This window comes from Dasypus novemcinctus, chromosome 14 (genome assembly GCF_030445035.2).
Source record: "Dasypus novemcinctus isolate mDasNov1 chromosome 14, mDasNov1.1.hap2, whole genome shotgun sequence".
NCBI classification, from domain to species: domain Eukaryota; kingdom Metazoa; phylum Chordata; class Mammalia; order Cingulata; family Dasypodidae; genus Dasypus; species Dasypus novemcinctus.
Window position 1 is genome coordinate 6,171,476 of NC_080686.1, and position 72,089 is coordinate 6,243,564.

At 39.4% G+C, this 72,089-nt stretch overlaps 1 protein-coding gene across 5 annotated transcripts; it reads left to right on the plus strand.

Moving 5' to 3' along the window:
- The first annotated feature begins 7,535 nt into the window (after positions 1-7,535).
- LOC101446366 (zinc finger protein 596-like) lies at positions 7,536-54,930 on the plus strand. 5 transcript variants are annotated; one of them, XM_071207806.1, is made up of 7 exons: positions 7,538-7,807; positions 48,492-48,601; positions 48,684-48,766; positions 49,560-50,915; positions 51,571-51,666; positions 52,182-52,264; positions 52,959-54,930. In XM_071207806.1, the coding sequence occupies exons 4-7, from the start codon at positions 50,882-50,884 to the stop codon at positions 53,481-53,483; spliced, it is 738 nt and encodes a 245-aa protein (XP_071063907.1). In that variant the 5' UTR covers positions 7,538-7,807; positions 48,492-48,601; positions 48,684-48,766; positions 49,560-50,881; the 3' UTR covers positions 53,484-54,930. The 5 variants fall into 5 exon arrangements, with proteins under 5 accessions (XP_058131464.1, XP_071063907.1, XP_071063906.1 ...); XM_058275481.2 differs by lacking the exon at positions 48,492-48,601 and having other exon boundaries at positions 7,536-7,807; positions 50,789-50,915; XM_071207805.1 differs by lacking the exon at positions 48,492-48,601.
- The last annotated feature ends 17,159 nt before the right edge of the window (positions 54,931-72,089 follow it).

A 72,089-nucleotide genomic window follows, 5' to 3' on the forward strand; every position in this document is an offset into this window, starting at 1 on the left:
TTTAGCCAAGAACCTAGAGAAAATCCAGCCAAAAAGGGAGCAATTCTCTATAAAAATAATATTAAATCTAGTATTAGCTGCCTATTTCAGACTTTTAATACTTGTAGAGATTCAAGTTGGATTTTCTTCTCTGAAGTTTTTAAAGAATTGTTGAAAGTAAATATATTCTTAGGGTAGGGATATCAATGTTACAATAAGTATCTAATTATGTTAAGATGGTGGTAATGGTGGTAATGGGAAGATACAATCAATTCCATTACAAATCTTACTTTTTCATAAATTTATTATGAAAATATATATATTTTGGTACTGCTGAAGTTTCTTTTTGGTATATAGCATTTTTGTAAGAGGGAAAACATGAAGAAAAAATAAATGTGCACATTTCCTTAAATGATCAGCATTGTATTTGTGAATGCTGTGTACCTTACAATGAACAGTGCAAAAGCTGTTCACTTTTCAATCTGAAGTAAATACCTTCAAAATCTTAAAAAATCCATTTGTTATATTATGTGTTACATGAGAAGTGTTTGGAAAGTAGAAAATTGTAAGAATTTTCTAATCTTATGTTGGTGAAAATCTGTTTAATTCTATACTTAGGGATTGTATAAAATTCTTAAAGACCTAAGTTCTAACTTGCTATTGTGCATAATGGTATTGTTGGTTATAGTTTTTGCTATTCTTAAAGAGTGGGATATGCTATGAGAACAATCAAAATCCCTTAGTTACACTCTTTCTCTAAAAGAGCATGCAGTCAACCCATCTTCAAAAAAAAGGGACTTTAAAGGAAAAGTAGAGGTAAGTCTATAACTTATGTTTTACCTGTTGATTAATATAATCTTGATAAAATGTAAAAGTAAAATGAAACAAAACTACTATGGTTTGTAGTTAATGATCTCTAGAAACTGCTTCATTTAAAATAATCATAAGCCTAATATATTGCCAAATTCAATTAGTAGGAAAATTAAATAGTATTGACAGGTTAAAGATTAGAAATAGAATACATAATAATTTAGAAAAACTAATGGCAGGGGAGGAGCACTAGTGTTGGGTGTCATTTGGGGGGGATGCATGGGTGGGAGTTCACCTGGGCAGGCATATAGGGTATATGGGTATGCTCAGATGTTCATTGTGTATTGTCATAGTGGATAGAGTTACACATAACAACTGAGGGAGTGCTGACTTCCCATCCTGGGGAGCTCTGCCACATTCCCCAATGGAACAGCAACAATCCCCCAAGTGCAAGGACAAAGACCAGTGAGGAAGGATGGTCCAATGATGGGTCCTTGATACTTATGACTATGCTTATAAACCTGTGTGCTTGAAATTCCCCAACTTGGCCTAGAGCTGCAGGGTGCCTAAGAGTTACCTCCTGAGAGCCTCCATGTTGCTCAAATGTGGCCACTCTCTAAGCCAAACTCAGCATGTAAATGCATTACCTTCCCCCCAGCATGGGATACGCTGAGGGATTACTACCAATCACCAGTTGGTGACGCAACTAGAAAAAGACCTTGAATAAAAGGGGGAAATAGTAAAAACAAATGAGTTTATATGGCTAGGAGACTTAAAAATGAGTCAGGAGGTCATCAGGGGGGTTGCACTTATGCACATCTCAGCAGGATCCCAGAGACAGCCGACATAGATACAACCCCAGGTACTGGTGCTCCTGAGGGCTATGGAGACACACAGGTTCTATGGTCATGACAGATGGCTCTGGAGTTCATTGTCTTGCCAATGGGCCCTACTTTGGAATTTGTGCTCCTGATTGTGATGGGTTGGATTCAAATGTGACCTCTCTACATATGCCTCTTCTGTCACTTTTACTGAACCTGTTGTTGGTGCTGGGGTTTGTGTATGCTCAGGAGACTTAAACCTCTGGATTGTCAATGTTCTAGCTGGACCCAGAGCCTCAGCAGAGTTGCAACACCTACTCTCTGGTTCGGTGGATGTACCCAGGTCAGTTGATGGGGAGGTGAGAATGGTCAACCACCACACCAGGGAATCAAGACTGTCTACAACTGCAAGCAGGAAAATCACATCCATCGGCCATGGGGGATCTAAGCCCCTGCTCAATAAAGAGATAGAGTGGATATCATCATCCCAGGGTCCACAAGATGGAGGAATATAATATGGATTGGAGTGGACTTGCTAGTATTCTACTATAGAACTGTTGTGACTGTAGCAATGGAAGAAATTGTATCATTGATGAGGGAACGGTGACCACGGGAGTTGCTAAGTGCTGGGAGAGGGTGGAAGAGGTATGATATGGGGCATTTTGGGGACTTAGAGTTTTCCTGAATGATATTGCAGGGACAGATGCAGAAGATTGTTTATCCTGCCATAACCCACTGGATGGACTGGGGGAGGGTGTGAATTACAATGTAAGTCCATACAGTGTGGCAGTGCTCCAGGGTGTATTCACCAAATGCAATGAATGTGCCTCACTGGTGAAAGGGAATGTTGATGTGGGAGGAGCGGGGGGTGGTGGTGGGGGTGGTGGAGTGGGATCTATGGAACCTCTTATGTTTTTTTTTTATCCCCCCCTTTGTGGCTTTTTTGCTTGCTGTCTGTTCTCTGTGACCATTTGCTGTCTGTTCTTCTGTGTCTGTATTTATTTATTTATCCCCCACCCTTGTGGCTTGCTTGTTGTCTGTTCTCTGTGTCCATTCACTGTGCACTCTTCTGTTTTTTTTTTTCTTTTTTGCTTGTCTCCTTTTTTGTTGCATCACCTTGCTGAGTCGGCTCTCCACGGTGCTGACCGGCCTGGTGGCACTCTGTGGTGCTGGAGGGCCAGCTGCCCTCTGCAGGATGCAGGAGAGCCTACCCTCACAAGGAGGCCCCAGGACATGAACCCAGGGCCTCCCATATGGTAGGCAGGAGTACAACTAATTGAGCCACAGCTGCTTCCCCCTCTTATGTATTTAACAGAGCATTTTGTGTGATCCATTTATCTTTTAAAAAAAGACAATGATGAAAAAGAAAGAAAAAAATAATCAAGGAAATTAGGGCCGAGATTTTAAGCTCTTGCAGTAGTCATATTTATTCCTGAGCTCTGATACCTAATTGTTATTTGTAAAGTCCTGAGATGCTTTACTCTTTGTGTATAATCTAATAGCTATCTACCTTTAATTGTCTGTTATGACATCTCAAACTCAGAGCTAAAGTTAACTTGCTCTAAAAGTGCTTAAAAAAGCAGCACTAATTCTAAAAGACCACCCCAATGAAAGAAGTTAGAAAGACTCAAACTTCAATTAAAAGGGAAATGGAGCTAATTTAAATACAAAGGAGAATAGGATGCAAGGAAAAAGGTAATATTATCAATATTTTAAAACTTTAAGTACTATGGGGACCAGAAAGAAAATTATCAAGAAAATCTTTTAATTTCTGTAAAGCACTAATTTAACCTGCCTAGTTTGCTTATGGAACATCATAGCTAACATGGAACCTAAAATATGAATGAAATTATATTCTCTAGAGATTGTTGTAATACCCTGATGCATTTCAGTGTTTTATTTATGATAGAAAGTTATTTGCAAAGTCCCCTAAGGGACTGGGAAAAACATAGAAATATTAAACTTCTTCATCTGGGAAATTCCTTTGCGCTCTCAAACAATAGGAGCTCCAATGAAGAAGGCTAGTAATATAAGGCATCAATAGATGGATCTGGAACCTGGCAGAAAGTCTACACGGACATCAATAACTCCAGGGTGGCTGCTGGAAGACCCTCCCCACGAGTCTGCTGCTCAGAAGAAGACTTCCTCTAGAAGCCAGGAGAAGCCCCAGATAGTCCCCAAGGACTTTATCACTGGGCCCTCCTGGGAGACTGATGGGAGAAATAAACAATCAAAATGGTAAGCATTTGGAATTCCTCCCCTGCCATAAGCAAAGGGTTGGGATAATCAATAGTTCAAAAAGGTAGGCACAGGCGGCGGACTTGGCCCAGTGGTTAGGGCATCCGACTACCACATGGGAGGTCTGTGGTTCAAACCCCGGGCCTCCTTGACCCATGTGCAGCTGGCCCATGCGTAGTGCTGATGCGTGCAAGGAATGCCCTGCCATGCAGGGGTGTCCCCGCGTAGGGGATCCCCACGCACAAGGAGTGCACCCTGGAAGGAGAGCTGCCCGCAAAAGAAAGTGCAGCCTGCCCAGGAATGGCGCTGCACACACTGAGAGCTGACACAACAAGAAGAAACACAGATTCCAGTGTCGCTGATGACAACTGAAGCAGACAAAGAAGACGCAGCAAATAGACACAGAGAACAGACAACCGGGGTGGGGGGGTGGAAGGGGAGAGAAATAAATAAATAAATCTTTAAAAAAAAAAAAAAAAAAAAGGCAGGCACAGGGCCTAAGCTCTCTCATATATTCTCTTGCCTGTGGACCCATCCTGCCTTTTGCACACTGTTCTCGTCATTTTTCCTCTGCCATGTGGCCATGCAAATAATCCTGGGGCTTTACAATCTATAATGGTGGAGCAGGCTAGTAAGATAGGGAGTCAATGGATGGATCAGGAACCTGGCAAGAAGTCCATAGGGACATCAATATCACCAAGATGGCTCCTGGAAGACCCTTCCCAAGATTCTGCCACTCAGAGGACTTCCTCCAGTAGCCAGGAGAAGCCCCAGATATTCCTTAAGGACTTTATCATTGGGCCCTCCTGGGAGATTGATGAGGGAAATAAGAAATCAAAACAGTAAACAGCTGGAACTCTCCCCTGCCATTAGCAAAGAGGTGGGATAATTAACAGCTTAAAAGCCAGGTGCAATTCCTGAATGAGGTCTCTTGCTCTCTCGTGCTCTCCTGCATCTGGACTTGGACTCCAGCTGCCTTCTGTCCCACTTAAATCACCTGGGCATTTATAACCTATAATAGGAAACTCTAGCCCATAAATTAGCCCTCTGTATCACTTTTCAGCCCCCTCCTCTCTACCTGGGATCTCTGCTCTGTTATTTTCTCCCATTTCTTGTCCCTCCCTACGTGAATAAATTACTGGCCTAACTAACCTAGCATGCTCTTGAAATTCATTTCTGCAGTATAGCCAAGAACCTAAATGAAATCCAGTAACAATGGGAAATTGTAGCCTGTAAATCAGTCTGCTTTATCACTTTTCAACCCCTTCTTCTCTACCTGGGGCCCATGATCTGTTATTTTCTCCTATTTCTCATCCCACCCTGCCTGAATAAATTACTGACCTAACTCACCCAACATGCTCTTGAAATTAACTTCTGGGCATAGTGAAGAAACTAAACAAAATCTGTTAACACCAATTTATTGGAATTGTAAGAATGCTACAAATAAAACCTGTGAAAAAGAAACATGTGACTAAGTTGAGCACTCCTGAAACTTATTTCTGCAATGATGAAGTTAACATAACTATAATTAATGCCTATGGGTTACCGTTAGAGAGCCTCTTTGTTACTCAAATGTGGCCTGCCTTTCTAAGGCATTACTTTCCCCCCACCCCCACATGGAACAGAACTTCCAGGGACAATTCTCTCTGGCAATGTGGGACTTGACTTCCAGAGATTTTTCCTGGCAATGCAGGATTTGACAACTCCTAGGGATAGGCCTCCCTGACAACATGGGCTTAAGACCAAAAAGGGGAAAAGAAATAGAACAGAATAAAGTTTTAATGACTTAGAGATTTTAAACAGAGTCAGGTCATTCTGGAGGTTACTCTTATGTAGGTTTCAGCCCCAGTAGGCAAAGCCTGAGGAATACTCTGGGTTCTATCTAAAATTATTTCCCCCATGTAACATGGTTATTTAAACCTATAATTCTCAATTTACATCTTAAGTTTATTTTTCAGAAAGTCTCTGAATTATTCCTATGCTAGATAAACTGTGGAACCCAGAGATCAAAATGACCACCAGCTTCATTCTTCCACACCATAATGTTGATGTCTCTTTTTCAGCATGAAGAAGCCAGAAAGACCCAACGTCCTGGTTATTCCTGGAGAAAGCAAAGAGGGAGAGGTTGTAACTGAGGATTAAGAATTAACAAGAATTATAGTTACAAAATCATAGTATAGATGGCTTTATATTATAAAATAGTCAAGGTAATATCTGAAATTGCTGAAAACTGGCTAGATTTAGCCTAGACCTGCTTTTGTGATGGTCATTCTAAACAGGTCTTATTCCTGTTTATGTTTACTCTAGATTTAGCCTCACCTTTGTGTATCCTTACTATTGTGGTGTTAATTCTAGACTGACCTTATTCTTTTTTTCTGGTTAAACCCAAACTGCTCACCCTTGTGTATGCTTACCATTGTGATGGTAACCACTCCACACTCCTCTGTTAAATATTCCTAAGAAAAACCTTGTAACTGCCCTGCCCTGAGCTCTCTGATTCCAGATCTTTGTGACTCATCCTGGATTGGTGCTCATCTTCCACCCTGGTCAGCCCCTTTAATGTTTATTAATAAAGAAACCTATTCCAGTTCCACCCTCATTTACTCAATAGCATCCTGAAGTTGTAAAATTTCAGAATTTATGCAGATCCAGGAGGCAGTTTTGGGCCTTTAGGCCACAGTGCTGCTTTTCAAAGAGTGCACACAAACTCTTCCTCTCTTTGAAACCCTGGGGTCTCAGAAATTGGTCTTTAGAGTGCATTAGGAAGAAAGACTTAGCATTTGCTTGATATCAAAGTCAAAGGAATGCTTTACAGATTATCTTGGCATTTTAGAGTTGATTGTTGAAACACTGAAGTTGAGTGAGAAGGGCCAAGTCCTGGCAGAATATTGTTTTTTCTTCAACCCTGGGTTATGCTCGTACTGTAACTCTGCTCTCCGTGCAGGTTTTTATAATTAATCTTCAAATTATTTGATTCATTCTCACACTCCCAGCTGCTTCCCACTGGAAATCCTCAGTCTAATTTCATGCACCTGAAGCAGTAACACGGTAAAGTGATTCCATTGCTTTGTTATTACCACAAAGAGGAAGATGAACCCTACAAATGGCACTTCTGAATTAAGAATATTTGGCAAATTAATTAAAAACTTGCTCAGAGATTTCTAAATTTTCTTTTAACTCATAATAGAGCATGAAAGAGGTAGCAGGAATCATAAATACTATTCTCAGCTGTTTGCCTGGTTCCCACAGGAACCTCAGAGCAGCCCACTGAACCAGGCTCCATCTTCCTCCTGCTGACGTTTAGGAGCTGACGGGCCGAGAGCACTGACAGGTAAGACCAGCGTTCAGGCAGACCAACTCCTAAGACACTTGCAGGGTGTGGACATTATGTGCTCCAGGATGCTGACGGACGGATCTGAACTGGGCAGGAAAACTTTCTGCAACAGGGTTCATTTTCTCGGTGTAAAACAAGCTTTGCAATTTCAATTAATTTGTGATATTTCACTTCCCCGGACCAGGCAATGCTCACTTATCAAAGTAGGAGCCTAAGGGAGAAATTCACAACAATGGAAAAATAGAGAGCTTCTTCATTTCTACCCTAGAACCCGCCCACCCCACCCCAGACCCCGCCCCGGGAGCACTGGCAGGGAGTCCTGAGGAAGGCGGAGGAGGAGGAGGAGGAGCCTCGCCCACCGCGGGGCTCACGCAGCGCCCCCTGCTGGGCTTCCTCGGCCCCCGCAGCTCTGCGCCCTGCGCTGGGAACCCCGGCTTCGGCCCGCGCGGCTTCCAGCTGTCAGTGCGGCGCTGGACAGTCACTCTCCTCCAGCCCCAGGAAATTTACCAACACGCAGCTGACAACTGACCGACCGGGCCGAGGCCCCGCAGGCCGGAGGAGGGCGGACGCGGAGCGGGCGGGGGCCGCGCGAGTCACGTGGGAGGCCGCGGACACGCGCCCCACGGTGCGGAGGTTTACCGGGGAGGGTCCAGGTGGGCGGGTGGGGAGAGGGCGCGGGTCCACGGTGGCCGTGGACGGAGGGTTCCGCGCGCGGAGGGGAGACCGCCCTGCTCCCGGCGGGAGGCGCCGTTGGCTCCGGGACGACCCGGCGACGTCCGCAGTGAGTGAAACTTCCTGCTGCAGCTTGCCCTGGGGCGGGAGCTTCGCCGCGGCCGCTGCGAGAGGTTTTTCCTGAAATAGCGAGCACAGAGCTTCATTTTCTTCACTGTCGCCATGTGGATGATTCTTCACTTTCTCGTGTAGTATTTTAGCAAGACTTGTTTAACCTAAGTACGCGTGTACTGAGGGGGTTGCCGGCGCGAAACCTGACATCCTGTCGGGTGTTTGCCTTTTTGGGTCAGTCAGGTTTCTGTAGACAACAATCCTGGGCTAGTACAGACCCAGAAAAAGCACATCCGGTAATACCGAAACAAACCCGCGAAGTCTTGGAACCTTCCCATTGGGTGCGTTGGCGACAGGGCCGTCGGCTGCGCCGCGCTGGCTGGAGGGAGGGAAGATGGCGCCCTTTGTCTGCGTTTCGGTTTAATCTTCACCAGTTGCTCTATCCTGCGACTCCAACGTAGTGGAAAAAGATGGTGAAAACCTTACGAGTATTAAAACGCCCCACTTATTTTAAATATCCTTTTCACTCTAAAAAGTGAAATTAATTTTACTTTCCTGGCTTTCAGCCTGAGCTGAAAAGTGAAATTAATTTTACTTTCCTGGTTACAGCCTGAGCTGTATGGCAACAAAAGTGTTAATTCAGATGGATTCCCACTGGCCTTAGAACGAGGACCCTAAGGCTTGTAATGAATGGCCTCAGACCCTGAGTGTTCCTTTCTGCTGCCCTTTCCTGTTCTGTCCATTCTATTTGCGTTTAGTGCATTCTGCTCTCTCTGGAAAGAGTAGCGCTCCGTTTTCTCTGCGATTTTATACATGTATTCTCTAAACCAGCGGTTCTTAACCAGGGTCCATGAGCTTGAACTGAAATTCACGGGTGAGGTTCTGAGGGAAGGGAGAGAGGAAAGTAAGTTTAATACGGGGTCATTTTCGGTACATTGGAGTTGTCTTGCCTGACATTGTAGCGATGGATATTGGCCATTCATATTTTGTCATAACCTATAAATTTGTGCAGGACAAAGTGTAACTGTAACGTAAACTGTAGTCCATGGTTATTCGCTGTGCTTCAGTGAGTGTTCATCAGTTGTGACAGATGCACCACACTGATGAAGGATTTTCTTGATATGGAAGGGTGTGGGAGGGCGAGGGAGTAGTGCATATGGGAATACCGTATATTTTTAATGTAACATTTATGTAATCTAAAGCTTCTTTAAAAATAAAAAAACATTCTTGTGGGATGTGTTGGTGTGGGTGTGATATATTAATTAATACACAGTATAGGGTGGACTTGGTAAGGGGTCCATGGTTTTCACCTGACTGGTAAAGGGGTCCATGATTAAGAACCCCTGCTCGAAACTAATTCATATCCCAAGCAAATTATATATGACTTTGCCCTGTGAAATCCTTAAGATTTCATATAGCATACCTGTTCTTTCTAAGAGGTTTTTCCCATCTCCACAAATGAAGTCCTTCGATATCATATACACAAGTTAACCTTGTCGTCCTACTCTAAATCTCTTCTTTTTTTTTTTTTTTCTAAATCTCTTCTAAACTAAAACTTCACAGGGAAGACATTTGATTTGCCAATATTATCCCACTCCCTAGCACAGCCCTAATTTAAATTGATAATTACCCAGAATGTTTCAAGAATAGCTAGATTAGAAAGATGAAGGAAAACATGAAAATAAAATTATAAGATGAAAACATAAATATAATAAATGCCGACCTAAAATGCCTCCAGTTAAAAATATATTACAACTTTTATTTTTCAGAACAGAATTTTTATGAGTAAATATTATAAAGGAAGCTGGATGTGTTTATAGGAATTTGTCTATGATATGTAATATGTTGCTCTTCATTTTCTGGTTCCTCCAGGTATAAAATTATGTTATTGATTTAAAATATTCTCTTAATGTAGGTGTGTATGGCTATATATTTCCCTATGGGCAATGTTTTCATTGCATCCTATAAATTTGATATGTTGTGTATTCATTTCTCTTTATCTCAGTGTGTTTTCTATATTCCATTGTGATCCATTGGTTAAGAGTGTGTTATTTGATCTCCACAAATTTGTGAATTTTTCAGTTGATCTTCTACTGATTTCTATTTTCATTCCATATTGGTCACAGAAGATACTTATGGTGTCTGTTCTTATATACATTATAAAGATACATATGGTCTAACCTGGGAAATGTTCCATGTATACTTGAGAAGAATGTATATTCTGCGTCTAGTTTGTTTACAGGGCTGTGCAAAACCTTTATCACCTTATTGATATTTATTATTTTTAAAAATTGACTCTTGCCCAGGATATGTGGTTCAATTTTTAAGATTGTACTTTTGGTGCAATTGTTTCATCTCCAGGGGAAAACTTCCTTTCCTCTTTTCTTTTTCTGAGATTTTTGTGCAGGATTTCTGCCTCCCCCCTCCCCCCCACGAGCTCCTCTGATTTGTTTTAATTCTTTCCCTCACTTTGTCTCATTTTCCTTGCACTTTTCAGTTATGGGAATCTCCTTTACATCAGTTTTTCGGTTAACTCCCCCTTCTGTCTCTGTCTTTCTTCCCCTGAGCCCTTTCTGTCTCAGGTTTCTTTCCATTAGGGTATCCCACCCAGGAGAACCAGATGGTGTCATCTTGAAAGGTGGGTCACTCCAGAAAAGTCCATTTTGCTTTTAGGTGGCGTCCAGCCCACCAAAACTGGATTGAGAGAGTGCACCACTTGCCAGCTGATGTCCCTCTCTCCACCCTGCCCCTCTGGGCCCTTTTGCATTCAGCACTCCTCAGGTTGTTGTGTTCCACCCTGGGTCTCTGCGGACTTGGGACGTGCCTGGATATGCGTGGGGCTCTAACATACTGCTGTGAGTAGCTCTGTAGTCTGTCCTTGGTGGGAGGGTTCCCTGCCATCCTTTTTCTGAGCTATTCCCGGGTTGCTCAGGACCAAGTGAAGGGGAGAGAGCAGGTCCAACACTGTCCCGGATGATGGAAATTTCCTTTCTTAATTTTTTCTTTTTCTTTAATTCAGTATTTGTGGAATACTTTCCTAGTCTCTAATGTACTCCAGAGTTTTAAGCAAGTGGGATTTGGCCTTTTATTCATGGAGTATATTTGGAGATTTGCTCAGGGGAAATCTTCCATTGCCATTTGATGACGTCACTCTTTCATCGTGTATTTCGGTGCTCTGTTTTTCCATGCATAAGTCTGTAATCATTATATTTTCTTGATAAGTTTACTTTGGCATATTTTGAGATATTATGAATAAAGATATTGTGAATATTCATATACATGTCTTTAGTGTAAACATTTCATTTCCCCTGAGTGAATACCTGGGAGTAAAAAAGATTAATCACATAGTAGCTTTGTGACAAAAATTTTTTTAACAACTCCATTAGGGTATAACACATGCCTTAAAATAAAATTCACCTGTTTTAATTAGACAATTCATTTTTTTAAAAGATTTATTTATTGTATTTTATCACCCCCCTCCTCGGCCCCAGTTTGTCTGTTCTGTGTCTGTTTGCTGTGTGTTCTTTGTCCACTTCTGTTGTTGTCAGAAGCACGGGAATCTGTGTTTCTTTTTGTTACTTCATCTTGCATCAGCTCTCCATGTGTGTGGTGCCATTCTTGGGCAGGCTGCACTTTCTTTCGCGCTGCCTGGACACCCCTGCATGGCACGGCACTCCCTGAGCATGCACCAGCACTGCCACAGGGGTCACGGAGACCCGGGGCCTGAACCGCGGACCTCCCATGTGGTAGATGGATGCCCTAACCACTGAGCCAAGTCCCCTTCCCACAATTCATTTTTTTTAAGTAAATGTAGAGAGTTCAGAAATCATCCCTACAGTCCAATTTTCCCTCTGACTTTCTCCAGCAAGTGCATTTGACACTTTTGCTCCCTATTTACTTCTTGAAAGGGTGCTGTCACAAAGCATCAGGTTAAGCACATTCTTTTTCATGCTTAGAAATTTTGGAGAAAAATCAGAGGAGACAGAGAAGGAAAGGACAGTGAGGACAAGATAATGGTTATCAGGCTATTTTCATTTTATGGTTAAACTTTGTAACCACTTGTCTCCCCTAAAGTGATGTTTTTGGTGGCCAGTTTTCTCCCGGGAAGTCTTCAGTGTTTATTAATATATTTACATCTTAACATTATAATACATTGGCCTTTTCTGTTAGCATTATTACAATTTTTAATTTATCATTAGAATTTTATAATGATTTATAAGAACACATAACTTTCATTTTCTTTTTTTTAATTACATTTTTTTTAATTTTTAATTTTTACTTTTGGAGGTACTGGGGCCAGAGATTGAACCCAGGGCTTCATAGGTGGGAAGCTGGCACTCAACCACTGAGCTACACTGGCTCCCCTGTTTTATTTCTTAAGATATGCAAGAATAAGACTTCACATTTCTCTTTGAGCACTAGTTCAAATATGTTTGAACTTTTCTCCTTAGTTATTGTGTACTGATTACTGTTAGCCCCATTCTGCTTGTTATAAAGGGTGACTAGGAGGAGTAATTAATTAGTTCTCTGTTATTGACAGTTTTTATCTTTTACGGACTATATAAATTGCCAAACTACCCAAGAGATTTTTCATTTTCATCTCATTTTTCATTTCCTCAAGCAATGTATGAGAATTTCCATTATTCCACATCCTCTAGTGTGTGTTTATTTTTAAAGTTTATTAATATCAAAGTTACAAGTTAGTTAACACATGATAGCTACAACAAGTCTGCTTTGGTCAGTGGTTACACTCGCCTCCATTTTAGTTCATTCCTCAAATTTGAGGGGTTTGGGACAATGTATGCTCTGGCTGCTTCGTAGATATTTGTAGATATTACGGGGCAGAGAAATGGAATTGTTTTTCTTGCAGTTGAAGATACTCCTTTTTTTGTGGGGTGGGGCTTTTCCATCATCATTTTGTTAGTTGTCCAGGGCAGGCTCAAAAAACGACAGAGTAAGGGTTGACCACTTATCTGCTGACTTTCAGGGCTCAACCAGCCTATGAATAATCCAAAGACTAAGTCTCAGAGAAATATACTTAACAGGTGAATTGTGAATTAACAGCTAAAAGGAGAAGAATCATGGCTAGGGAATTTATAAATGAGCATAACTGATATATCGGGGAAATAGGTTTGCTTATATTCCCAGATAGGGCCCACTGAGGAGTTGTTATTTCATAAGGCCATGTGGCTTGCCTAAGGTGTCCAGATGTCCCTATAGCCCTCAGAAGCATTTTTGTTTGAGGGTTTTTTTACTGTGGCAGTTTGTGAAGTTTGGTTGGGATCTGCATAAGCGTAACCTCTGGAATGACCTCCAGACTGACGTTGACATTTCTTAGTCATAAGGGAAAACGGACTTGGCCCAGTGGTTAGGGCGTCCGTCTACTACATGGGAGGTCCGCGGTTCAAACCCCAGGTGTTTAAAAGATCCTGTCTGTTGAGATAACTGACCATATCCCATGTTTCCCTTCTTACCAGGGTTATGTTGACAGGTAGAACATAATTGTATACTTGCCTTGCTTGTGTAAAGTTCTTCACATGTATTTTCAGAGAAGTCTTGAGTAAAACGGTATAACGAACAAGGGAATTTGGTTGTTTCTATAGGAGAAAATATATTTCCTTTTTGGAAAAATATTCAAAGTCCCTGAAACAATCCCCCCCCCCACCCATTTTTGACACTTAACTTTGGCGTGGTATCTGTTACAATTGATGCAGGGATGTTGAACTGTAATGCTTAGCTCTAGATCTTATTTTTTTTTAGGAGCATTTCCTCCCATGTACCACTATATTATTAACACCCTGCACAAGTGACATATCTTTGTTATAGATCCTGAAAGAATTCTTTTTTTTTTTTTTTAAGATTTATTTATTTCTCTCCCCTTCCTTCCCATTATTTGCTCTCTGTGTCCATTTGCTGTGTCTTCTTCTGGGTCTTTTTGCATTATCCGGCCGCACTGGGAAACTGCGTCTCTTATTTTTGTTGTGTCATCTTGCTGTGTCAGCTCTTTGTGCAGCGCCACTCCTGAGTGGACTGTGCTTTTTTCATGCACAGCGGCTCTCCTTAAGGGGCGCACTCCTTGTGAATGGAGCACCCCTATGAGGAGGTGCCCCTGTGTGGCACGGCACTCCTTCTGTGCGGATGCACCACACGTGGGCTAGCTTACCACATGGGTCAGGAGGTCCTGGCGATCGAACCCTGGACCCTCCATATAGTAGATGGACACTCTATCAGTTGAGCCATGTCTGCTTCCTGTGAAAGAACATTCTTATGTTTTATTATTAGCTACAATCCTTGGCCACCACAAATTCACTGTATTAAACAATCCCATGTTTTGTCCTCTGGCTTTTCTTCTGGCAACATATAAAACCCAAACTTCTCTCTTCAACCACATTCAGAGACATACATCAGCACCCTTAATTATACTCACTGTTATGCTACCCTCACTTCTGTCCATTTCCAAACAATTACAATCAACTTAATTATAAACACTGCACAACATTGGTTCCCCATTCTATCCCGTGGTAACCTATCTTCTAGATTCTACCTCTATGAGTTTGCTTATTATATTTAGTTCATATCAATGAAATCATACAATATTTTTCCTTTTGTGTATGGCTTATTTCACTCAGTATAAGGTCCTTGAGGTTCATTTACATTGTCACATGCGTTAGTACCTCATTCCTTTGAATACTGTACTATTGTATGTATATACCATGTTTTGTTTATCCATTCATCTGTCATGGACACTTGGGTTGCTTCCATCTTTTGGAAATTGTGAATAGTGCTGCTATGAACATTGGTGTGCATGTATCTGTTTGTGTCCCTGTTTTCAGTTATTCTGGGTATGTACCTGGTAGTGGGGTTGCTGAACCATATGACAATTACATACTTAGCATCCTGCGGAGCCACCAAACTATTCTCCACAGCAGTCGCACCATTTTACGTTACTGCCAGGAGTGAATTGATGTTCCTATTTCTCTACCTCCTCTCCAACTCTGGTAGTTTTCTGATTTTTTTATTAGCAACCAGTCTAGTAGGTGTGAAATCGTATCACTGTAGTTTTTATTTGCATTTCCCTAATTGCTTTCATTTTTTCATGTGCTTTTTCGTCATTTGTAATTACGTTTTAAAATTTTTTTCTGTTCATGTCTTCTACCCATTTTTAAGTGAGTTGTTTGTCTTTTTTGAATTGTAGCATTTCTTTATATAAACTGACTTTTAGACCCTTATCAGATATGTGGTTTCCAGGTATTTTCTCCCATTGTGTAGGTTGTCTTCTCACAGTCTTGACAAACTCCTTTGAAGCATAAAAGTTTTTAATTTTGAGGCAGTCCCATTTATCTAATTTTTATTTCATTGCTTGTGATTTATGTGTAAAGTTTATGAAACTATTGCCAACCACAGTCTCAAAGATGCATCCCTTCATTTTCTTCTAGTTTTATGGTCCTGTTTCTTTTCTTTAGGTCTTAGTGAGTGAGATAGGGATACTCTTTCATTCTTCTGGATATGGATATCTGGTTCTTCTAACATCATTTGTTTAAGACACTGTTCTGTCCCAGGAGTGGTATTGGCAGCCTAGTAAAGTTTCTGACACTCAATCTGTTTCTGACACTCAATCAGTTCCATTGGTCAATACGTGTATCCTTGTGCCAATACTATGCAGTTTTGACCACATAGCTTTGTAATATGCTTTACGGCAGGTAGTGAGAGCCCTCCAACTTTGTTCATCCTTTTCAAGATGTTCCTGGCTGTTTGGGTCCCTTTAGTCTTCCAAATATATATATGTATTTTAAGATTTATTTTTTATGTATTTCTCTCCTCTTCCCTGCACCTCCCCCACCCCCCACCCCCCCACCCCCAAGTTGTCTGCTCTCTGTGTCCACTTGCTGTGTGTTTTTCTGTGTCCGCTTATATTCTTGTCAGCGGCACCGGGAATCTGTGTCTCTTTGTTGGGTCATCTTGCTTGCTGCATCAGCTCTCTGTGTGTGTGGTGGCACTTCTGGGCAGGCTGCGCTTTTTTTGCACTGGGCAGCTCTGTTTATGGGGTGCGCTCCTTGCGCGTGGGACCCCCCATGCAGGGGACACCCCTGCGTGGGCTGGCACTTCTTGCGCTCATCAGCACTGTGTGTGGGCCAGCTCATCATGTGGGTCAGGAGGCCCTGGGTTTGAACCCTGGGCCTTCCATGTAGTAGGTGGATGCTCTACCCATTGAGCCAAATCCGCTTCCCTACTCTTCCAAATAAATTTGTTAATTAGCTTTTCTGTCTCTGTAGAGGAGGCTGTTAGAATGTTTATTGGAATTGAGTTGAAAGTTTGGGTAGAACTGACGTCTTAAGGACATTTAGTTTTTCAGTCCATGAGCACAGAGTGCCCTTTTATTTATTTAGGTCTTATTTGATTTCTTTTAGCAATTTGTGTAAATTTTTCTGTACAAGTTCTTCTTTCAAATTATTCTCCAATATTTGAATTTTAGTTGCTATTCTAAATGGAATTTTTTCTTGATTTCCTCCTTAGATTGTTCATTACTAATATATAAAGACTACTAATTTTTACATGTTGATCTTTCATCCTGCCACTTTGCCAAACTCGTTTATTAGTTGTAGCTTTGTTTTAGATTTTTTGGGACTTTCTCTATATAGGATCATGTCTTCTGCAAATAGTGATAGTTTTACTTATTCTTTTCCAATTTGGATCCCTTTTACTACTTTTTCTTGCCTAACTGCTCTAGAAAGAACTTCTAAACCAATGTTGAATAAGAGTAGTGACAGTAGATATCCTTTTCTTGTTCTGGATCTTAAAGGGAAAACTTTCAGTCTTTCACCATTGAGTATGATGTTAGCTGCGGGTGTTTCATATATACCCTCTATAATGTTGATGAACTTCCCTTCTATTCCTGACTTTCAAAGTGTTTTTATCAAGAATGGATATTAGATTTTGTCAAATACCTTTTCTGTATTGATAGAGATGATCATGCAAATTTTTTTCCTTTAATTTGTTATGGTGTATTGCATTGATTGATTTTCTTGTATTAAACTATACCCACATACCTGGAATATAACCAGTTTGAGTGTGGTGTAGAATTCATTTAATGTACTGTTGGATTTGATTTGCAAGTATTTTGTTGAGGAATTTTGCTTCTATATTCATTAGAGAGATTGGTATGCAATTTTCTTGTTGCATCTTAATCTAGTTTTGGTATCAAGTGATGCTGGCATCATTGAATGAATTAGGTAATGTTCCCTCATCATTTTTTGGAGGACTTGGTGTAATACTGCTATCCTTTTTGGAATTATTTGTAGAATTCACCTGTGAAGTTATCTGGTCTGGGCTTTTCTTTGTTGTGAGATTTTTGATGACTAATTCAGCCTTTTTTTTTTAATTTAAAAAAACCCACACATTTAATATTAATCTTACCCCCTCCCCCTTGTCTGCTTTCTGTGCCCATTTGCTGCTGTGTGCTCTTCTCATTAGGTGGCTCCCGGAACTGATCCTGGGACCTTCCTGAGAGGGAGAGAGGCGCTCATTCTCTTGCTCCAACTCAGCTCCCTGATCTGCTGTGTCTCTTATTATCTCTCCTCTGTGTCTCTTTTTGTTGTGTCATCTGGCTGTGCCAGCTCTCTGTATGGGCCAGCAATCCTGCATGGGGCAGCACTCCACTCAGGCCAGCTTGCTGCATGGGCCAGCTTGCCTTCACCTGGAGACCCTGGGCATTGAAACCTGGACCTCCTGTATGGTAGTCGGGAGCCCAATTGCTTGACACATCCCCTTCCCTCAGTCTTATTATTATACTTGTGATTGGTCTGTTGAGGGCCTCTGTCTATTCTTTTCTCAGTGTAGGTGGTTTGTGTGTTTCTAGAAATTCATTTTATCTAAATTGCCTAATTTGTTGATATATAGTTGTTTAGAGTATCCTCTTATCCTTTTATTTCTATGGAGTCAGTGGGGATGTCCAGTGTTTCGTTTCTGATTTTATTTATTTGCATCTTCTCTGTTTTTTTCCTTTGTTAGTCTAGGTAAGGGTCTGTCAATTTTATTACTCTTCTCAAAAAATCAGATTTTGTTTTTGTTCTCTCTCTATTTTTTAAATTCTCAATTTCATTTATTCTGCTGTAATCTTATTTTTTTTCCCTTTTCCTTCTACTTGCTTAGGGATTAATTTGCTGTTTATTTTTTCTTATTCCTCTAAGTATGTAGTTAGGTCTTTAATTTTAGCTCTTTCTGCTTTTTTAATGTAGGCATTTAGGTCTATAAATTTTCCTCTCAGCACTGCCTTCACTCCATCTCATTAATTTTTCTTTTTTCTTTTTTTTTTTTTAGGTAGTGGGGCCAGGGATTGAACTCTTTGGGACCTTGTATGTGGGAAGCTGGCACTCAATCACTGAGCCACATGGGCTTCCTTGAATTGGTTTTTAGATTTGTTTTGCTTGTTGTTTTTGTTTTTTTCGGGAGGCACCAAGAACCGAACCTGGGATCTCCCTTGTGGGAGGCGGGCACTCAACCACTTGAGCCCCATCCACTCCCTTAACACCATTAAGTTTTAATATGTTGTGTTTTCATTTTCATTTGCCTTGAGATAGTTACTGATTTCTCATGCAATTTCTTCTTTGACTTACTGATTATTTAAGATTGTGTTGTTTAACTTCCATGTATTTGTGACTTTTCCAGTTCTCCCCCCTATTATTAATTTCTACCTTCATTCCATTGGGGTCAGAGAAAGTGCTTTGTCTAATTTCAATCTTTCTAAATTCATTGAAACTTTTTCTTTGATCTAAGATATAGTATCCTGGAAAATGATCCATGAGTGCTCAAGAACATGTATCCTGCTGTTCTGACGTGCAATGTTATGTATATGTGTTAGGTCTAGTTCATTTAACATAGTACTCAAGATCTCTGTTTCTTTATCCTCTGGCTGAGCGTGATGTATTGATGTCCCCTTCTATTTTGTAGAAGTATCTTTCTCACTCATTCTGGTCTTATGTATTTTGGAGCACCCTGGTTTGGTGCATAGATATTTATTTTTATTATTCTTGTTGGTAGAGTGCCTCTTTATTACTATATATTGACCTTGTTGTCTCTTAAAACAGTTTTACATTTAAAGTCTATTTTGTCTGATATTAGAAGATCTACTCCAGCTTTTTTTGTTGTTGTTACTGTTTGTGTGGAAAATCATTTTCCAACTTTTCACTTACACCCAATTTGTGTCCTTGGGTCTAAGGTGTCATCCTGTTTCGTACTCTTGTAGACAGCATGTAGGTGAATGACAGTTTTGCATCCATTATGCCAGTCTATGTCTCTGAATTGCGGAGTTTAATATATTAAAACTCAAATGTTGTAACTGTTAAGGCAGTGCTTCAACCATTTATCTTTAGACTTTCTTATTTTTTTCCAAATCAGTTTTACTGATACATATTAATAAATCATATGATACATCCAAGATATCTTATTTTTGTTTATCTTTTTATCTTTTTGGTTACCCTTACCAAAAATATTTATTTCTGTAGTTTCCTCCAAACCTCTTTCTCCTGAGTTTTCCTCTTAGCCTGCAGAACTCTCTTCAGTATTTCTTTTAGGGTTAAGATACTTTTTCAACAATTTCTCAGTTTCTGTTTATCTGTGAATATTTTAACCTGCCCCTCATTTTTGAAGGACAATTTTGCTGCATATCGAATTCTTGGTTGGTATTTTTTTCTCTTTTACTACCTTACATATGTCACAAATACCACCTTCTTCTGTTTCTGATGAGAAATTAGCACTTAATCTTATTCTACTTTCCTTGTATGTGATGGATTGCATCTCTTTTGCTGCTATCAGGATTTTGTCTTTATTGTTGGCATTTATTAATCTGATTAGTATGTATCTCAGAGTGTTTCTATTCAGATTTATTCTTCTTGGGGTATGCTACAATTCCTGGACATGTATATTTATGTCCCCCATAGCAGTTGGGATATTTTTGGCCATTATTTCCTCAAACATTCTGCCCCTTTCCCTTCTTTTCTCCCTCTGTGTCACCCATAAAGTGTATGAGCATTTTGTGCTGCCGTTCAATTTCCTGAGACCCTGCTTGATTTTTTCCATTTTTTTCCTCTGTCCTTCTACCTGTACAATTTCAGATGTTCCATCTTCTAACTCATTGATTCTCTCCTTTCCTTGTTTAAATTTGCTGTTATGTGATTCTGTTGTATTTTTAATTTCTTCTGTTGTGCCTTTCATTGCCTTAAGATGTTATTTTTTGTGTGTGTTTAGAATTTCTTCTGTGTGTTCATCCAGTGTCTTAATATCCTTCTTCTCCTTGAAGTGATTTAGGAGATTTGTGTGGTCATCTGTATTTAGTGTTTACAAATTCTACCTCTCCTCTGGTTTTTTAGTTTGTTCCTTTGACTGGGCCATGTCATCCTGTTTCTTACTATGGCTTGAAACTTTTTGCTATCTAGATATCTTTATATCCTGTTGATTTTACTATGTTGTCCTGTTTTTCTCTCAACTAGTGTTTTATTGCTATTTTGCTTTATGTTTTCTTTTTTTTTTTTTTTTATTCTTGTTTCAGCTTATTCTAACTTTTTAGAATTACCCATGTTTAACTGGTACAAATGAAAGTGGTGCCAACCAGTTCCAAAGTGCCAGTTCCTCTATGGTGGCCTCTCTTGGTCTCCCCACCCTGCACACTCTTGGATCTTCATGGTCCTGAAAGCCTTCTTTTAGACTAATTTTTTAAAAATCTCATTTTATGTTTTGCTATTTTGTTATCATAGATTTTTTTTTTTTGCATTCACTTTGATTTTTTTAAAAATTGTGTTAAAATATTATTTTTCCTTTATTAATGGGTTTTTGCCCACCCTTAAATTGTGTGAATGGGTTGGATGTCTCATTGGTCTCACCCTAGGCTTGATCTTGCAAACTTGTATACAGTTCAGGGCCACCAGGGCCACCGTCTGATCCACCCTTATCAAGACAATGCTTCATAGTATTGCAGTTTTGTTTGTATATCTAGAAGTGGGATTACTAGGTCATTTTATAATTCAATATCTTTTGTATTGAGGAACCACTAAAATATCTTTCATAGTGGCTACACCATTTAAGATTCCCACCAAAAATGAATGAGTGTTCCTATTTCTCCACATTGTCTCTAATACTTGTGAAATTTTTTTAAAATAGTAGCCATTGAAGTGGGTGTGAAATGCCATCTCATTGTGGTTTTAATTTGCATTTCCTACGAGCTAATGATCTTGGAACATTTTCATGTGCTTTTTTCCCATTTGTATACCCTCTTTGGAGAAAAGTTTATTCAAGTCTTTTGCCCATTTTTAAATGGGTTGTTACTCCTTTTATTGTTGAGTTGTAGGATTTCTTTATATATGCTGGATGTTAAACTGTTATTGCATATATTGTTTCCAAATATTTTCTCCATTGACTAAGTTATCTTCACTTGGATGATAAAGTCCTTTGAGGGTCAAACATTTAAGATATTGATAGGGCCACATTTATTTTTATAATTTTGTTGCTTGTGATTTGGGTGTAAAATCTGAGTTACTATTTCCTAACACAAGCTCCTGATACTTCATTATATTTTGTTTTAGAGTGTTTTATAGTCTTGGTTCTTATGTTAAGGTGTTTGATCCATTTTGAGTTAATTTTTGTAGATGGTGTAAGAAAGGGTCTAGATAGATTTAGTTAGTTCAATAGTACATACCTGGGAACCTTGTATATGGGAAGTTGGCACTCAACCATTGAGCCACATTGACCTCCCTTAGTTGGTTTTCTTGTCCATTTTGCTTCTTGATTTTTTTTTTTTTTTCAGGAGGCTCTGGGAACTGAACCCAGGACCTCCCCTGTCGGGGGTGGGTGCTCAGCTCCTTGAGCCACAGCTGCTCCCTGCCTTTATTCTTTTGCATATGGTTATCCAGTTCTCCTGGCACCATTTGTTGAAGAGACTATTCTTTCCCAGTTGAGTGGTCATGGCAACTTTGTCAGAAATCAATTTGTGAAATACACGATGGTCTATTTCTGAACTATCAATTCAACTCTTTTTCTATATTGTGCCACTACCATGATTTTTTGAGGACTGAAGCTTTTGTTTTTTTTTAAAGATTTATTTATATATTTAATTCCCCCCCCCCCCCCCCCCCCCCCCGGTTGTCTGTTCTCTGTGTCTATTTTGCTGTGTCTTGTTTTTTTGTCTGCTTCTGTTGTCGTCAGCGGCACGCGAAGTGTGGGCGGCGCCATTCCTGGGCAGGCTGCACTTTCTTTCACGCTGGGCGGCTCTCCTTATGGGGCGCACTCCTTGCACGTGGGGCACTCCTTGCGCGTGGGGCACTCCTTGTGCGCATCAGCACTGCGCATGGGCCAGCTGCACACGGGTCAAGGAGGCCCGGGGATTGAACCGCGGACCTCCGATGTGGTAGACGGACGCCCTAACCACTGGGCCAAGTCCATTTCCCTGAAGCTTTATAATATGTTTTAAAGCGGGGAAGTGTGAGTCTTATTGCTTTGTTCTTTCTCAGGATGTTTTTGCTTATTTGGAGCCCCTTACCTTTCCAAATAAATTAATGATTGGCTTTTCCATTTCTGCAAAGAATGCTTTTGGAATTTTAATTGGGATTGCAGTAAACCTGTAAATCATTTTGGGGAGAATTTATATCTTGACAATAGTTTAGTCTTCCAAGCCATTAGCATGTCCTTCCATTTATTTAGATCTTTGATTTATTTTAACAAAGTTTTGTAGTTTTCCATTTATAAGTCCTTTACGTCATTGGTTATATTTATTCCTAGATATTTGATTCTTTTAATTGTAATTGTAAATGGAATTTTTTCTTAATTTCCTGCTTAGATTACTCATTGCCAGTGTATAAAACACTACTGATTTTTGCTTGTTGATCTTGTGACCTCTTTTCCAAAATCATTCATTAGTTCTAGTAGCTTTATTGTAGATCTTTCAGGACAGGGCATTATATATATATATGTAGCAGTTTGCTATTATTCATGAATTCCAAGAAGAAATATTGGATTATATTTGTAAACTGATCTTTTCTCTAGGCATATTAGAGTATATTGGATTCAGAGGTTTATATGATTAAGTAAACCTCTTGTGCCAGTAGGGCATTGAGTCCCCACCCACCAAGGGACATCAAAGACAGAGTTGGAGTTTTGATGTTGAAGTTTGATGCTGAAGCCTTAAGCTGGAGCCCCAGGAAGTAAGCTCACAGAGGAAACAGAAGCAAGACCCTGGAAGGGAGGAACCCGGGAAGCCTGAACCCTCACAGATGTCAGCAGCCATCTTGCTCCAACACGTGAAAGTAGACTGTGGTGAGGGAAGTAACTTATATGTTATGGCCTGGTATCTGTAAGCTCCTACCCCAAATAAATACCCTTTATAAAAACCAACCAATTTCTGGTATTTTCCATCAGCACCCCTTTGACTAATAATATATATATATATATAGGATCAGGTGATCTGCAAATAGCAGATTTCCAATTTGGGTTCTTTTTATATATTTTTCTTGCCTAATTGCTCTGGTTGGAACTTCCAACACAATATGAAGTTGGGCATCCTAGTCTTGTTCCTGATCACAGGGAAGATTTTCAGTCTTTCACTTCACCATTTAGTGCAATTTTAGCTGTAAGTTTTTATATATGCCCTTTTTCATGATGAGGAAGTTTCCTTTAATTCCTATTTTTCCATGTATTTATCAAGAGAGGATGCTGGATTTTGTCAAATGTACTTGGATTTGGTCTGCTAGTATTTTTTTGAGGCTTTTTACATGCATATTCATAAGGGAAAATTAGTGTGTAATTTTCATGTTTTATCTTTATTTACTTTTGGTATTAGGGTAATATTCTTACAGTAGGAGTTAAGATCATATTATACAGATGAGGGACCATGACAATTGCTGACCAAATTTTAGACTCTTTAGCTCCAAATCAACATGATTGCACTTTATCTTGAACATTATATACTCCAGTTTATCTTAATTACCTATAACTTAAGATTGTGGAGGGGAAGATGCTGGGTGAGACTTTGGTGGGTCATCTGTGATAAGTGACATTTGCTGGAAAAAAACTATAAATTTTCTGTTACCATTTTTCAACTGATTTATCTCTTGCCTAACACTCTCAGATGCATTGATGGAAAACCCTCTGGAAACAGTGTGTGGTCTCACAGAGTATAATGTGATTTACAATTCTCATTGATTTTTTAATATTCATTTAAAAAGTAAAAGCTAATATGAGTAATATACAAAAAAGAAACACTCAAAACTGCATACCTTCCAGAAAATAAGAGTTGAATTTGCGTTACATTGCCTTATTTCCTGTATCTTAGATTTCTTTCTCAGGTTTTTTTCTTCAGTCAGCTCATCTAGGACATGATGGACAATAGACTAATTAATGGACATTATTCAAGGACTTGTTCTTCTGTTGGAACTTTTGTCATAAACATAGGATCTTTTGTTTGGGTCATCATCTATGTAGTAAACACTATACTAAATTTGACTAAATTAAAAATACTGAAGCCAAAATAAAGATCAGAAGCAGTCTAGAAAAGTCACCAAACCTGAAAAATTTCACATTTGACCAATAAAGGACAAACAAATTTTTGCCACTCATGCAAAATTAAGGAAAGGATCTTGTTGAAGTTTGTTTACTACCATCTTGAGAACCATGTTGCAGTAAGGCTTTGGAGGGGTGAGACTTAAGGCATTGGGGAAGGGACCACAGTCGCCATCACAGCATCAGCAGTCTCCCTTGGGGGGCTTGAGACTCTTGGTGCTATCTGCACCCTGCGCTGGAGAAACTGCATTGTGGACCTACCCTACTTTGAGCTGGCAGTGTGATCCTGGACAAACATCCAGATGTCTGGATGTCTGTTCATCATTCCTGAACACCAGTACATTCACCAATAATCTGTTGACTGGATAGGGTCAGTGTAGGGAAGTAGAGGACTGTAGGTGGGAGGGTTCCTCAGAGGAAATCTAGTGGATTGGGACCAACATGATGTCATATGTCCATTCTGATACACCAAGAGCCTCAGCAGAGGATTGGTATTGGCTAAGTGTGTGCATGGGGGGAGATAAAAACCCAAGGCCTAGGACCTAATATGGACATAGGAGTCTGTCTGAGAGCAGGTTCCCTCACTTCTCTGTTTCCTGGTCCCTCCTTGTGTTCAACGCTGACCATGCAGTGGATGTCACCATGACCTACCATTCTCTGCATTTTAGACAAAGATTCTGGTCTCCTGTTTCCCCACAACGTCTACCTTTGGAGTAGCTAAAGAAACAGGAAAACAGAGCCATATATCCAAACCCCATTGGAATCAGGAGGGAAATACCGAAATTTCAGTGCTCATTAGCATGACAACAGGAAACACAGGATCAGAATGAGTAACACAGAGGTCGGTGACCCTGTCTGGTAATCTCTGGCTCTAATATGAATAAAGTGACAGTGTGAAAGAGCACTGTGCAGAAGGATCTGGGGATAGTGGTTGGAAAGAAAGCTGCACCTGTAAGAGAAAAAAAACTCACCCAATTGTGGAGGAGAACAGAATTTTATTAATGATCTTGCAAGAGTGGGTGCATAACCTGGATAAAATGGCCAGTATGTTAAATAATAAGAAACACTGACATTTATACTCTAAACCTAACATGCAGGTCCCCCCCTGTTCCCCAATGATTAGGTACTTCAGGGGTTGCAGCCTATCTGAGAGATCTAACTAACTTACATACGTGGCTCCTGCTCTGAGTTGCCACTCACAGTTCCCTACCTTCCTGCTGGGAGCTGGGCGGTTCTGCACCAGCGCTGCTTTCACTCCAGGCACTGCTTTTCAAATTTGGCGCTGCTTTCACTGTTGGCCCCACCCTCGCTTCTCACCATTGGGCCCCTTGCTTTGGCCCCACCCTTGCTTCTCACCATTGGCCACTCTTGCTTTGGCCCTGCCCTCACCTTGGCGCCATTTTTCAAATTTTTGGCACCAAAGTTCTAGAACCTCTTTCCCTTCCTCCTACAACTGCAGAGATAGTGTCTTCTTTTTGTGAAAATTAAACTTAACCCTTTCCTTACAACTGCCCAAGTAGAAAGAGAAAGCCCTGAAAGGGCAGATGCCAGATATTTCTTGGATCAGTTCTTAATAGTGACAACAACGAAGCTGACCTCTTTAATCCCAAATGTCAGGTGGGCAGAAGCTGGAGGAGCACTTCAGGAATCTGAAAAATGAAACGTGACCATCAATAATGGCTATCTTCTTAGGTATGAGCAGTTGTGCTATCCAGCCACATAGAACAGTGCATGCTTCATATGGTTATAGCCATGTTCTTTTTGCCCTCTTATCTCCCTCTGTTCTTTGAAAGTGAAAAACAATCCTGAATATCCTTGTTAAATTTGTTCTTAGATATTTGATTCTTTTAGTTTATAAATCATATTGCTTCCTTGATTTCCTTCTCAGATCGAGCATTTCCAGTGCATAAAAATGCTGATTTCTGTGCATTGATCTTGTACCCCATTACTGTACTGAATTCATTTTTTAGGTCTAGTATCTTTCTTTTATATTCTTCAGCATTTTCATGTCATCTGTGAATAGGGAAAATTGTAATTCTTTTTCCTTTGGATGCCTAACTTACTTCCCTCCCCACCTCCCCACCTTAATTGTGCTGCATTGTACATCCGGTACACTGTTGAATAGCAGGGGTCAAAGTGGGCTTCATTGTGTTCTTGCTTATCTTCATGAGAAAACTTTCAGTCTTTCATCATTGATTATGATGTCACCTGTGGTTTTTTTATATGTGCCTTTTATCATGTTGAAGAAACTTTGTGGGACTTTGTCAAATGCCTTTTCTGTGTTAATTGAGATGATTATGTGGATTTTTCCTTCATTTTATTAATGAAAGATATTAATTGCTTTTCTTAAGGAAATCTTTTGCACTTCTGGGATAAATTCCACTTGAGTGTTGCATATAATCCTTTTAAAGTGCTGTTGGATTTGGTTTGCTAGTATTTTGGGGGTACTTTAGCATTTATATTCATAAAGTGATTTGTCTGTAATTTTCTTTCCTTCTGATTCCTTCATTGAGTCTAGTATTAGGGTGTGGCTGGCCTCATAAAATGAGTTAGGAAGTGTTAGAGAACACTTCGTTTTTTTTGAAGAATTTGAGCAGGATTGGTATACATTTCTCTCTGAATATTTGGTAGAATTCATCAGGGAAGCCATCCGACTGTAGACTTTTTCTTTGTTGGGAGGTTTTTAATTACTGATTAATTCTTTTGTTATTGGTCTGCTCTCCTGGTGATAATTCTCACAGTGTTCACGAGAACCAGTATAGATTGGAAAAGTCAGCAAAGTCAAGATTTTATCACAGATTCCATTATCACAATCTAAAGCTCAGAGCTTCTTTCTTTTTCTTAAAACATGGCCATTTAATGAGAGACTATCTTTTTACAGGCAATTCCCTGACATATATATTCCCTGACATGTAATAGAAAGGATACATCCTAATTACCTTGATTGCCAATCAAGAAAAATCTAATCAAGGCAAGCATCTTTTAACAAAACATTTTTTCTCTAATTAGATAGACATAGATGCAGGTAAAGGCAACAGGTTATATCCTTTAATTCTGTAATTTTTTATAATTCTCAAAGACAATTTTTATGTGTATTTTTCTAGAGGCCTTACTGTCATGGATTCTTGTGGTCAGTATACTGAGAATCTACTGCTAGATTATTCTTACTGCTCTTTATTTCTAGGAGAACTTGCAATCTACCAACTTACTGTCAGGCTGTAAGAATTAGTGACTCTATGTAGGTTATAAATACTTAAGGGGAAATTTATATATATTCAAGGAAAAGTTATTTTCAGAGTTCTAGAGTATGTATATTTTACTGCCATATAAGGGAAAGGCTGCCTGCATTGTTCTGTTGAAGTCAGATTCAGCTGATGTCCTAATGACTATAAAACCCTTCAAAAGTCAAAATAGTAGGTATTCCTGGAAAAATGAGTTTTCATTACTGATTTTCCAGTGAATAGGATGTGTGTAACTTTTTAACATAATATTGAAAGCTTGGATGTTTTAAGAGATTTCTTGCGCTGTAGAATATTTCTGAAGCAAAATCAAGCAATTTTCATCTTGAATATAAGCATTTGATTTTATTGGAATATTATACCATTTTCTTTTTAAGATTTATTTTTTTATTGTATTATTTTTTTAGTCCCCCCTCTTCCCCCATGGCCCATGGCTCTCTTTGTCCATTGTTTGCTCACCTTCTCTAGGAGGCAGGGAACCCAACCTAGGATCTTACACATGGGAGGGGAATGCCCAAAGGCCTGAGCTACACCTGCTTCCCAGGGGATGTCTGCTCATTTTAGGTGTCTGCTCTTTATGGTGGGTGTGGCATGTAGCTCACACCGTGGCAAGTGTGGGTGTCTGCTTGTCTTTAGGAGGCACTAGCACCCGAACCCAGGATCTCCCATGTGGTAGGCGGATACCCATCTGGTTGAGCCCTATCCTCTTCCATTTCTTTTCTTTTAGTACATTCTTTGGGGGAAAACAGGATACAGTCTGCCATATAAAAGACTAGCTTAAGAGACAACATTCAGAGAACTAGAAGAATAATTTGAGAACATTATCATAGAACACTACATTTGTAGACATGAGATAGCACTCTTGGCAAATACAGCTATTATAGTTAATATCTTAAAAATATAGTTGTGTAATGTCTTAAAATACTATTGGAGATACGGGTAATTTTAGAGCTTTCTCTTTCAGGCTGAAGAAATGTGTAACATTCCTGACACATTGCAGAATTTGCTGTTCACTTAGGTGACAAGTGAGGCCACTCCTGAGGTCTTCATTATTAGAGAAGATCAAAGGTGTTGTGGCCCAACTGTCTTACCTCATGCTGTGTCATACTGCATTTACTTTCAGGTACTCCTAAGTAGTTTTCCACCTAATTATAAAGTGGTTATCACCCTCTGCCTCTCTCATTCATAGAAGGAGTGTACTTCCTACTGCAGACATCCAAATCTCTACCCGGAGGCAGAACCTCCTCCTCATTCTCTTCCCTTGACATGGCCAACCCTAGCTAGCAGCCTAGGCATGGTAATGCCAGGTCTGTACCTGGTAGCCTCTGTTCTAGCCCTCTGAGACTGATTAAAGGCCATACAGCTCCACATCCTATCCCTAGTTTTCTCTTTTCTCTTGGGGAAAACACCCCCAAGCATTTTCTTTCTCTTAGATATTTGCACTGAAGGGTAGATGAGGAGAGCTTCGTGCTCATCATTACGCCCAGTACCCCTATAAACACAGATTCTAAGTTAAGGCAGTGTACCTGCTCTGTTAACACAGCTTCAGGACAAAGCCCTGTACCTGCCCAACCATACAGCCCTGATGTAGCCACATCTTCTCTAACACCCCTGCTTCATTATTCACTTCTGAGCCATCTCTAGGGTGTAGGGAGAAGAGAAGCCCAATTTCTTTCTAAGAAAGAGGTCTAAGGTCCAGCCTATTTCTCTTCTCCTCACCTTCTTGGACTCTGTAGAGTCTGGGACCCTAAGAGGTGCAGAGTTCTGCTTTGGGTAAGAGAAGGCACAGAGCTGTCACTCTAAAAGCACAAGTAAAGTGACCAGTTCCTACTCAGAATTGTCTTCTGTGTATGAGGAACTGGAATCAGACTTCTGCACCCAGTAACCCCACATACCTCCAATCAGCGCTTTGTCCAGAACTTCGGCTCTGCTCCATTTTCCTTTTTATCTGGAGGCTTTTCTTGCTGGGTCTACAGCTGGTGAAGTTGGAGCCTCTGTATGTACTTATGAACTGAGGACTGAGTGTCAAGACTGCAGTAGATTCTTGGCAGAGAAGTGGCAGCATGTGCTTGGGAATGGGAATTTTGTAAGATTGGATATTGAAGAGATTTTGGGGCATGGGAGGCAGTTTATTGGCCATACCTAAGGACCTGGGGGCCTCATTTTTTTCATGCTCCCTGCACATTTATATTCCCTTACTTTAAAATTTGAACTAATTGCAGTTTCACACCGCCTTATTTTGTTGTTGTTGAATATTTTACTTTTCCAAGCACTCCTTCCCCTCTCCCAACTCCTTTCTCCCCTTTCTCCTCCCCATTCCCAAGGAACCTCTAAACTTTCTACCTATGAATTTGCTATTTCCAATTATCTCATAATATTTGTCCTTCTGTGCCTTGCTTATGTCACTGGGCATGTTTTCAAGCTTCCTCCATGTTGCAGCATGTCTCATCACTTCATTATTTCTTATGACCAACTAATTGTGTATATGTGCCTCATTTTTATCCATTCGTATGTTGATGGACACTTTGGGTGGTTACCCTTTTGCCTCTTGTGAATAATGCTGCTGTAAACATTGGTGTACAAGTATTTGAGAATCTGCCTTGACATTCTTTAAGTATATACCTAGAAATGAAATAGCTAGCTAATATGGTCATTTTATGTTTAACTTTTTGAGGAACAACCCATATTGATTTCCACAGTGACTGCAGCATTTTACATTCCCACCAACAATACACTAGAGTTCCAAGGTCATTTCATTCTCTCAAACACTTTGTTATTTTCTGTGTTTAAAATGATAGCCATCCTTATGGTAGTGATGTGGTATCCCATTGTGGTTTTGAATTTCATTTCCCTATTAGTTAATGATTTTCAGCATCTCATATTCTTATTGGGCATTTTTATATCTTTGGAGAAATGTCTATTCATTCCACTTACCCATGTTGTAATTTGTCTTTTTATTGTTGCATTCTCCATTTTGTTATATAGTCTGGATATTAAGCCTTTATCCAAAATAGGTTTTAAACTGTTTTCTCTCCTTGCGTAAGTTTCTTTTTTCCATTTCCTTGATAATTTCCTTTGATGCACAAAAGTTTTTAATTTTGGTGAGGTCATCTTTACTTATTGCTTCCTTTGTTGCCCATGCTTTTTATGTCGGAAAAAGAATCATTTGCCCAAACCCCAGTCCTGAAGATTTACCCTATTTTGTAAAATTAAATTTTAGCTCTTATATTTAGGTCCTTGATCCATTTTGAGTTGTGTTTTGCATGTGATATGAGGTAGAGGTTATTCTTTTGCTTTTGGCTATATAGTTTTCACAGCACCATATGTTGAAGAGACTCTTCTTTTCCCATTCAGTGGACTTGGTTCTTTAATTAAATGTAAGTTGGCCGTAGATGTATGTATCTGTTTCTGATTTCCAATCCTATTCCATTGTTCTGTTTGGGCATCTTTATAACACTACCACACTGTTTTGATTACTCTTGCTTTGAGGTTCACATTGAAATATAGAAGTGTGATTGCTACAATATTGTTCTTTTTCAAAATTGTTTTGGCCATGTGAGGGCCATGCAGTTCCATATGAAATTCATAATTGGCTTTTCCAGTTTTGCAAAATAGTTTGCTAGAATTTTGACAGGGATTGCATTGAATCCCTAGATCACTTTGCAGAATATTGATATCTTAACAATATTAACTCCTCCATTCCATGAACGTTTTGTTTTTTTCAGCTGTGCTTTTTAGTTTTCAATGTGCAGGTCTTTTATATCCTTGGTTAAATTTATTCCTAGGCATTTTGTTCTTTTAAAGCATATTGTGAATGGAATTGTAATAATTTCCTCCTTTGATTGTTAATGGCTAGCGTATAGGAACAGAATTATCTTGTACCCTGCCACTTTGCTGAATTTGCTTATTAGCTCACATAATTCTCTTTTGAATTTCTTTGGATTTTTAAAATACAAGTTTTTTGGTTTTTGTTTTTGTTTCTGTTTTACAGATAGAGACTGTTTTATGTTTCCCTTTACAATTTGGGTACCCTTAATTTCTCTTTCTTTCCTAATTGCCCTGGCTGGAATGTCCAGTGCAATTTTAAATCGCATTGGTGAAAATGGGCATCCTATTCTTTTTCCTGATATTAGGGGAAAAGCGTGAAGTCTTCCACTATAGAGTTTTATGTAAGTTGTGGATTTTTCAGAAATGCCCTTTCTTACTGAGCTGTATATTGCATCACTTTTTAAAAATTAATTTTTAAAGAAGCTTTCGATTACATGAATGTTACATTAAAAAAAAACCCAGGAGATTCCCATATGCCCCACCTCCTCCCCCTCCCACACTTTCCCATGTTAACATCCTTCATTAGTGTGGTACATTTGTTCCAATTGATGAATACATACTGAAGCATTGCTACTGCGGCTGGGGCGGCTTGCACCCCGATGCTGACGGGGGGTTTGGAGGGGTCAGACTAGACCACAGTGGCGTCTGATGCTACGGCAGACAGCATCAGAGGGGCTCTCAGGAGTGGAGGACGCACGGCAAGGGGAGGAAGAAAGCCGCGGGGACCAGGTCTGTGCGCAAGTCCGTTTTATTAAGGAAGTGCAGTGGGTTATATAGAGAATGAGGAGGGCGGGGTAGAGCAGGAGGAGTGAGGGCTACGGGGCGGCTGGGGATTGGCAGAAACTTGTGGGCGGACTTGTGGTCTTGTGCTGTTAGCTGTTGCTAGGGAAGTGGGCAGATTTCAGGTTATGGTGCAACATTGCTACTAACCATGGACTATAGTTTACATTATAGTTTACACTCTCCCACACAGTTTTGTAGGTTATGACAAAATATGTGATTGCCATTGAAAAATACTAGGGGATGTATGGATCTGGAAAATGCAAGTGATTCACTGAGTCAATCTGGGAGCCCGAAAACTGGATATTCTGTGGAGGAGAAAGAGGTAAGAGAAAGGTGGAAAAAGACATTGGCAGTGAAGTGGCTGATTGTGGGTCTAGCAGACACAGTGAACAAAAAGGAAGATAAACTAATAATGTAACAAGTCTTAGGGGATGTCAGCATATTGGAGTATGTTGTAGAGGTTCCAAAGCAAATTTGCTTTGGTAATTTCATCTTCGAAACAAAATTTTGGCCAATGAGAACACACATGGATATATTATCCAGAGTTAAGGGAGCTTTTCTATTTCTTTAGAAATCACTAATGGTATAATAATTCACGTAATTCTCCCCTACAACCTTCCCAGGAAGGTACAGATATTTCCATGTTCTGCAGATGTGATTACAGAGGCACAAAGAGGCCATGCAAATTGTGCATTCTCTCACAGCTAGTGAGTGACAGCTCTTGGATGGGGAACTCAGAGCTGACTCCAGGGTCTGTAACTTAATGTCTCTTGATGACTGCTGTAACTGAATATGTGCCAGAAAATGAATATGTCAGAGTTTCCTGTCTTAGACTATGTTAACTGGAGATTATCATAGGGCAAGTGCTCAATCAGTGTGGGTAGCTGTTCTTCACAGTATCTCTATAAACTTCATTGGAGTTATCATCATCGTCACTGAGTAGTGCTAGTGTGTCCCCAGGTGGGATAATATTGAACTAGCTCTACCAGGGGCAGATGGCTCAGGGGTCAAGGTCTCTGCCCAGGGACTTAGCACACTTGGATCCAGCCAGGCTCAACCACATGCTGGGTGATGTGCAAATGGAAGGAACCATCCTTCTTTACAGAGTTGTTCAAAGGTAGACATGTGTTAGTGAGTATAAAATGCACATACATGGAACATGATGGTCCACCATGTTTACAGCTGGGGCAATAAGGAGAGGTTGCAGCTGACAGGTGGGCCTAAGTGTAAGAAATCAGAGTTTTTTGACATATCAGTGACCCTTATCTTCCTCAGCCCATGTTTGAGGCTGGTTTTCTTCCATGTGTGTGTCCTTGTGAATCAGTCATGGTCTTTTGTATAGGTATAACTTCTATGGAAGTTTAACCCAGGACATAATAATAAACCATGAAGATAGAGCCAAGAGCCATCTATATAAAAGAAAGTTTCCTTGTATTCTCTAGAAAATATGTACAGAATTCTACTACCCATTTTGTGGATCTTTATTAAAAATAATGCAGGGAACCCAGGCTCAGTTCCTGGTGCCTCCTAAAGAGAAGATATACAGACATAGAGAGTATACAACAAATGGACCCAGAGAGCAGACTACAGGCACAATATGCGGGGAATAAATAAATAAAATTTTAAAAATGCAGATGCAGTGCTATATATAGTGAGGAAGACAGTAAAAGCCCTACACCACTAGCAGACATCTGGGTTTCTGACTAAACCAGCCACAGCTCTCACAGGTTACCAATTTCCTGGAGATTGAAATGAGGACACTTACTGTATGTTATCTTTTCTGCTCTGGGAGGCTTTCAGATAGAAAATTCTTTTGTCAGATTCTGTAGATAAAGATGCGTTACCTATGTAATTTTATTTTCAATCAGTGGAAATCAACCTGTAGATAGGATGTTTTTGTAATAATTAAGAAATCAGAAAGATGTTTGAGTGAAGAAAATTTGCAGCAATGCACCTCACATACTTCAGGAGATTGGAGGTACTTTTATTGGGCTATTGTATTGCTATCACAATTCTTCCTTATAGTTATTACCAATATGTATATATTTTTCTAATTTGATAAAATTTTCTGAAGGGACTTAATCTTTATTTCAAAGTATGGGGAGTCTCTAAGTTCATAATAAATCTTACATGAAATAATATATATCAGACAAAATTCTATGTACTTTGAATATAGCACATTATTTCTCACAAAATATTTAATAGGAGGTGGGCAGTTTTATTATTCACATTGATAAATGTGAAAACTTAGGCACAGGGAAGCGATGTGGCTCAGGTGACTGGGCTCCTGCCTATACATGAGAGGTTGCTGGTTTGGATCCTGGTGCCTTCTAAAGAAGATGACAAGCTGGCACAATGGGCAGGCATGGCAAGAGATACAACAAAGCAGGGAGCAGTGGTTCTCAGTGCTTCCTAAAGAAGACAGCGAGCTGATGCGATGGGCAGGTATGGTGAGCTGATACAATAAGAGAAGTGGGGAGGAAAAATATGACGAGAGACCCAACAAAGCAGGAAGTAGAGGTGGCTCAAGTGATTAGGCATTTCCTTCCCACATCAGAGATCCCAGGTTTGGCTCCCAGTGGCTCCTAAAGAAACAAGGAAGACAAACAGAAAAACAAGTGAAAAACAACAGAGGAGGGTGGGGAGAAATAAATTAAAAAAAAAAAAATGAACAAAAAAACTTAGGCACAGAGAAGATAAGCAACATGACGAATTTCTGACTATTATTAAAAGTCGTTACTTAGTCATCTTCAGGGAGTTTCAGAGAATCAATAGCTCCAGCATCAAATAGTATATAGTTTTTCTTAACAATGCCCTAGAGCTTATGGGAAATGAGAAGTCTCACAAGGAGTCTACATTTGTGACAGCTTTACCAGGGATTCTGATGTGGGGTGGAATCATGAACTTTGTGAAAGAGCGAATGATAGCTATATGTATATACTTAACATGGTAGTGTGGTTCTCCTTGTTGTTTTGTTTTTGTTAAGCAGTTCAGATTTTATTGAACATCTATTCACATTCCCCATGTTGCTTTGCTGAATTTTTCTTCATCCTTTAATAATCTCCTTTCATATATAATCTTGGGAGCATTTCCTAAAAATTCAACCCAGTGTTGGTACCTGTTCTGTGTTGCTTCACCTCTCCCCAACTACCCAACAGGGTATGCACCACACTTCCCTGTGATTCCTAGCTTCACTGTCACCTTCTCTGGACTGTGGTTGCTGACAGCAGGGTAGCTCCTGTCTGGATTATCCTTCCAGGGTGCCCACAAAGTGTATGGCACATGAAGTGTATGGTGCGTGGCATTTGCCATGCTCCATGACACTCCTTGTCATTTTACACTGCTCTGGCCAGAGACTCCCTTTTTCAGTGTTGAGACCTGCCTTAGTCAATGTGGTGGGGAAATTTTACCTGGATGAGCTGACTAGAGAATGCTGGTGAAAAGAGTAAAGTCGTCTCCTGACTGCTGTCAAAAGAAGCAAAGTAACCAGCACAATCAAGGCTGTAAGTTTATTGAAAGAGCCCCCATCAGGAAGATCTCAAACCAGGGAATTTGCAGTGAGAATCTCAGTAGGGAAAGTAGATTATAGCAGTTTGTAAAGGAAATTAGGGGACTCCCAAGTGGGAAATTACAATGATTGGTTGACACTTAAGTTCTTCATTACATAGGAGAGTCTTACAACGTGGGGAACAGATACGCCTTGGTTAGTATAACATACTTGTCCATTTTCAAAAGGCTGTCCCTAACAGACCAAGACCAGCTAATCACTAACTTAACACTGCAACTTTGTTGAGACTGATCTGCCCCCTTAGAAAGCCCTATCCTTGGTTGGTTTTTATCTTTAGAAAAGTCCCTGCCTTGTCTCAGAAAGGGGGCCACTCCTGACAACTCATTTAAGACTCTCAGAGTAGGGACACTTGGAGTGGATTTTGATTATGACTCTTTCTCTGAGGTGGTGTGCATACTCTTTGTCCATCAGAGATAGTCCCACTTTTATTTCATTTTACATTTATTTAATATTTATTAGACAAGTCGTGGGTTTACAGAATACTTATACATAATATAGAGGATTCCCATACAGCACCCTATTATTGAAACCTTGAATTAGTGTGGTACATTTGTTACAAGTGATGTTAGTACTTTTTATAATTGAACTATTAACTGTAGTCCATGGTTTAACTTGTGGTTACTGGTTGTGATGTGCTTTCCATGGATTTTTAAAAATATTATTCTACTACCATATACAGACATACTTCATTTTAGTATGTTTTGCTTAAGTTTGCATCATAGATATTGGTTTTTATGTTAACAGAGTGAAGGCTTTTGGCAACCCTGCTTGAACAATTCTATTGGCACCATTTTTCCTAATATCATGTGCTTATCTCACGTCTCTGTTATATTTTGATAGTTCTCACATCATTTCAAACTCTTAAAATACTGTTTCTGCTATGGTGATCTGTGATCTAATAGATATTAACTATTTGTAATTGTTCTGTTATGGGGTGCCATAAACCATGCCCCATTTAAGATAGCAAACAAAATATATAAATGTTGTGTGTGTTCTGATTGCTCTACCAAACAGCTATTTCCCTGTCTTTCTTCCTCTCCTTGGGCCTCCCTATCCCTTGTGAAAAAACAATATTAAATTTAGGCCAACTAATAACCCTAAAAAGTCCTCTAAGTGTTCAAGAGAAAGGAAGAGTCACACCTCTTTTTAAATCAACAGCTAGAAATGGTTAAGCTTGGTGAGGAAGGCGTGCTGAAAATCAAAATAGGTTGAAAGCTAGGCTTCTTGTGCCAGACAGTTAGCCAAGTTGTGAATATAAAGGAAAAGTCTTGACATTAAAATTACTTCACCAGTGAACACACAAATTTTAAAGTGAAACAGCCTTATTGCTGATAATGGAGAAAGGTTTAGAGGTCTATGTTAGAAGGTCAAGCTAGCCACAACAGGGAAACGGACTTGGCTCAGTGGTTAGGGCGTCCGTCTACCACATTGGAGGTCCGCGGTTCAAACCCCGGGCCTCCTTGACCCGTGTGGAGCTGGCCCATGCACAGTGCTGATGCGCGCAAGGAGTGCCCTGCCACACAGGGGTGTCCCCTGCATAGGGGAGCCCCACGTGCAAGGAGTGTGCCCCGTAAGGAGAGCCGCCCAGCGCGAAAGAAAGTGCATCCTGCCCAGGAATGGCGCCGCCCATACTTCCCTTGCCGCCCACACTTTCCGTGCCGCTGACAACAGAAGCGGACAAAGAAACAAGACACAGCAAATAGACACAGAGAACAGACAACCTGTGGGGGGGGGGGGGGAATTAAATAAATAAATAAATCTTTAAAAAAAAAAAAAAAAAAAAGCTAGCCACAACATTCCCTTAAGCCAAAACCCTAACATTCTTTAATTCTCTTCAGGCTGAGAGAGGTAAGGGAACTTCAGAAGAAAATGTGTGGCTAGTAGAAGTTGATTCATAATGTTTAAGGAAAGAAACTCTCAATGTAAAAAACAGTACAAGGTGAAGCAGCAAGTGCTGATGCAGAATGCAGCAAGTTATCCAGATCTAGCTAAGAAATTTAATGAAAGATTTTCAATGTAGATGAAACAACCTTCTGTTGAAAGAAAATGCCATCTAGGACTTTCATAGCTAGAAGAGGGAAGTCAAAGCTTCAATGCTCATATACACATTTTGAAAATTCTAGGACCTTTAATAATTATGCTAACTCTGCTCTGCCTGTGGTATATAAATGAACAACAAGGGCTGGATGACAGAACATCTGTTTACAGCATGGTTTACTGAATATAAGCCTGCTGTTGAGACCTAATGCACAGAGAAAAAGATTCTTTTCAAGATATTTCTACTCATTGACAATGCACCTGGTCACCCAAGAGCTTTGATGGAGATAGACAGTAAGATGATTGTTGTTTTCATGCTTGCTACATAACATCCATTCTGCAGCCCATGTGTCAAGGAGTCACTTCAACTTTCAATTCTTATTGAAGAAATACATTTTGTAAATAAACATTTTGTAAGGCTATAGCTGCCATTGATAGTAATTCCTCTGCATCTGGGCAAAGTCAATTAAAAACCTTCTGAAAAAGATGTACCATTCTAGGTGCCATTAGGAACAATTCATGTTCCTGGGAGAAGATTGAAATATTAACATGAACAGGAGTTTGGAAGAAATTGATTCCAGGCCTTATGGATGACTTTGATGGATTCAGAACTTCAGTGGAGGAAGTAACTGCAGATGTGGTGAGAATAGCAAGAGAACTAGAATTAAAAGTGGAGCCTGAAGATGCAACTGAATTGCTGCCATGTCATTATTAAACTTGAACTGATGAGGAGCTGCTTCTTGTGGATGAGAAATGAAAATTGTTTATTGAGATGGAATCTACTCCTGGTGAAGATGCTGTGAACACTGTTGAAATGACAAAGGATTTAGAATATTTTATCAACTTAGTTGATAAAGCGGTGACAGTTTGGGAGTATGGATTCCAAATATTGAGAGGTTCTGCAGTGAGCGTCTAGCTCTATTGGGTCAGGAGGTGGCAGCTAGCTCTGTTGTGTCAGCAGGCAGTATCTGCTCATCTTCTTTTAGGAGGCACTGGGACCTGAACCTGGGATCTCCCATGTGGTAGTCTGGTACCCAAGTGGTTGAGCCACATCTGCTTCCCTAGATAGCCATTTTTAAATTTTTTGTTGTTGTTGTTGAATTATAGGATTTCTTTATAAATTCTGGATATTAATCCCTTATCAGATACATGGTTTCCAAGTATTTTCTCCCTTTGAATAGGCTGCCTTTTCACCTTCTTGACAAAGTCCTTTGAAGTACAAAATTATTACATTTTGAGGACGTCCTATTTATCTGTTTTGTTTCATTGCTTGTACTTTGGGTGCAAGAGCTAAGAAATTACCACTTACTACCAGATCTTGAAGAAGCTTCCCTGTTTTTCTACTAGGAGTTTTATGATTCTGGCTTTTATGTTTATGTCATTAATCAACTTTTGAGTTAATTGTTGTATAAGTTATGAGATAGGGGGTCCTCTTTATTGTTTTTTTTGGATATGGCTATCCAGTTCTCCGAGCACTGTTCTTTCTCTGTTGAGTGGATTGGCAGCTTTGTAAAAAATCTATTTACCATAGATGTGAGGATCTGTTTCTAAACTCTAAATTCCATTAGTCAATATATCTATTCTTATGCCAGCAGCATGGTTTTGTTTTTTTTTTTTTTGATTCCTGTAGCTTTCTAATATGCTTTAAAGGCAGGAAGTATGAATCTTCCAAATTAGTTCTTCTTTCTAACAAGATGATTTTTGGCTACTCAAGGCCCCTTAGCCTTCAAAATAAATTTGCCAGTTGGCTTTTCCATCTCTGTAAAGTAAGCTGTTGAAATTATGATTGGAATTTTGTTGAATATGTAAATCAATTTGAGTAGAATTGACATCTTAATACTATTTAGTCTTCCAAAACATGAACACAAAATGTCTTTCCATTTATTTAGGTCTTCTTTGATTTCTTTTTGCAGTGTTTTATGGTTTTCTTTGTATAAATCCTTTATATCCTTGGTTAAAGTTATCCCTAGATATTTGATTCTTTTAGTTGCAAATGGAAATGGAAATTTTATCTTGATTTCTTCCTCAGCTTGCTCAGTACTAGTGCACTACACTACAGATTTTTTCCATTGACCTTGTACTGTGCCACTTTTCTAAATAAATTTATTACCATTAGTAGTTTTGTTGTAGATTTTTTAGGACTTTCTATATACAGAATCATGTTATCTGAAATTTTACTTCTCCCTTTCAAATTTTGATGTCTTTTATTTCTTTTTCTTACCTAACTACTCTGGCTAGACTTTTAGCACAACATAAAAAAACAAAACAAAAAAAAACAAAACAAAACACAAAAACTAGTAAACCAGTGGTGACAGTAGGCATCCTGGTCTTGTTCCAGATATTAGAGCAAAAGCTTTAGTCTTTCATTATTGAATATGATGTTGTCTGTGGGTTTTTCATATATACATTTTATCAGGTTGAGGAAGTTTCCAACTATTCCTATTATTCAAAGTGTTTATATCAAGAACAACACTCAATTTTGTTAAAATGTCTATTCTGTATCAATTTTTGAGAGAGAAATGTCAGGAACCCTAAATATCTAAATATGCTATTGGAAATCTACCAAGTATGCCCTACTGTCCCCCTTCCTTAGGTGTGCTGTGCAGGACTAATTAATTGTCTGACTCCACCTTCTCCCAGACCAATTTTCCCTATCCCAGGGCTTTTAGGTAAATTGTGCTCTCTCAGCAGATTCACCTCTCCTCTCTTCCTAGCCTCTCCCCAAGCCAGCTGGCATGCTCCTCCAAGCTTGAAAAAAAGGGGGACCAGAAAATTGAACCTGCACCCCTCGGGCCCCCCTGCACCCCTCACCAACACCCTCCCACTCTCAGAGTTTTTTTCTAGCTGGAGGGCTAGGGGTTCAGGGAGTGCTGGGTTCGGGGAATGCGGGCTCGGGGAACGTGGATTTGGGGAACATGGGTTACCTGGAATGTGGGGTTCAGGGAATGCAATGTTCAGGAAACCCTTGTTCGGGGATTGTGTGTTTGGGAAACAAGGGGCTCGGGAATGCTGCTGTGCAACAGATGGTGCTCAGGGAATGCTGTGGCTATCAGCCCTAAGGGAAGGGTTTTGCCTTCCCATGGCTTCCCGGGCTCTCGTGTCAGAAACCCGCAGTTGTACCTTGAGCAAGCACTCCTTTTGTTGCACTCTCTCTAGGTTGATATTCAGAAACCTTCTGCTTTGTGGGTTCCCCAAACCGCTCACTCAGGCAGGATTCTGTCCCCACTCAGCCAGTTTTGTGCAGGAGAGATGACAAGGGTGCACTCCCTTGGACGTCATATTGCCCCACCTCAGGGAATAGTTTTATGCAGACAAGCAAACAAACAAATGTGTAATGACAGGTAAATGTATATAACTGACCTGAAGGATTAGTAGAATTGTAGTAAATGTTATGGAGAGGGGAGCAAATGTAGCTGAAGTGACTGAGTGCCTACTTCCCTTGTACAAGGTTTGATCCAGGTACCACAGGGGAAGCATGAACCGAGAGGTGATGAGTTTTGTTTGTTTGATTGGTTTTTGCTTTTTAATATTATTAATGGAATAATGAAAATCTTTTATTCCATTTTCATTGGAAATGAAATGAAATAATAATTGGATTTGAGTAATGAATGCACAACTATGTGATTATACCAAATACCTTTGATTGTACACTTTGGATTTATGCTTTATTAATATGTGTCAATAAAATTGATTTGTTAAACATAGCTTATGGGGAGAGGAAGGAGAAAGCTCCGTATAGGATTATGTCATATGCAGATAGAGAGTTTTACTTTTTCCTTTCCAATCTAGATGCCTTTTATTCCTTTTTCTTGCCTATTTGCTCTGCCTAGAACTTCTAGTACAGTTTTGAAGAACTTTGGTGACATTGGGCATCCTTATATTCTTCCTGATTTAAGTTTCAGTCTTTCACTATTTGGTATGATGTTACCTATGATTTTCCATATATTCCCTTTATCATATTGAGGAGGTTTCCTTCTATTCGTAGTTTTGTGAGAGTTCTTGTCAAGAAAGAGTGCTGAGTTTTGTCAAAAGCCCTTTTTCCACATCAATTGAGATGACCATGTTTTTTTACCCTTTGTTCTATTAATGTAATGTATTATACTAATTGATTTCAAATGTTAAACCACCCTTGCATACCTGGGATGAATTCTACTTTATCATGGTGTATATTTTTTAATGTGCTGTTAGAGTCACTTTGGTAGTTTTTTTTTCTTCTTCATATATATGCTGTAAGGGTTACTGTTGAGTAATTTTCTTTTCTTTCGATATCTTAATCTGGTCTACTACAGTGATTTTGGCCTCAAGGAATGAGTTAAGTTTTCCATTCTTTTTAATTTTATGGAAGAGTTTGAGCAAGATTGATTTTCATTCTTTGAATGTTTGGTAAAATTCACCAGTGTTATCATCAGGTTCTGGGTTTTTCTTTGGTGGAAGCTGTTTTGATTACTCATTAAATTCATTTACTTCTTATTGGTCTATTGAGATCTTCTATTTTTTGAGTCAGTTTAAGGAGTTCATATGTTTCTAGGAATTTCTCCATTTCATCTTGATGTACAATTATGTATAGTATCCATCAATAAACTTTTTATTTCTGTGGGAATAGTAGTAATATCCCCTCTTTTCATATTTATATGAATTATTTGTGTCCTCTTTACCGTGTCAGTCTAGCTAAAAGGATTGTTGATTTTATTGATTTTTTTCAAAGAACCAACTTCTGGTTTCATTAACTCTATTGTAGCTTCAGTCTCCATTTCATATATTTCTGCTCTAATCTTTGTTGTTTTCTTCCTTCAGCTTTCTTTGGGTTTTGTTTACTCTCTTTTTTTCTTGTTCCTGCAGTGGTAAGTTTAGGTCTCTGATTTGAGAACTTTTTTTTTTTTAATGTGTACATTCAGAGCTATAAATTTCCCTCTTAGCACTACTGTTCCTGCATCCAAAGGTTTTGGTATGCTGTGTTTTCATTTTCATTTACTTCAAGGTATTTACTTATTTCCTTTATGATTCCTTCTTTATCCTATTGGTTGTTTAAAAGTGGGTGGCTTAATTTCCATGTATTTGTTAATTTTCCAGATATCCCTCCATTACTGTTTTGTTGCTTCATTCCTTTGTGGTTGGAAAGCATACATTGCATGAGTAAAGTATTTTTAGATTTATTGAGACTTGTTTTGTGATCTGGCGTATAGTTTCTCCTGAGAATGACCAATGTGCACTAGAGAAAAATGTTTATTCAGCAGTTGTTGGGTAAAATGTTCTAGGTCTACTTGGTTCATAACATCATTCAAGACTTCTGTTTATTTATCTTCTATCTACATATTCTCTTCATTGAAAGTGGTACATTGAAGTCTATATTACTTTATAAACACCTATTTATCCATTAATATATCAATATTTGCTTCACATATTTTTCTTTATCATTATATATTTTATTATTTCTTGTTGAATTGACCCCTTTATCAGTATATAGCATCCTTCTTTGTCCTTTGAAAGAGTTTTTTTTTCCCCCCGTAAAGTCTATTTCATCTGTCTTTGCTTTTTTTTGCTGTTACTATTGGCATGGAATTATTTTTCCAAACTTTCAGTTTCACCCTACTTGTGTGCTTTTTTTGACTGTGGTGAGTCTCTTGTAAACATTCTATACTTGGGTCATTTAAAAAAAAAAATTCTTCCTACCAATCTCTTTTGACTGGATTTCTTAATTAATTTATATTTTTAAGTTTTATACCTTTTTCAGTTCTCTGCTAATACCTACTTAAATATATATTTCATATTTGTAGTATAGTAATTTGAATCCCTTCTCATTTCCTTCTATATATTTTTCACATATTTTCTTTATGCTTGCCAGAACTTAAATTTAGAATCCTAAATGTGCAATAATCACATCTTATTCTATCCATATTTAGTATGCACAAACACTGTTCTTATACTCCTCTGTCTCCCACCTTTTTGTTGTACTTTGTATGAAACTGTAATCTATAAAATCTTAGAAGAAAACAGGGGAACATCTTCATGACCTTATCTTAGGCAATGGTTTCTTATACTTTATACAAGAAACAAGAAAGAAGGGGAAAAAATGGAACTTCATCAACATTCAAAATTTTTATCAAAGGACTTTTTCATGGAAGTAGAAAGACATCCCAGAGAAAGGGAGACAATATTTGGAAAGCACATCTGATAAGAGTTTAATATCCTGAATTGGTAAAGAAATCCTTCAACACAACAGTATGAACACATGGCATTTCTCCAAAGACATACAAATGGCCACGAAGCACATGAAAAATTTCTCAGCATCATTAGCCATTAGGGAAATGCAAATGAAAGCCAGAATGACATACCCTTTCACACCCAATAGAGTAACTACTATCTTAGTTTCCTAGCTGCTAAAACAAATATGATACAATGGGTTGGCTTAACAATAGGAAATTTATTGGCTCACGGTTTCAGAGACTGGAAGACTTGCTTATACCTGAGTCAGTATCTTCAGGCTGGTCAGCAGTCTTGGGGTTTTTGCATTTCTTTCACAAAGAATGCACACAGCAGAGTGTTCTCCTTTCTCTTCTGTGCTCCATTGTCTTCCAGCTTCTGGCTGCTGCTTGTGGCTTCCTCATCTGTATGCATTTTCCTTTTTTTTATTTTATTTTTTTTATTTTTTATTTTTTATTTTTATTTTTATTTTATTGATTTTGTAAAAATATTACATTAAAAAAAATATGAGGTCCCATTCGACCCCACCACCCCCACCGCACCCCTCCCCCCCCCCCCAGCAACACTCACTCCCATCATCATGACACATCCATTGCATTTGGTAAGTACATCTCTGGGTATCTCTGCACCTCATGGTCATTGGTCCACATCATGGCCCACACTCTCCCCCATTCCATCCAGTGAGCCCTGGGAGGATTTACAATGTCCGGTGATTGCCCCTGAAGCACCATCCAGGGCAACTCCAAGTCCCAAAAACGCCTCCACATCTCATCTCTTCCTGCCATTCTCCATACCCATCAGCCACCATGTCCACTTTTCCCACTCCATTGCCACCTTTTCTCTGAGGTCCTTGGATTGGTTGTGTCCGTTGCACCTCTATGTCAAGAGGAGGCTCAGATTCCACATGGTTACTGGATGCAATCCTCCTGCTTTCAGTTGTAGGCACTCTAGGCTCCATGGTGTGGTGGTTGCCCTTCTTCAACTCCATCTTAGCTGAGTGAGGTGAGTCCAATAATTCAGATTGTAGGAGCTGGAGTCTGTTGAGGCTCAGGGCCTGGCTATCATATTGTCAGTAAAAAGATTCAATCCCCTAAATATAAGGACTTGTGCCATATTGGATTAAGACTCACCCTCTTAACGCAGACCAGCAGAATATCCCTGTCTACATATAATAACAGGAGTTAAAAATGCTGTTTGACCTAATGTAAGGGGGAAATGGAAAGGAGAAATGAGTTTATATGGCTATGAGTCTCTAAAAAAGAGTCTGGAGGTTGTCAGAAGGATTGCCCTTATGCACACCTGAGCAGAGTCTCAGAGACAGATAAAGTAGATACAACCCCAGGTATTGGTTCTTTTGAGGGCTAAAGAGACCCACAGGTTCTATGGTCATGGCAGATGGGGTTCACTGCCATGTCAGTTGGCCCTTCTTTGGAGCTGGTGTTTCTGCGTGATGGAGCTGGACACAGATGGGATCTCTTTTCACAAGCCTTTCATGCTACTTTACTGGAATTGTAGTTGGTGCTGGGGTTGAAGATATATCTAGGGGATTTGAATCTCTGGACTGACAATATGATAGCCACGCCCTGAGCCTCAACAGACTTCAACTCCTACACTCTGATTTATTGGACTTACCCCACTCAGCTAACATGGAGTTGAAGAATGTCAACCACCACACCATGGAGCCTAGAGTGCCTACAACTGAAAGCAGGAGGATTGCATCCAGTATCCATGTGGAATCTAAGCCTCCTCTTGACATAGATGTGCAGTGGACACAACCAATCCAAGGTCCACAGAGAAAATGTGGCATTGGTGTGGGAAAAGTGGCCATGGTGGCTGCTGGGTGCGGGGAATAGGAGGAAGAGATGAGATGCGGAGGCGTTTTCGGGACTTGGAGTTGTCCTGGGTAGTGCTTCAGGGACAATTACCGGACATCGTAGATCCTCCCAGGGCCCACTGGATGGAACGTGGGAGAGTATGGGCTATGATGTGGACCATTGACCATGAGGTGCAGCGATGCCCAGAGATATACTTACCAAATGCAATGGAAGTGTCATGATGATGAGAGAGAGTGTTGCTGTGGGGGGAGTGGTGGGGTGGGGGCGGTGGGGTTGAATGGGACCTCATATTTTTTAATGTAATGTTTTTAAAAAATGAATTAAAAAAATAAAAAAATAAAAAGAAGAAAGGTCATGTAGTATTAGTACTTCAATGCATGGCTTGCTTCACTATATATAAGGTCCTCAAAAAAAAAATCCTCAGAGGTCCTATTGTACTGGGTATCATAATGGGTTCAGAACAACAGGACCATTGATCAAGACCTGAATATGCCTTTTATGGGGCAAATGATCCAATCTGCAATAAGTACTTAAAAAAAAGACAAAAAACAGAAAATATCAAGTCTTGGAGAGCCTGTAGAGAAATAAGAACTCTCATTCATTGGTGGGAATATAAAATACTGCAGTCACTGTGGAAAACAATTTGGCAGTTCCTCAGAAAGCTCAATGTAGAATTGCTGTATGACCCAGCATTGACTCATAGATATGTACCCAATGTATTTGAAAGGAGGGACTTGAACAGGTACTTGCACACCCATGTTCATAGCAGCATTATACACAGTATTGTATAATGGATAAGCAAAACCTATATACATAAAATGGAGTATTATTCACGCATAAGAGTGAATGAAGTTCTGATATATACTACAACATAAATGAAGTTGGAAGACAGTATGTTGAGTGAAATAAGTTAGATAGAAAAGGATAACTTGTTTGAGTCACTTATAAGAATTCACTATAATTTATAAGATGCATAGAATCAGAAACTAAAATACAGGTTACCAGGGTCTGGAGTGGGGGTAGGGAATGGGCTGTTTATCGTTTGAGTTTCTGCTTGGAATGATGAGAACATTTTGGTAATGGATGGTTGCAATGGTATCACAATAATGTGAACTTAATTTGCACCACTGAATTGTATCTTTGAACATAGTTAAAATGGGAAATTTCAGGATTAACATATTTTACTAGAATAAAAACTTTGAATAGCTATAGAACTATATAACAAATGGGAAGGCCTCATGTAAACATTGGATTTCAGTTAATACTTTAATAATATTGTTTCGTCAATTAAAAAAAATTTTTTTTTCAAGAAGCTTTAGATTACATAAATGTTACATAAAAAATATAAGGGGGACATGGACTTGGCCCAGTGGTTAGGGTGTCTGTCTACCACATGGGAGGTCCGCGGTTCAAACCCCAGGCCTCCTTGACCTGTGTGGAGCTGGGCCATGCGCAGTGCTGATGCACGCAAGGAGTGCCATGCCACGCAGGAGTGTCCCCCGCATAGGGGAGCCCCACGTGCAAGGAGTGCGCCCCGTAAGGAGAGCTGCCCAGCGTGAAAGCAAGTGCAGCCTGCCCAAGAATGGTGCCGCACACACAGAGAGCTGACACAACAAGATGATACAACAAAAAGAAATACAGACTCCCAGTGCCACTGATAAGGATAGAAGTGGTCACAGAGGAACACACAGCGAATGGACACAGAGAGCAGACAACTGGGGGAGGGGAGGAGAAATTTTAAAAAAAGATCCATTGATTGGATCACTTTAAAAAATATATATGAGCCCATCTCCCCCCTTCCTCCTCCTCCCACATGTTTCCACATTAACAACATCTTTCATTAGTGTTGTACATTTGTTACAATTGATGAACACATTTTGGAACATTGCTACAAACCATGGACTACAGTTTACATTATACTTTACACTTTGTCCCACACAAATTTTGTAAGTTATAACTTACAAAATACAAAATATACAATGGCCTGTATCTGTCACTTTAATGTCATGCAGGACAAATCCAGTGTCCTGAAAATTGCCCCATATTATACCTATTCTACCCTCTCCCTGCCCTCAGAACCTCTGGTGGCCACTGCCTTTACATCATTTATGAGGTCTTCTCTTGCTAGGATAATAAAAAGTCTATAGTAGAATAATAGTCTAATTTAGTCCATTTTTCATTCCACAATCTTGAGGATTTTGTGATGGTGATACCCAGTCTGTTTCTAATTGAAAGGGAGCTTAGATCTCATGGGGCAGATGAATGGAGCTATTTTTCTTGCAGTTGCAGGCACTATTCAGTTTCATCAATTTTAACCAAGTACCACACTAGTAATATGTTAATAATTGAGAAATAATAGGGACAACTGTGTGTGTAAGGAGGGTGATGTATGGGTACTGTGTATGTTCTTCATAATTTTTCTGTAAATCTACATCTCTAAATAAAAATAAATTCTTATCTGTACAATGAGATTATTCATATCTTCTTTATTAGGCAGTGTGGCAAAGACCTTCTTACTTTTGGCCCTAGCAGAGGAGGGGTCTCCCCATATTTCACTTGGAACACACTTTATGTCCCTGCTGATTGGATGGAGTTACTCCCAGGTGAAGTGTTTGGATTCATGACACATGAGTCTGAAAATTGGGTACTAGAGTGGAGTCTCATGGCTTTTTTCTCTCTTCTCAGTTTGCTTGAATACTGCTTTTGTCATTGTAATGGAAATCAAAGGAAGACACTTGTAACCTGAGATGCTGATAATGCAACCACTGGTGAGTATGGAATTCTTTCTTTACTAAAATTACACTTGCATTGCCAGCAATGGTTAGGTTCCTCTTACTAGGTTGGGTATTCTAAAGGCATTTAGGAGCTATTCAAAGTGGTGAGCCCTAGGTAAGTTTATCCCTGCCTCTGGGATGGTCATGGAAATTTAGGGGTTCATCAATAATTTCCTTTCCAACATTGCATTAAGTTGTTCCAGGGTACACTAAGGCTGTTTGTTCACTGAATAGATGTGAGACGTTTTCTTTTACATCCACCCATGGCCACATTGGGGGAAATAATGCACTCATTTGATAATGTCCTTACCTCTACTTGGCTTAGGCATGTAAAAATCAATGATAGAGATGAGAGAGAAGAGAAGATTACAATTAATAGGGAAGCTTATGTTTCACCAGATGAGTTTAATCACAGTGTTATAGTGCAAGGGTGGAAGAATGTGCATTGTTGAGAAAAACATGATTAAGGGTTAGGATAGAAGGAAAAGAGGAAATTTATTTATTTCCCCCAAATTTAATTTTCTTAAGGTTTTGATAGATGCATTTGCACATTTTAAGAACCTCAAAAAATATAACTACAATTTTGCTTACCCACTTGTCCCCAATTGCCCAATTTCCAATTTTCTACATAAATATATTTACATTTTATAAATGGAAACAAGAATAGGAAGTATTTTTTTTAATAATGCCCCCCCGCCTTGTTGTTTGCGCTCACTGTCTGCTCTGTGTCTATTTGCTGTGTATTCCGTGTCTGCTTGTGTTTTTTTCTTCTTGTCTTTCTCTTTAGGAGGTGCCAGCAGCTGATCCCAGGACCTCCGGTGTGGGAGAGAGGCACATAATTGCTCGAGCCACTTCATCTCCGTGGTCTGCTGCGTCTCTCACTGTCTCTCCTCTGTGTCTCCCTGTGTTGCATCATCTCGCTATGCCAGCTCTCCATGACGCCGCCTGCCAGCTCTCTGCATTGTGGGCCATCTTGCCTTCAATAGGAGGCCCCAGGAATTAAACATGGGGCCTCCCATATGGTAGATGGGAGCCCAATCACTTGAACCACATCTGCCTCCTGAAGTATTGTTTCTTTAATTTTGGTTATGAAATCAGGAAAATTATAGCAAATAGATTAAAATTTTTGTCCCTCTAAAAATGTTTGAAGAGGTGGAGAGACCAGCCCAAATGATTTATTTTTTTCTTGGAAATATAGGTGAAATGAAGATAAAGACAATGAAAACTGGGGAATGTTAAAAATGGAAGGTCTCATACCACTTAATGGTCTAGGACCATTTTACAGTAGAATAGTCTCAGGGGTCTGAGATGTGTGCTGAGAGCTGTCTACTTATAGGTTGTAGTAAATGACTGAGTTATGTAGTGTTGAGTGAGCCACCACCTACCAATCCCACTTTGTGTATGAAACCTGTTTGTGCAGAATACTAGCTTTTTGCTGCAAAGTTCTCAGTCATTTTAATAAATAAAAGACCAATGAACTGTGTTTATATAGGAAGTACATCGCACATTAGCTCATTCGATCTTTTAAATCTCCTAATGTGTTTTTGAACAGTTTCATAGATGAGAGGAAACTATGATCATTCACGGGAATAATCTAACTGTATTCATGGTTTAAAAGTGGCATGTCATGGATATTGATTACCTTGTAAGGACTATAAATTAACATGAAATCAGTGGAGAAAAGTATTTTTTTTAAATGTATTTTAAAAGTATTTTTTTAAGTTGTATAATTTCTATCTGGAAGTCAGGATTTCCAGTTATTGTGAATATTCTATCTTATGCCATACCATATGTCATGTGATATTCTTTTATAGTGAAGTTGTTTTTTTTTTTGTATTCAGTGTTTGTATGCATCTTTGTATATGAAAGCAGATGGGACTTCAACACTGAGAATGGTCTAATTGAAACACACAAAAGTTTGAGCTTTCTTTATACATACAGTTCCTGGTTTCTCATCCTACTCTGGACATTGGTAGGGATGGCCTTGTGTGAACCTAACTGTCCATGATGTTTTAGGAGTCAGTGGCCTTTAAAGATGTAGCTATAGACTTCCCGCAAGAAGAGTGGGCTCTCCTGGACATATCCCAGAGGAAGCTGTTCAGAGATGTGATGGCAGAGATCATCAGTCATCTGGTTTCAGTGGGTAAGTCTCCCAAAATTTATCTATTTATCCATTTATCATCTATTTATACATCATCCAATATTTATTCTAAAGATGTTTACATTGTCCCTATTGTTTTATATTATTTTCTTACATTTTTATGCTTTTTGTTTTTTAATTTTAATATTATAACACGAACAGCCACTTAAGACAATTTATTCCTTTATTTCTTACATCTAGACCATAATTTCCTATCTCCAGCACTCAGAACAGTGGTGGGAACTCAGTGAATATTTTTTGAAACCATAAGTAAGTGGAATAAAAAATTTTCCAGTAATTCTGCTTGAGGGTTTATGCTGAGGCTTTATACCACAGTAGTAAAAACAAGAGACATATTTTTCTCCACGTAGAAATTATGCAGTTCTAGTGGAGATTGTTTATTTGATTCTTTTTGAAAATAACCATTCACTGTGGAGATATAGAATTTTACCCTGTTTGGAAATATGGAGGATTCTGCAGTTTCTATTTCAATTTGAGCATGGACACATGCAATAAGAGGTCTTCACTGTATTTTGGCAGATCAAGGATTAGTCCTTTGATGGTGAAGGAGTGTCATGATTCTGTGTTCTGACTTGAGTATCGTCTGCTGTTACCTGCACAGAACTCAAAAATCCATTTATATTTTTCCTGCAATTAGGGTTTCACGTTCACGAATCAGATGTGCTTTCCCAATTGGAGCAAGGAGTAGAACTGTGGAGAGAAGAAATAGGATTTCTTCAAAGCCAGAATTCAGGTGAGCTCTAGGAACCTTTGCTTTGTACAAGAAGTAAACTCCTAAGTGACTGAGTGGGATTTTAGAATATCCATTGCAGAATTCCTGAGTAATATTTTCTGAAAAATAGGTGAGGTTATTGAAATTTTCCTCACATGTATGGTTATTTTTCCATACACTTATCAGTCTCTATTTTTATGTCTTTTAATATAGAGAAATGAATGTTAATGTATTATTGGAGTTAAGCTTTCTCATAATGGCCATTGGCTTAGTCCTCCTCTTTGAATGCTTTCCTTCTCTTTACCTCTCCAACAAATCCTATCTTCTTTTAATTTTTTTCATGTGTCAATATTAAGTCCTTTCTAATTGTCAGTGATTTTTAAAATATATTTTCCTAGAATATTGCTTAACTTGATATTTGTTCCTCACTAAGTGTTAATACTTGAAACATACTCATGGGGACATTTGGGTCTTACTTAAAACATTTTCATTCTCCTGATGCTGCCCAAATGATTTTTTTCCCCCTATTATCTCAGGTAGAAAAAGTGGCCTTAAAAAACATGAAATTAAAAACAAACGAAAGATCTGCAGAGAAGATGCTTCTTCTATCATGTCATTGGTAAGCTTCATGAGTGTAAATTTTTATCTTTTAAGTTGATAACTTGGAAAGGAATAAATTAGGCATTCAGCACAATCAACTTCAGTAATTGAAGTTGGTATTAAAGGCTAAGTAAAAAGTCAGTGATATTTTGAATTTAGGGAAAAATTCACTTGAACACTGAGCCATATTCTGAGTTCTTATAAAAACACAATTGCATAAAAATGACTCATATACCCAATCATTGATGCATCATACATACTTTTGTAGTTTGGATGCTACAAAAGAGAAATTCTCTGTGTTTGCTGGAGAATGATGGGTTTATATATTTAACATTGGGAATATTTTAATTGGAGAATATCACAATGATTCCTTAAGAATTCATATATAGAGAAAGGATTATGTCAATGTAAATAGACAAAGCTTTTAAATCTCTCATCTTCCCAAATGCAGAGATCTCACATTCCAGAGAATCCCTTTAAATGTAATGGTTTTTAAGAAGAATTAACACACAGATCCATAGTTAACACAGCATGTGTTAATGCTCAAGGGAAAGAAATTGTGTGTCAGCAAACTATTTGGAAAAGCCCGCAGTGCCTGGACTTTTCACAGTGCCTGGACTTTTATTCAATGGTAGGAAGTTCACACTAGAAGTATATTGTATAAATATCGTGTAAGTGGTAAAGCATTTATTCAAATTTCTGGCTTTCAACAGTACAGTGAATCTGACATTGGAGAGAAATCCTATGAATGTCATCTATGTGGGAAAGCCCTAAGAAGCTGTTCTGGCCTTAGACAACATGAGAGGACTCACACTGGAGAAAAACCCTATGAATGCCATCTTTGTGGGAAAGTCTTCACTCAGTGTTCTAGCCTTAGAAAACATGAAAGGACTCACACTGGAGAAAAACCCTATGAATGCCATCTTTGTGGGAAAGTCTTCACCCAACATTCTAACCTTAGACAACATGAGAGAATTCACAATGGACAGAAACCCTACAAATGCCATCTTTGTGGAAAAGACTTCACACATTATTCTACCTTTAGGCGACATGAGAGAATTCACACTGGAGAGAAACCGTATCAGTGCCATCTTTGTGGGAAAGCCTTCACTAGACATTCTCACCTTGGGCAACATGGGAGAATTCACACTGGAGAGAAACCATATCAGTGTCACCTCTGTGGGAAAGCCTTCACCAATTGTTCTGGCCTTAGACGACATGAGCGAACTCACACTTGAGAGAAACCATGTGAATGCCTTGTATGAATGGGGAAACCTTAACTTTATTTTTGTAAATTTAGACAATATGAGAGAAGTAGGAAAACCTATAAAAGATATATATATGACCTGGGGATGAGCCTTCCTGGCACTGGGAGATTACTACCAAGCAACAGCTAGCAATGCAACTGGAAAAGTTAAAGACAAATGAGTTTATATGGCTAAGAAGACTTCAAAGTGAATTGGATGGTCATTCTAGAGATTATGCTTATGCATTTCTCAGCCGGATCTCATTGACTGCCAGAGTAAATACTACCTCAAATAGTGGGGCTTCTGAGGGCTCTGGAGACATCCAGATACTACAGACAGGGCAGACAGTTCAGAAGTTTGGTGCTGCCATTGGGCCCTTCTTAGGAATTTATGCTCCCCAGTGTGACAGAGTTGGATTCAGTTGTGATTTCCCTACACATGACTCTTATGCTCCTTCCATTTGAACCTATAGTTAGTACTAGGGCTGATAGGTGTATGTCCAAGAGACTTAAATCTTTGGGCTGTCTATGTGCCAGCTGGGCCCTGAATCTCAACAGAATTGCAAAACCTATCCTGCAGTTCATTGGTCTCATTCAGGACAACTAATGAGATGATGATAGATGATGACAATTCCAAGGAACAGAGAGAGTCTGCAACCGCAAGCAAGAAAGTCCCATCCACCTGTCCTATGGGATCTAAGTCCCCTCTCAATTAGAGGTAGAATAGGCATTGCCATGCTAGAATCCTCAGGATTGGGGAATGAATGATTGGCTAGTGTAGACTTGCTGGTATTTTACTACAGACATTGTGATTCTAGCAATGGAAGAACGTATATTGCTGATGTGGAGCCAGTGGCCACTGGAGGTTCTGAGGGCAGGTAGAGGGAAAAAGAGGTGTAATATGGGGGCATATTCTGGACTTGGGAATTGTCCTGAATGACATTGCAAGGACAAATACAGGCCATTATGTATCTTTCCATAACCTACAGAAATGTGCAGGAGTATAAACTAGAATGTAATCTTTAATCCATGTTTAGTGACACTGTTCTAAAATGTATTTATAAATAGTAACAAATGTACCACACTAATGAGGATGTTGTTAATATGGGAAATGTGGGAAGACATATGGGAATCCCCTATATTTTTATGTAAATTTATGTAATCTAAGTATCTTTGTTAAAAAAATAAAAAATACATTTAAAAAAAGACATATGTGTGAAAGTTATTAGGCAAGGTTCTGACCTTAAGTGATATGACAACATTCAGTAAAAATTTTCTGTAAATAGAAGAGATTGCATCCATAAAATCAACCTTTAACCCACCATAGAACTAACACACTGAAGAAATGCTGTATCGGGGGTTCTTAACCAGGGGTTCATGGTTAAGATTTCAGGGGTTTCATGAGCTTGAACTGAAAATAAATCAACTTATTATCTTTATTTTCTCTGACCTCTAACTGAAATCTAGCATTTCCTTCACTTTTGAATGTATGCAATAAATTACACTAGTAGTCTGTCATTTTCACCTGACTTACAAAGGGGTCTGTGGAACAAAAAAGGTTAAGGACCCCTGTACTCTATAATCAACATGTCGTGCTTACTACTTCAGCTAATCTAAGCAAATTCATACTGAAAAGAATCCGTGTGAATGTCATCTGTGTAGCAAAACCTCTTGATGGTTTAATGACATACAAAATGAGTTGACTAACAATATAAATGTAATAAATGTACAAAAGTCTTCATCTACTAGTACATATCATAAACCAGAGTAATGTTATGAGAGAAATTCTATTTCTGTAATCAGTGTGGGAATGCCTTAATTTATATTGCCTTTAAATGAAATGAGGGAATATAACAGGAGAGTAAAACACAAGATTATAGTGGCTAAGCACCAAATTTGTGCATAAGAAAATTCAGTGTAGGAATAAGCATTAAAACAAATAATCATGAAAAGTTTTTATTATTAATAGGAAGACAAAACCCCTAAGTGGAGTGTCAGCTAATTCATGCTGGAAAAGTTGCTCAATAAAAATCATGAGCAATCATTTATTCATTTACATGGCAGGTAGCCATTCACATTATTTAAAACCCTCTCAGGGACCGTACATGAAGGAAGGCCTTCAGTAACTCTCATTACCTCATTGCATTAATATTCTTCCATTGAGGAGGCAAGCATCCTGAAGGTAAAAGAGGTAAAAAAAAAATCTTCAGCTTTATTTCACATCAGAAAATTCAGTCTGGAAAATAATACAATTTGTAGGTACCCAATTCAGAAAATAATTCAGGATTTTGAAACAGACTTATGATTGAAAATATGTAGTAAAGCAAAGTAGCATTATAAAGTGACCTGGGAATATAAATTGGAGAATTTGTAAGAATATAAAATAAGATTCAACTCAGTAGATTAGTATTTGTATAAATGGAAGCAAAATAGTTGTTGCTGAAAAATCTAATAAGTTGGCCAATTTCTGGTTTTTCATGTAGATCTAAACAGAAATAGATAAGTCAGAAAGTAACTTTATATGGAAACTGGAACATCAAACAGAAAATTGTCTTACTCTTTTTTTTTTTCTTAAAGAATGGATAGAATACAAAGGGAAGGAGTAGGGAAATAGGGAATTGTCATTTTTAAATATAAGGGTGGCCTTTTTTTGTGTTTTTTTTAAAAACAGATTTCAAAAAATTTTAAAGATAAATAGATCATACAAAATGTTACATTAGAAAGTATAAGAGGATCCCCATATATCCCACTCCTTATCCCCCACTCCTCCTACATCACCAAATTCTTTCATCATTGTGGCACACTCATTGCATTTGATGAATACATTTTGGAGCACTGCTACACAGCATGAATTATAGTTTACATGTAGTTTACACTCTCTCCCAGTCCATTCAGTGCGTTATGGCAGGATATATGACATCCTGCATCTGTCCCTGCAGTATCATTCAGGACAACTCCAAGTCCTAAAATGCCCTCATACCTCACCTCTTCTTTCCTCTCCCTGCCCTCAGCAACTCCTGTGGCCACTGTCTCCACATCGATGATACAGTTTCTTTCATTGCTAGAGTCACAATAATTCTATAGTAGAATACCAGTAAGTCTACTCTAATCCATATTTTATTCCTCCATCCTGAAGACCCCGGGATGGCGATGCCCACTCTGCCTTTAACTCAAGAGGGGGCTTAGATTCCACATGGCTGATAGATGGAATTCTCCTGCTTGCAATTGTAGACTCTCTAGGTTCCCTGGTATAGCGATTGACCATCCTCACCTCCCTGTTAGCCAACATGGGCAAGTTCAGTGAACCAGAGAGTAGGTGCTGGAACTCCATTGAGGCTCAGGGCCCACAGTTGGTCCAGAGATTCAAGTCTCCCGAGCATACACCAAACCCAGTGCCAACCATCAGTAAAAGTGACAGAAGAGGCATGTGTAGAGAGAACACACCTGAGTTGAACCCTATCACACTCAGGAGCACAAATTCCAAAGTAGGGCCCACATGACCATACAACCTAGGTGTCTCTCTAGCCCTCAGGAGCACCACTACTTGGGGTTGTATCTACTTTGGCTGTCTCTGAGATCCTGCTTAGATGTGCATAGGAGCAACCCATCTGATGACCTCCTGACTCACTTTGAAGTCTTCTAGTCATATACACTCATTTGTCTTTACCATTTCCCCCTTTTATTCAAGAACTTTTTCTAGTTGCATCACCAGCTGGTGCTTGGTAGAAATCCCCTGGCACTAGGGAGGCTCATCCCTGGGAGTCAAGTCCCATGCTGGGGGGAAGGTAATGTATTTACATGCTGAGTTCCACTTAGAGAGTGGCCACATTTGAGCAACATGGAGGCTCTCAGGAGGTAACTCTTAGGCACCCTGCAGCTCTAGGCCTAGTTGAAATTTCTAGCACACAGGCTCCTAAGCATAGTCATCAGTATCAAGGGCCCATCAATGGACCATCCTCCACTGGTCTTTGCCCTTGCACTTGGGGGATTGTTGCTGCTCCATTGGGGAGTGCAACAGAGTTCCCCGGAATGGGAACTCAGTACTCCCTCAGTTGTCGTGTGAAACTCTACTCATTATGCCAATACCCAACGAACATCCGAACATACCTACATACCCTATGTGCTTGCCCTGGAGAATCTCTCCCACCCATGCATCCCCCGTCAATGACACCCACCATCAGTGCTCGTCCCCTGCCATAGTTGAGCCCCTCCGTGATCCAAGACTTCTTCAAAAATGATGTCTAATATATTGCCAAATTCAATTGATAGGAAAATGAAATAGTAGTGGTAGGTTTAAAGATTAGAAATAGGATATATAATAATTTAGAAAAACTAAAAGTAAAAAATAAATTGGGGTATTAAAAAGTGAAAAATACTATAATTATTTTTCATGATTTGCCTTTCATCACTGCAAAAGGTATTGCCCTTTGTACAGTGGCAAGGCAATCTCTTCCATCATTTCTTCCTCAGTGTCCACCTTTTTTCTCTCTTTTTTTTTTATGTCTTCAGGAAAGTTTTAGGTCACAGTAAGTTCACAAAAAGAATATAGCGGGAAACGAACTTGGCCCAGTGGTTAGGGCATCCGTCTACCACATGGGAGGTCCAAGGTTCAAACCCCGGGCCTCCTTGACCCGTGTGCAGCTGGCCCATGCGCAGTGCTGATGCGCGCAAGGAGTGCCGAACCACGCAGGGGTGTTCCCTGCATAGGGGAGCCCCATGCACAAGGAGTGCACCCGTAAGGAGAGCCGCCCAGCCCAAAAGAAAGTGCAGCCTGCTCAGGAATGGCGCCACCCACACTTCCCGTGCCACTGACGACAACAGAAGCGGACAAAGAAACAAGACGCAGCAAATAGACACAGATCAGACAACCGGGGGAGGGGGGAATTAAATAAATAAATCTTAATTTAAAAAAAAAAAAGAATATAGGGGACTCCCATATACCCAACATCATACCCTCCCCAGCAATGATCTTTTTACGTTCACATTACATTTGCTGCAGCTGATGTACAGATATTGAAACATAGCTACCAACCATGATTCCATTATGGTTTACATTATGGTTTACCTTTTAGACTGTACATTTTTATAAATTTTTGGTTACATTATGGTTTACATTTTAGACTATATATTTTTATAAATTTTTGGTGAAGTTCAACATGGCCTGTGTTCATCATTGCAGGATCATGTAGAACACCTCCATTGCCCCCCAGTTACCTCCTCTTCCAACTATTCTCTTCCTTTCACCCCCTCCCCTCAGGGCCCACAGTAATGACCATGCTTCACCACTTGAAGGACAAGATTCGTAGATACTTGCAACAATGCTGAGGGCTTAACATACTAGTCTGTCCTCCCCGATTGGGAGCCACCCGTGCTCTCAAGAGACACCCTCCCTTCTGTTTGAGAATATCAGGCTTCCCCAGGATGGAGGTACAACACCTTCCTGCTCATTGTATGGTTCTCCACCCACTGATATAATATGCTATGACTTGATGAGCACTCACACACTCCTTAGAAGTCTGCTCCATGTGCACCCTGTCCTGGATGCCCCCTCCCCACCCCCACTGTCAAACACCTTAAACCAGTAACCCTTCCTTATTATATTTCTTAAAGAATTTTCTCAACATTGTAGTTTCGACCACATACCCAACAATCTCCTGTGTTCACCTGCTCTCCCCAAATCCCCCAATTCCGTGGACCATCTGAACTATATCCTTCCAACCCTAGCCCCTCTCAAGCCTGGAAAGCCCAATCCAAGGGTATCCTTATGCCTGTCTTCTCCCTTAACTGCACAACTACTTACCTCAACTTTATCATAGATTTCACCAGTGTGGGTGTTGGTTCACTTACTTCCTCCTCTTCCCCTCTATTTCCTGCAAGCCAATCTTCTAGTCTCAGGCTCTCTGAGACAGCTTGATTTGCTTAATTCATATCAGAGATCATGTAGTATTTGCCCTTCAATGCCTGACTTGCTTTGCTCGACATAAGGTCCTCAAGATTCATCCATGTTGTCCCATGTGTTAGTACTGTATTCCTTCTTACAGCTGAGTAGTATTCCATTGTATGTATATACCACATTTTGTTTATCCATTCATCTGTTGTTAGGCAGTAAGGATGATTCCAACTTTTGGCAATAGTGAATAATGCTGCTATGAACATTGGTGTGCATATATCGGTTTGTGTCCTTGTTTCCATTTCTTTTGAGTATATACCCAGCAGTGAAATTACTGGGTCATATGACAAATCTATAGGTAGTTTTTTGAGGAACCGCCAAACTGTCCTCCACAGTGGCTAGATCTTTTTACATGCCCACCAGCAGTGGATGAGGGTTCCCATTCTTGCACATCCTCTCCAACCCTTGTAATCCTCTGATTTTTTAATAGCCACCAGTCTAATGAGTGTAAGTTGGTATCTCATGTAGTTTTGATTTGCATTTCCCTAATAGCTACTGATGTTGAGTATCTTTTCATGTGCTTTTTAGCCATTTCTTTTTCTTTGGAGAAGCATCTATTCAAATCTCTTGCCTACTTTTTAAATTGGTTGTTTGTCTTTTTATTTTTGAGATACAGGATTTCTTTGTATATGCTGGATATTAGGCTCTTATCAGATACAGGTTACCAAATAGTTTCTCCCATTGGTTAGGCTGTCTTTTCACTTTCTTGATAAACTCCTTTGAGGTGCAAACAGCTTTAATTTTGAGGAAGTCCCATTTATCTATTTGTTCTTTTGCTGCTTATAGTTTAGGTGTGACGTTTATGAAGCCATTTCCTTTTCCAAGATCTTTATGGTCCTGGCTCTTATATTTAGGTCTTTGATCCATCTTGAGTTGATTTTTGCATAAAGTATGAGATGGTAATCCTCTTTCATTCTTTTATATATGGATATCCAGTTCTCCAAGCACCATTTGTTGAAGAGACTGTTCTCTCCCAGTTGAATGGGCTTTGTGGCCTTGTCAAATATCAGATGCTTATATATACAAGGATCTATATCAAAATTCTCAGTTTGGTTCCATTGGTCAGTATGTGTATCCTTGTGCCAATACCATGCTGTTTTGACCAGTATAGCTTTGTAGTATGTTTTAAAGTAAGGCAGTATGATCCCTCCGATTTCATTTTTATTTTTCAGTAAGTGTTTGGCTATTCATGGCCTCTTTCCCTTCCAAATAAATTTCACAGTTAATATCTTTTACTGAATTGGAAAAACTGTGTTGATTTTTATTAGGATTGCATTAAATCTGTAGATCAGTTTCAGTAGGATAGGCATCTTAATGACATTTAGTCTTCTTGTCCATGAACAGGGAATATTCTTCCATTTATTTAAGTCTTCTCTGATTTCCTTTAACAGTGTTGTGTAGTTTTCTGTGTATAAGTCTTTTGCATCTTTAGTTAAATTTATTCCTAGGTGTTTCCTTTCTTTATTTACTCTTGCAAATGGTATTTGTTTCTTGATTTCCTCCTCAGATTGTTCATTATTGGTGTACAGAAATACTACTGGTTTTTGTGCATTGATCTTATAACCTGTGACTTGACTGAACTCACTTATAAGTTCTAGAAGGTTTGTTGTAGATTTCTCAGGAATTTGTATGTATACGATTATGTCATCTGCAAGTAGTGAAATTTTGATTTCTTCCTTTCCAATTTAGATGCATTTTATATCTGTTTCTTGCCTCAGTGTTTGAGCAAGTACTTCTAGCACAATGTTAAATAGGAGGAGTGATAGTGGGCATCCTTGTCTTGTTTCTGATCTTAGATTGAAAGATTTTAGGACTTCAACTTTGTAAATGATGTTTGCTGTGGGTTTCTCATATATACCCTTGATCATGTTCTGAAAGTTTCCTTCTATTCCTCTCTTTTACAGTGTTTTTATCAGGAAAGGATGCTGTATTTTGTCAAATGCTTTTTCTGCATCTATAGATATGATCACATGATTTTTTTTCCCTTCGATCTGTTTATGTGCTGTAGTACAGTAATTGATTTTCTGATTTTTGAACCATCCTTGCATACCAGGGATGAAATCCACGTGGTCATTTTGTATAATTTGTTTAATGTGTTGATGAATACAATTAGCAAGTATTTTGTTGAGGATTTTAGCATCTAGGTTCATTAGAGAGATGGGTCTGTAGTTTTCCTTTCTTGTATTGTCTTTGTTTGGCTTTGGTATTAGGGTTATGTTGGCATAATGGAATGAGTTAGGCAATGTTTCATTTCAATTTTTTGGAAAAGTTTAAGCAAGATTGGTGTTCTTTCTGGAATGGTTGGTAGAATTCACCTGTGAATCCATTTGACCCAGAGATCTTCTTAGTTTAGAAGTTTTTGATGACTGATTCTGTCTCTTTACTTGTGTTGGTGTGTTGAGATCACCAATTTCTTTTGTCAATGTAGGTTCCTTATATGTTTCCAAGAATTTGCCCATTTCCCATAAATTGTCCTTCTTGTTGGCATATAGTTTTTCAAAGTATCCTTTTATGATAGTTTTTATTTCTCTGGGGTCAGTGGTAATATCCCATCTCTCAGTTCTTACTGCATGTAATTCATCTTCTCTCTTTTTTGCTTTGTTAGTCTAGCTAAGGGTTTGTCGATTGTATTGATCTTCTCAAAGAAGCAGCTCTTTGTTTTGTTTATTTTTCCTAGTGCTTATTTTTTATTTCATTTAGTTCTCTGATTTTTGCTATTTCTTTCTTTCTTCCTCCTTTGGGATTAGTTTGCTATTTTTTTTACTAATTCCTACAAGTGCGCTTTTAGGTCTTTGATTTTAGCTCTTAATTTTTGATGTATGAATTTATGGCTATGAATTTCCCTCTCAGTACAGCTTTTACTGCATCCCATAAGTTTTGATAAGTTTTGTTGTCAGTGCAACCCAAACAGTATAAATCGCAACAGGTCTGCTCCAAGACAAACTCTTGTCCAATTATCCAAATGCTTAAGACAAAGAGAAAATACTGAAGGCAACAGGAGAAAGGGAACCATCACATACAAGGGAAGCTCAATGAGATTAAGTGCTAATTTCTCATCTGAAACAATGAAGACAAGAAGGCAGTGGTATAATAAGGTACTAAACAAAAAAAAAAAAATTTCCAGCCAAGAATTCTCTATCCAGCTATGCTGGCATTCAGAAATAATGGAGAGTTCAAAATATTCACAGATAAATAGAAACTAAGGGAGTATGCCAATAAGAAACTTACCCTTCAAGACATACTACAGGAAGTTATATAATTTGAAAAAACAAAACAAACCAGGAGAGACAGTTGGAGGAGAGTGTAAGAACAACTAAAAAGACAAAAAGAAATAAAAAACAATATATTACATATACAAATGCAAAGAAAATATGGCTAATGTACATAATTCCTTGAGAATAATATTGAATTTTAATGGATTAAATTCACCAGTCAAGAGACATAGTTTGGCAGAATCGTTAAGGAAATATGACCCATCTATATTCTGTCTGCAAGAAACCCTCCTTAGACACAGGGATTCAAGGAGGTTGAAAGCGAATGGATGGAAAACAATCTTACAAGGAAACAAAAACCTGAAAAGGGCAGGAGTAGTGATAGTAATATCAGGCAAAATAGACTTTGAATGCAAAACTATTGTGAGAGACAAAGATGGACACTATATATTAGAAAAAAGGGTAATCTTTCAAGAAGAAAGAACAATCTTAAACATTTATGTACCTAACCAGAGTGCCTCAAAATACCTAAAGCAAACCCTGGAAAAACCAAGTAGAGGAATAAATGCCTCTACAATTATAGTCGGGAATTTAATACACCATTATCACCATTAGACAGACCATCTCAACAGGGAATCAATAAAGAAAGAAAGACTTTGAATACTATATTAGAGGATCTAGACCTAATAGACATATACAGAACATTACATCCAAATACAGCAGGATATACATACCCCTCAAGTGCACATGAATCATTCTCCATGATAGACCACATGCTAGGCCACAGAGAAAGTGTCAGTGAATTCAGAAAGATTGAAATCATACAAAATTATTTCTCTGACCACAATGGAATGAAGCTGGAAATATGCAAGGGCCATAGAACCAAATTAGGCACAAAGATATGGATGTAAAGTGCAGCCTGCCAAGGAATGGCGCCGCCCACACTTCCCGTGCCGCTGACGACAACAGAAGCGGACAAAGAAACAAGACGCAGCAAAAAGACACAGAAAACAGACAACAGGGGGAGGGGAGGGGAATTAAATAAATAAAAATAAATCTTTAAATAAAAAAAAAAGAAACACAGTCTTAGACAAACAGTGGGTCTAGGAGGAAATCTAAAAGAAATCAGTAACTACCTCGAAACTAATGAAAACGACAACACACCACATCAAAACTTATGGGAAATTGCAAAAGATTTACTGAGAGGGTTACCGTTCATTTTTGTTTCTCTCTCTCCCTCCCTCCCTTCCTTCCTTCCTTCTTTTCTTTCTTTTCTCCTTTTCTTTTCTTTCTTTCGTGCTGGAGTCAGATATTGGACCCGGGACCTCATGTGGGAGGCTGATTCTCAATCATTGAGCCATATTAGTTCTCCAGAGGGTTTTTTTGTTTGTTTGTTTGCTTTTTGTTTTGTTTTTTAGGAGACCTTGGGAACCAAATCCTCGACCTCCTCTGTGGGAAACAGGCACTTAACTGCTTGAGCCATATCCACTCCTTACACTTATCTTAATATTGTAACATGCATGTGCATATTAGGCATGTGGATAAACATACTTTAGAAGTCTGTACAGATATTCTTTTCAAATGCCATTTAATATTGGCATTAAAGCTTAGAGAAAATGATTAAAAATTCACATTTAGAGATACCATCTTACTCCCATAAGATTGGCAGCTATGAAAAAAACAGAAGAATACAAATGCTGGAGAGGATGTGAAGAAAGGGGAACACTCATCCACTGCTGGTGGGAATGCAGAAGGATCCAACCATTCTGGAGGACGGTTTGGCAGTTTCTCAAAAAACTAACCAGGAGATGGGCAAGATGGCGGCTGAGTGAACATCCCTGTTAGAATCTTCTGCAGGGAATCGGCTGGGCGGCGTTGGAGACTCTTTGGGACCGGATTGTTTCGGGATTTTTGCTGGTCCGGAGGTGTCTGGACATCGATTTGGAGGGAAGGTAACAGAGAGGATTCGTCTGTGAAATATACACGGAGATCCCAGCTACCTGTAGAGGATTCCCTTCTTGGGTAGGCGGAGACGAGGCATCTAGCCCCGCTCGGTGGGGCTGAGCCAGGCCGGGCCGCAGCGGCGGACGCCGGAGCGGGGCCGGGCGGGGCCGAGCCAGGCCGAGCCGGGCCGCGGTAGCGTTTGGAGCCGGGCGGGGCCGGTGCAGGCCCCGGCTGCGGGCCGCGGTAGCGCTTGGAGCCGGGCGGGGCCGGTGCAGGCCCCGGCTGCGGGCCGCGGTAGCGCTTGGAGCCGGGCGGGGCCGGTGCAGGCCCCGGCTGCGGGCCGCGGTAGCGCTTGGAGCCGGGCGGGGCCGGTGCAGGCCCCGGCTGCGGGCCGTGGTAGCGTTTGGAGCCGGGCGGGCCCGGGTCAGGCCGCGGCGGGTACGGAGCCGGGCAGGGCCGGTCCAGGCCGCGGTGGCGGGAGGTGGACGCCGGAGCCGGCTGGGCCGCTGTAGCGAGCAGAGCTGGGCGGAGCCAGGCCAGGCCAAGGCGGCGTGAGGAGCCGGGCAGAGCCGGTCCAAGCCTCCGCGGCGGGCGGAGCCGGGCCTGCGGAGGGGTTTCTGGTTTTGTTTTTTTTGTTTGTTTGTTTGTTTGTTTGTTTTTTGTTTGTTTTTTGTTTTTTTTTTAATTTTACTTTTTTTTTTTTTTTTTTTTTTTTTTGAGCATCTGCAGTACCGGGGAGTTCGTGGGCCCTGGGCGGCCTATTGGGGGTTTGTGGGAAGGGAGGTGCTTGCAGACCCATTTGGGCAGACAGACGGGGGGTTTTAGGGCAAAGCGGGGGGAAGTTGTTGTTTTAGATAGTGATGCAATTGTGACACGTGTGTACCTGTATCTCTCTTCTCCCTATCCGTTCCCCACCGTTTGCCCATCCTCTTTTTCTTTCTTCCTTTCTTCTTGCCTTTCTGTTTTCTTTATTATAATTAGTTTGTTGTTTTTTTTTTTTCGGTTTTCTCTTTCCCTCTTGTCCCTCATCTTCCACTTATTTTTACTTTAATTCAAGTATACAATAGGTGCTACAGGGAACACCTCACATTTGCTGGGTTTTCCCATCCTCCACTGCCTCATTTCTGTGTGAACTGATTTAGGCTACCTACACTATCCCCCTTCCCCTGCATCTTGATATCCACTATCATCTACTGTCTCTCCTATATTCCACCCCCCACCTCCCGTTCTTTGATCCACAAAGTGTCTAACTCTTAATTTCTAATACCTTTGTTCTGTTTTCTGTCTATTATCCACTCTTGAAACTATTACCTTTCTTTTCTTTTTCCCTCTCTCATGAAAACAATAGCTGTGTAGTTCATACCATATTCCTCCCAAATTCAGTCATCAACTTCATAAAAGGTACTCTACCTACAGCTATAACTCTATACAATCTACATGAATCTAACCTCCATCCTTCCAGATCTCATATTCCTGCTTTATTAACATACATCACCAATACAACTTTACACTTTTCCCTTGCTTACACAATTGCCTTTCCCCAACACTAATACTTTCCTCTAAAGTGAACTTAACCAACAACAAGTAACTAGAATAAGAAGAAAAAAGTGACAAAGAGAAGATATAACACCTGTGCAAAAATAACAACTAATTAACCTCCAAGAGCAGACAAAGAAGCTAAGGAACTGATTAAATTCGTCAAAATAAAGAGATGACCAGAAAGCAACAAAAATCTACGAACCAAACCAATAATCAGGAAAACATGGCTGAATCCAATCAACAAACCAATAATCACGAAGGGGAGCAAAACTTGGCACAAGCAATGAAAGATCTCAGAACATTTATCACCGACAAATTTGATGCAGTAATGAAAGAGGTTAACAACATGAAGACATCACTTGGAGGGGAAATTGCAGACATACGCAAAAACATAACAGATATGATGGGAATGAACACCACAGTTCAAGAAATCAAAAATACACTTGCAGCAAATATCAGCAGACTAGAAGAGACAGAGCAGAGAATTAGTGATGTGGAAGACAGTACATCAGAAATCAAACAGATAGTAGAAGGGGTCAATAAGAAGATAGAAAAAATCCAATTAGGATTTAGGGACCTGAATGACAATGCAAAACGCTCAAACATACGTATTATAGGCATTCCAGAAGGTGAAGAGAAGGGAAAGGGGTCAGAAAGAGTGTTGCAGGAAATAATGGCTGAAAACTTCCCAAATCTACTGAAAGAGACAGATGTACATATCCAAGAAGCACAGCGCACTCCACAAGTCATAAACCCCAACAGGCCCACCCCAAGACATATACTTGTCAAATTATCCAATGCTCAAGACAAAGAGAAAATCCTAAAAGCAGCAAGAGAAAAGAAAACCATCACATACAAGGGAAGCTCAATTAGATTAAGTGCTGATTTCTCTTCTGAAACCATGGAGGCAAGAAGACAGTGGTATGATATAGTCAAGGTACTAAAGGAAAAAAATTTCCAACCAAGAATACTCTATCCAGCTAAACTAGCATTCAAACATGATGGAGAGTTCAAAATATTCGCAGACAAACAGAAACTGAAAGAGTATACCAACAAGAAACCTCCCCTTCAAGAAATTCTAAAGGGAGTTCTGCAGGAAGAAAGGAAAAAACAGGAAAGGCAAAGTTGGAGGAGAGTATAAGACCAACAACAACAACAAAAAAGACAAAAAAAAAATATACAAACAAAATATGACAAACACAAATCCAATCAAAATATGGCTAACACAAATAAATCCTTGATAGTAATAACACTGAATGTCAATGGATTAAACTCACCTATCAAAAGATTCAGACTGGGACACTGGATAAGGAAATATGACCCATCCATATGCTGTCTACAAGAGACACATCTTAGACCCAGAGACGCATGGAGATTGAAAGTGAAAGGCTGGAAAACAATCATACAAGCTAACAATAACCAAAAAAAGGCAGGAGTAGCTATATTAATATCAGACAAAATAGACTTTAAATGTGAAACAATTGTGAGAGACAAAGAAGGATACTACATTTTAGTCAAAGGGAAAATCTGTCAAGAAGATCGAACAATCATAAATATCTATGCCCCTAACAAGGGTGCCTCTAAATACGTCAGGCAAACGCTGGAAAAACTAAGTGAAAGAATAGATACATCTACAATTATAGTGGGGGATTTTAATACACCACTATCAACTCTGGACAGAACATCTCAAAAGAGAATCACCAAAGAAACAAAACATCTGAATAGTATATTAGAGGAGCTCGATCTAATAGACATATATAGATCGCTACACCCAAACACAGCAGGATATACATTTTTCTCAAGCGCACATGGATCATTCTCCAAGATAGATCATATGCTAGGCCACAAAGAAAGGCTGAACGAATTCAGAAAGATTGAAATCATACAAAACATTATCTCTGACCACAGTGGAGTCAAGCTGGAGATTTGCAAGGGAAAGAAGCCCAGATTTCACACCACGATTTGGAAATTAAACAACACACTCTTAGAAAAACAGTGGGCCAAAGAGGAAATCTCAAAAGAAATCAATGACTACCTTGAAACAAATGATAATGATAACACAACATACCAAAATTTATGGGATGCAGCAAAAGCAGTACTGAGAGGGAAGTTTACAGCCATAAATTCATATATCAAAAAAGAAGAAAGAGCAAAAATTGAAGAACTAACTGCACATTTGAAGGAATTAGAAAAACAACAACAAAGTAACCCAACAGGAAGAAGAAGGAAGGAAATAACAAAGATAAGAGCAGAACTAAATGAAATAGAAAATAAGAAAGCACTTGAACAGATAAACAAGACCAAGAGCTGGTTTTTTGAGAAGATTAACAAAATTGACAAACCTTTAGCAACACTAACAAAGAAAAAAAGAGAGAAGATGCAAATACACAAAATAAGAAATGAGAAAGGCGATATCACCACTGACCCCACAGAAATAAAGACTATCATAAGAGGATATTTTGAAAAACTATATTCCAACAAAAATGACAATCTAGAGGAAATGGACAAATTCCTAGAAACACATAAACAGCCCATATTGACAAAAGAAGAAATTGATGATCTTAACAAACCAATCACAAGCAGAGAGATAGAATCAGTTATTAAAAATCTCCCAACTAAGAAGAGCCCAGGGCCAGATGGCTTCACAGGTGAATTCTATAAAACATTCCGGAAAGAACTGACACCAATCCTGCTGAAACTATTCCAAACCATCGAAACAGAAAGAACATTACCCAACTCCTTCTATGATGCCAACATTACCCTAGTACCAAAGCCAAACAAAGACATCACAAGAAAGGAAAATTACAGACCAATTTCTCTAATGAACCTAGACGCAAAAATACTTAACAAAATACTTGCTAATCGTATTCAACAACACATTAAACGAATTATACACCACGACCAAGTGGGATTCATCCCAGGTATGCAAGGATGGTTCAACATAAGAAAATCAATCAACGTAATACACCATATAAACAGATTGAAGGAAAAAAATCACATGATTATATCTATTGATGCAGAAAAAGCATTTGACAAAATACAGCACCCTTTCTTGATAAAAACACTCCAAATGATTGGAATACAAGGAAATTTTTTGAACATGATAAAGAGTATATATGTAAAACCTAAAGCCAATATTGTTTACAATGGAGAAATCCTAGACTCCTTCCCTCTAAACTCAGGAACAAGACAAGGATGCCCACTGTCGCCGCTCCTATTTAACATTGTCTTAGAAGTACTTGCTCGAGCACTGAGGCAAGAACCAGAAATAAAAGGCATTCAAATTGGAAAGGAAGAAGTCAAAATTTCATTATTTGCAGATGACATGATCCTATACATAGAAAACCCTGAGAGATCTACAACGAAGATTCTAGAACTCATAAATGAGTTTAGTAAAGTCGCAGGTTATAAGATCAATGCGCAAAAATCAGTAGCATTTCTGTACACCAATAATGAGCAAGATCAGGAGGAAATCAAGAAACAAATACCATTCACAATAGTAAATAAAAAAATCAAATACTTAGGAATAAATTTAACTAAAGAGGTAAAGAACTTATACACTGAGAACTATACAAGATTGTTCAAGGAAATCAAAGAAGACCTAAATAAATGGAAGACTATTCCTTGTTCATGGATAGGAAGACTGAACATTATTAAGATGTCTATCCTACCAAAATTGATCTACACATTCAATGCAATCCCAATAAAAATCAATGCAGCCTTCTTTAAGGAACTAGAAAAACTAACTATGAAATTTATTTGGAAAGGAAAGAGACCCCGAATAGCCAAAGACATACTGAAAAAGAAAAACGAAATTGGAGGAATCACACTACCTGACTTCAAAACATACTATAAAGCTACGGTGGTGAAAACAGCATGGTATTGGCATAAGGAGAGACATATAGACCAATGGAATCGAATTGAAAGCTCTGATATAGAACCTCACATATACAACCACATAATATTCGATAAAGCCACCAAACCCTCTCAACTGGGAGAGAGTGGCCTATTCAACAAATGGTGTCTGGAGAACTGGATAGCCATATGTAGAAGAATGAAAGAGGATTACCATCTCACACCTTATACAAAGATCAACTCAAGATGGATCAAAGACCTAAATATAAGAGCCAAGACCATAAAAACCTTAGAAAGCAGTGTAGGGAAACATCTACAGGACCTTGTAATAGGTAATGGATTTATGAATATCTCACCAAAAGCACGAGCAGCAAAAGAACTAATAGATAAATGGGACTTCCTCAAAATTAAAGCCTTCTGCACCTCAAAGGAGTTTGTCAAGAAAGTAAAAAGGGAGCCCGCACAGTGGGAGAAAATATTTGGCAATCATATATCTGATAAGAAACTTATAACTTGCATATATAAAGAACTCCTACATCTTGAAAATAAAAAGATAAACAATCCATTTAAAAAATGGGAAAAAGACTTAAACAGACACTTCTCCGAAGAAGAAATACAAATGGCAAGAAAGCACATGAAAAAATGTTCCAAATCTCTAGCTATCAGGGAAATGCAAATCAAAACCACAATGAGATACCATCTTACACCCATAAGATTGGCAGCTATGAAAAAAACAGTAGAATACAAGTGCTGGAGAGGATGTGAAGGAAGGGGAACACTCATCCACTGCTGGTGGGAATGCAGAAGGATCCAACCATTCTGGAGAACAGTATGGCGGTTTCTCAAAAAACTAGCCATAGATTTGCCATATGACCCAGCAATACCACTGCTGGGAATATACCCAGCAGAACTGAAAACAAGAACACAAACCAATATATGTACACCAATGTTCATAGCAGCATTGTTCACTATTGCCAAAAGTTGGAATCAACCCAAATGCCCATCAACAGACGAGTGGATCAATAAAATGTGGTATATACACACAATGGAATACTACTCGGCTGTAAGAACAAACACACTACAAACACATGTGATAACATGGATGAATCTTGAGAACCTTATGTTGAGTGAAGCAACCCAGACATTGAAGGACAAATACTACATGACCTCAATGATATGAAATAAACAAGCTGCCCTAGATAGCAAGAGACTGAACGATAGGCTTGCAGGAAATCAGAGGGTGGAGGAAGGATATGAGCCGATGTCTGCAGGGGTGGAATTTAAGACGAGATGGTGGTAAGTATGAACACAAAGAAGAGATAAAAGGGGGGCAAGGGGTTGCCTTTGCTTGGGGCTTTGCGGGTTTGAGGGTGGCTGGGGAGGGACGGGTGGGTAACGTTGCCCAAAAGTGGGGGGAGGGAGGGGTAGCATACGAACCAGGAGAGGGTCAGGTGTTGGTGGAGAGTAAAATGCCGAGAAAATCATATCAAAGTATAATAAAGAGGGTTACCTGTTTAGAATGCTCGGAGGGGAGGGTCTGATGCAGGACGGGCTCCTGGGGAATGTCTAAATGCTCATTCTGCCAGAGTGGGTGACACCATGGGGTAGAAACCCAAGTAGTGAGAGTGGGGGTGGACCCACATCCTGGGGAGGACTAATGCCACCCAATAGAGGGAACTGTATCCCTCGAGAGAAAGGGTGGCTCCCAGGGCATTGGGGCAGTTGAGCAAGTTAGGCCCTGAACACTATTCCATCTATCTCTGGAAGTGGCTCCTCAGGAAACGGAGGTTGGCTATCACTGAGGGCACCAAGGTGGAAGGGAAAATGGACGTTAAATGTGTGGAACCAAAGTAAATGGGGGGTAAGAGAGGAGTTTCTTGAGAGTACACAAGGATGGATATAAAACATGTAATATTACACCATAACATATAGGAGATGACAGACTGATAATGTAAACCATAATGTAAAACATAGGATAACTAAAAATGTAAAGAACTGTGTATCCTAAAGTATGCACCATAATGTAAACACAGATGTCACCTTGTTAGAAAGCTAATGTCTCAGACTCTGTACATCACTTTAAGTAAATATGATATGA

Bases quoted from the DNA above. Each gene is read 5' to 3' on its own strand.
- LOC101446366 (XM_058275481.2), top strand. From the start codon at position 48,746: ATGCTGATAATGCAACCACTG. The intron at 50,916-51,570 runs GTAAGTCTCCCA...TCCTGCAATTAG, and splicing joins CAGTCATCTGGTTTCAGTGG to GGTTTCACGTTCACGAATCA. The intron at 51,667-52,181 runs GTGAGCTCTAGG...CTATTATCTCAG, and splicing joins TCTTCAAAGCCAGAATTCAG to GTAGAAAAAGTGGCCTTAAA.